At 46.6% G+C, this 68,165-nt stretch overlaps 1 protein-coding gene and 3 long non-coding RNA genes across 6 annotated transcripts; 3 read left to right on the plus strand and 1 right to left on the minus strand.

The window, feature by feature from the left end:
* Positions 1-4,781: 4,781 nt before the first annotated feature.
* Positions 4,782-9,883, minus strand: LOC306810679. Of its 2 annotated transcripts, none has more exons than XR_013776515.1 (3): positions 9,740-9,883; positions 5,391-5,560; positions 4,782-4,935 (listed from the first exon to the last, which is right to left on the minus strand). It is a non-coding gene; the product is annotated as an uncharacterized lncRNA (long non-coding RNA). The 2 variants fall into 2 exon arrangements; XR_013776516.1 differs by lacking the exon at positions 9,740-9,883 and adding an exon at positions 7,838-7,968.
* LOC306810669 (uncharacterized protein) lies at positions 5,406-16,021 on the plus strand. The gene is made up of 21 exons (XM_079323506.1): positions 5,406-5,515; positions 7,664-7,780; positions 8,267-8,391; positions 8,834-8,913; positions 9,106-9,228; positions 9,374-9,453; positions 9,562-9,682; positions 9,975-10,064; positions 10,392-10,496; positions 10,710-10,875; positions 11,709-11,803; positions 12,187-12,336; positions 12,531-12,685; positions 12,997-13,132; positions 13,266-13,337; positions 13,517-13,693; positions 13,861-14,016; positions 14,469-14,570; positions 14,848-14,950; positions 15,225-15,284; positions 15,362-16,021. Exons 1-21 carry the CDS (start codon positions 5,427-5,429, stop codon positions 15,499-15,501), a joined length of 2,442 nt encoding a protein of 813 aa, XP_079179632.1. The 5' UTR covers positions 5,406-5,426; the 3' UTR covers positions 15,502-16,021.
* Positions 16,022-34,989: 18,968 nt separating this feature from the next.
* Positions 34,990-45,392, plus strand: LOC306810647. Of its 2 annotated transcripts, XR_013776501.1 has the most exons (6): positions 34,990-35,126; positions 39,985-40,145; positions 40,825-41,133; positions 42,495-42,656; positions 43,285-43,381; positions 44,420-45,392. It is a non-coding gene; the product is annotated as an uncharacterized lncRNA (long non-coding RNA). The 2 variants fall into 2 exon arrangements; XR_013776502.1 differs by lacking the exon at positions 42,495-42,656.
* Positions 45,393-54,629: 9,237 nt separating this feature from the next.
* On the plus strand, positions 54,630-57,242 carry LOC306810650. Its single transcript, XR_013776506.1, has 3 exons — positions 54,630-54,706; positions 56,263-56,423; positions 57,106-57,242. It is a non-coding gene; the product is annotated as an uncharacterized lncRNA (long non-coding RNA).
* The last annotated feature ends 10,923 nt before the right edge of the window (positions 57,243-68,165 follow it).

A 68,165-nucleotide genomic window follows, 5' to 3' on the forward strand; every position in this document is an offset into this window, starting at 1 on the left:
AACCCTGTCTCTCTTGCAGTCTCTTCTATCAATTAACCCAGCATCTGGAAGGGAGGGGAAATTTTAAAACTGAATTATCTTCTTGTATTTTTTTTAATGTAGGAAACACTTCCTCAGGAGGGGCTGTTTTTCTCTTGCAGAGGGTAATTTATGTGCTCTGTGCAGTGGTGAAATAAAGCCTCAAATTCAATATTTCTCATGCAACATTGCTAATGTTTCCCTCTGCTAAAATGGGTTTAAGTTGATTGACAAAAATTTCTTTACTCTTGTTAGACTGTAAGTCGACAATGGCAAAGTAATCCATAACTAAATCCTTGTGGATTATTCCTGCATTCAGGCTGCCAGCACTCTTGGTATTACTTTTTTTACTTTTTCTTTTTTATGAAGATTTTCCTGCTGCAGAGAACTCAAGAGGCTGACATGGTGAATGAGGCACCGAGTTGAGACTCGGGAGGTCTGTGCTCAGCTTCCAGCTCTGTTAATCCTTCTGTAAGCCTTATTGAAAAGGCTCCTTTAAATTGCCTTTGCAAAAGCTCCAGGTCGAGCTGGAGCCTTCAGGCTTTATCCATGAGCTGATGCACAGAGAGAGAAGAGTTTAACACCTAATTGGAAAATAGGGAGCTCTGTGTTTTAAAAGCATCAGGCTGCAAGTACGTGGCTGGGAGGCAGCCAAGCATCCCATGGGGAGTGGTGGGACTTGCATCTCCCCAGGAAAAGGGTCACTCTGGGGTGGTGAATCACACCTCAGTCCTGACATAGCTGATCCCATACCTGCAGCCCCCCAGAAGCTCTGGTTGACCCACACAGTGATGATTCCTGTTTTGGGGATGTTGCTTGAAGGGGTGGCTGCTTTGTCTGGCAGCTGAGCTGGGGCACAGTCACTGGGGAACTGGGTGAATGCTTAAATAGGAGCTGAAATTCTGAGATTCATAGGAAAGTTGCAGCAATAAATAAAATCTTGTGAGAAATGGAGTGATGACATTCTCAGCAAGAAGAAATCTAATCTTCTCAACAAATAAACTTTACAGGTCTACATTTCCCTTTCCCAAAAAGGTGAGGGCTACTTACATTCCTCCTCCCTGGCAAAGTCCCTGGCTGTTCACTGGGTCTATGCAGGAGCCTTTTGGGTACTTGGAGTTTCCCCCAGCGGAGGGGAATTCCCAGAGCAGTGCTGCTCATCCCAAGGGGGAACAGCTCTGATGCCCTCTCTGCAGCTCTCACTGTGAATAAGAGACAAGGCTGAGGCTGCAGTGAGCCAAAGGGGCTGTCAGGTTCCCAAGAGCTGACAAAAAGAAAGGGAGGAAGGTCCAGATTGTGTGATGACGCTGGCTGAGGCTCTTCCTGTATCTGCTGGTTCCTGGAGGAAGGAACTGGGTCTCTGCCAGGGTTTGAGTCATCTCCCTATCTCAGCTGTGGTGATGCTCCCTCTGGGCTGCTCTCTGCATGTGGGTGACTTCATGGAGACACCTGGAATCCTGTCCCAGCAGGAGTCATTAGATTCTTACCACCCATAACTGCCCTGTGGCCCTGAGGTGGGAGGCAGAGGGCAGGAAGGAGGAGAAGGCACTGCATGCAATGTGGGGGCAGTAATGGGGATAACTGCAAATGGGGTGTATTTCTTTAGACACTGTTAAGGTACAAATAAATCTGTCCTTCCCTTCCCTGCACAGGGCCCAGGTCTTGTCTCCCTTTGGTTCCTGTGGCATTGCAAGAGCACAGGGAGGGCTGGAGGGTGTCCCTAATGTCCCTGCTCCTTGTATGGCAGCTCTGGATTTTCTGTTTGCTCCTCCTGCTGGGTTATGATGAGCTGGGCTGTGGGGACAGGCCTTGCATCACTGGTGACTCAACATCCCTCTGAGTCATTGCATTAATATTCCAGAGTGAATTAGCACATGGGTAGGAGTGTGTACACAGGCCAGGAGAAAGTTATTCAGCAGTGATATGGTAAAGGAGCTGCTCTCATTAGCAGAGTGGTGTAAACATCACTTTCACATTTGGGGAACTACTGAAGGATTTCTGTAGGCCCGAAGGAAAAGTCTGCTGGAGAACAAAAATACAAAATTAATTGCAAGGCATTTGGGTCTTCTACCATGAAGTACAGCAATCCTGATCTGTGATTGTAATGATTATGGGTGAGAGTTATTAAAATAGTTTTAATGTAAAAAGAAATTGCATTTATCATGGAGAGAACACTACACTTGGCTGGAGAAGATAAAAGTGTCTGTGTTCAAAATACATCAACTGCAATTCTTAAAACATTTTTGAGGACCACTCAAGATTTAAGGTGTTTGAAATGCTGCTCCTCCATTCCAAATATTTCTACAAAGGCTTTAGCAGCTCTGAGTTGGTATGTGTGTAAAATCCTTTAGTGGTTTTGCACCCCTGTGACTCACTTTTGAGTCATCAACCTGAGCACCTGTTAAGTTTTGAGTAGAGATCAGACTCATTCTTACCTTTTACAGAAACCCCAGTGGTGTGATGAAGTGAGGTCGTTACTGAGAAAGTGCTGCATCCTGAGAGGATGTGTTATCCTTATTACCCTTTTAGATTCAATACTCCATCCTCAGAGCACGTCACCCAATTTTTTCCAGCTGAATGTCCTTCTTGTTAATTTTAATCTCCTTAACGTGTTTGTTTTGCATTCCTGCCCCTTATAGGGGTGTTGCTTTGTGCCTTTTGTGCTTTTGTTAATTTGCTGTCCTGTCCTTAATGTCTGTTTTTCCTCAGCCTCTGAATTTGAGATGAAACAAGTCTTTCCAATATTATATGACTAAGAAAATGAGTTGGTCTCCACAGATTCACCTGCTTTTGTAAAGCCACAGCTTTTCTCCAGAGGACACATTCTGCTAATAAACAACTGCCTCTGGCACCCCAGGCTGGCCTGAGCAGGTCTCAGCTGCTGTCACCTCTTCACTGGCTGTTATTTTCATTTGTGGGGCTCTGGGACAGCTGTCACCTGTATTTGGGACCCTCACTCTATTTGTGTCCCTGCTGGTGTACTGGTTGAGCTGGTCCATGGCTCTTTCTGTGGGTACAGCCATGAAAGCTTAGGGACAGGTTTGAGCTGGGATGTGGCACTAAAAGGATACACAACCATGGAGAGCTGATCTTGTTGGGAAGGGCCAAACAGGGGCAAGTCTGCTGGAAGAGTCTTTCTCCTGTGATTGGACATGGTTGAACAAAATCCTTCCAGAAAGTGAGAGCAGGTTCTGGGAAGTGAAGTTATTGTTCTGCCTATGTTGTTTGTGTTGGCTCTTGTCATGACCTTTGCTCCTGTTTACGTGCTAAGGACTGAAGTTGTGATTCTATGTTTATGAAAGTGATCTGATAAAGAGTATTTTTTTCTTGGGGTAATGCTTACCTCATTGCTTGCAGAAGATTTGCAGATTAATGATTACAAAGTTTTAATGTGAGGAAGTGATTTTGATCTCTAGTGACTAATGTGTTGAATAACTTTTTTCTTTGTGCATGAGTCAGTACAGACTTGGTGATGCCCTGCTATAAAGAACTGCACACACAGGTGGTTCCCCTGCATTTCAGGGTGATGGTATGATTAATATTAGAAAGGCTTGGCTTGGAAGGGACATTAAAGCCCATCCAGTTCCACCCCCTGCCATGGGCAGGGGCATCTTCCACTATCTCAGGCTGCTCCAAGCCCCATCCAGCCTGGCCTTGGACATTGCCAGGAATGGGGCAGCCCATCTTCTGGGGCTCACTTCCTCAGAGAAGCATTGGTTATGCTGATGGTCCTTGGCAGCCCCTCCTGGTGGCATTTAGCTTGTCCTGCCTTGGCATAGGAATGAACAAACTCTTCTTTCGCTGCCCTTCTCGTGTGCTGTGCCCAGCAAAGCAGCTGTTTTCAGGCAGGAGAGCTGCCTCCTTAGTCAGCTCTTCAGGAATTCTCTGTGACTTGGAAGTGCTGTGTTTTGGAATCAGCAGTGTGGATTTCTCCTCTCTTTCCTGGCTCAGAGCAGTTAAAGGATGTGAACTCTAAATCTGATTCTGCCATGACTTTCTGTAGTGACCTAGGGGAAAAGCATTACTTACACTCATCTGATGGCAGCCTCTGTGCAGCCAGCAGGAGTTTGGGCTTGAGCTGCCAGGGGGAGGACACCTCCTGAGGGAGAACCCTCTTGAGGCTGGTGGTGTTTGTGCTGAGCTGACAGATGCTGATGGGATATCTTTAGTGCACTGAGGTTGGGCTGCTTCTCCAGGAGCCAAGCACTGTGCTGGGGTCTGCAGTGTGGTCTCCAGGGACTCTCTGAAGGGTTTAACACACTCCTCATAAGGAGGTCAGGCACTGCAACTGTCAACAGCACATTATCCTGGACTGAGCTCATGAGAGGGAGCACAGGCTGCAATAAATGCTGGGGGAGGCTGCTAAGGCCAAGAAATCTCTCTGAATCCCCCAGCCAGGATCCTCCCAGTTGAGCCCAGCTCCTGCAAACTGGAGATGCTCACCATGAGCTTTGGAAAGCTCTGTTATCCCACCTGACAGCAGTGCTGCCACAGAAGTGAGTGGCATCTTCCCTGGCTGAGCCAGATAGCTGCTCTATGGAGACAAGAATTCCTTTCATGTTACATCCCTGCTCAGTGTGGGTTTCCTACCTGTGACTGCCAAAATATTGAGGGGAACAGGGAAAGAAGTGAAGGAAATGTCTCAAGCTTTCAAAGCCCAAAGCAGTAAATACTGAATCCCATTCAGCTCTGCTGGGAAGTGTTTACCTGGAAAGCCTTTAGAAAGCCCAAGAAGGCAACAAAACAATTGCACAAAGACAAACTGTCTTCTTCCCAGCAATGATTTAATTATCAAAAAGGGAACTTTCAGTTCTGTTACTCCTCAGGCTTGGGAAGAGCAGATAAACCCAAAGCTGGTTAGAGGAGCACAACTCACGTTTCTCTAACAGCAGCTTCTAATTTCACCTCCTGTTTTCCCTGGAAAGCAAGGAGAGTCTTGTTTCTTTTGGACATAATATGTTTGGGGGATGCCAAAGCATTTTAATTTTTCAGTTTTCTATCATGTTTAAATAGGGAAGCAGTGCTATTGCATGGTGGGAGATGCTTCACCATCACAGCTGGTGACTGAAGCATGTGGGGCTGGATGTGCTTTGGCAAAATTTTTGGCTGTGTTGTTGGGCCAGGAGAGAGCTGTGGAGCTGGAGGGGTATTTGGTTTTGGTCCATATCACCTCAGTGCACAAACTGCCATGGGCTGTGCTTTCACATGTGTTAATGTGTTTGTGCATGTGTTCCTGAACCAAAAGCCTGCTGGTTTAAAGACAATGCCCCAAAACTCTCACAGAGGCAGGCTCCCTGTGTTACAGGACTGTGGTGTCTGGAAATGGTTCTGGGGTTTTCTCTCTGGTTGAAGCTGCAGCCTCTCTCACCCACCTGGCCTGTCCTGCTGGCACCTCTGCACGTCACTGGATGGGGACAGGGGGAATGAAAGGCACAAGACAAACTCTGAAGGAGCTGGAGAGCTTTGGCCTGTCCTTTGCAGGATGTCTGAGATGGAAGTGGGTCCCATGAGACAGATGCCCCTACTGCCCTTGCTGGAGAGCCTGTGGAGATACAAAGGTGATGGTTCTGGTGGGCAGCAGAGGTGGCAATTCCTCCCTGGAGCCCATTGATTTGGGAGTGTGCTCCTATTTTAAAATTGCTGTTTCCTGTGGAGATATTCCCCCTGCCTCCCACACTGCCAAAGGAGTGATTGTATTACATGAACCTCTGCTGTGGAGTGAGGAAATGTTTGAGTTCCCCCTTGATCTTGTCACACTCACTGCACAAAGTGGAAGAGCAGCTTTAGCAGGGTGAGTGCTCTGTGTTAGCCCCTCACAGCAATGTTGGATACACCTACTACAAAAGATGTTTTAACAAACATCAGTGGTTCTGCACGAAACCTGACACAGCTGTGCCACTGAGGTTTAGGTCTATCAACACCAGGATAAAAAGGAAAAAGGAAAGCTAAAAAAAAAAAAAAAAAAGAAAAAAGTATCTGAAATTCCTTATGGATGGGTTACAGCCCAGTTAGTTGGAGCTTTGTGGAAAATGAGTTGTGCAGCAGACAGCCATGGGATGAAGTGTTGTGGTTTTAGGATTATGTTGCAGGAAGTAGATTAAGCTGCTTCAATGGTGCCTTTCCAGGAAAGAGGTGTTCTCCAGCCTCCATCAGAGCTTGCAGTCTCTATCCCTTCTTCATGCTGAGTTACTGGCCTTTTGTTAGTCCCCTTTTCTGCCCCCACTGTCCTGGACACATAGAGGTGAAAGCATGGCATGATTTATTCAGCTGCTCTCAGCTGGTCCTGAGATACATAAAAAAGATTCATTACACTAGGGAGGATCCTGGAGTCCACAAACTATTTGATGAGCAGTTTAAAAAAATCAAACTGTAAAGCAAAACTTCGATTTTCCTTCCTGCCCCCCTTCTTTTTAGTGAGACAGCCTATGCCTTTAAGAGGAACTTCTGTCCATTCCAAAGCTCATGGCTTTTCAAAATCTGTATTTTCATGAGCAATGGATATTTTTCAGAATGTGTATGAATATTTCACCTTGACTCCTCAGCAGTTACTGGTGGCCACCTCCCCTGCATTCCTCTGCTTCACCCACCTGCAGACTCCTCCTCTCTGGGTGTTTGACACTCCAGGCAAGGGGAGCAGCCATCCCTAGTACAGGAACTCTCAGGAGTTTAATATCTTTAATGTGCTATAACACTCCACATGCTGCCCAGGTTTTTAATCACATCATGGTGATTAGCAGTCCAGAAAATCACTTGAAACCAATTAAATAATGTGCACCTACCTGAAGACTGCTGCAGGCTCTGGGGGCTGCTTCAGAGCAGTCACAGTTGATTGGGTTTTAAACAGGCCCTCTTCTCCTCCCTGTAAATTATTTACCTACTTCATTATTTTCCTACTCCAACAGTAATTGTTTTTTATAGGTTTAGTAAAGATGCTAACATTAGTGGTAGCAGTAAAATTTTCTCCTGTATGTATCCCCCATGTCTGAGTCAAGACCCTAAAGTGAGCTGTGGCTTTTCTGACCCCTGAGTCACTGCCTGTGATTTTAATGCTCTCATGCAGAGGTACCACAGGTTCTGCTGCCCAACCTCCCTCTAAGCAAATCAGCCCTGCAGTCCAATCTGGCCTGGGAATGGAGCAGCAGCTGATGATGCACTTGAAGTCATCATTATCAAATATCCAAACCTCTCCAGGAGCAGGCTATGGGATTGAGAAGGGCTCAGAGCAAAAGGTGTTTTTCTCCTCAGGTTTTTTTTTTCAATATGTAAATAAAGGTTCCTCCAGGTGCAGATGTCCCTGACCAAGGGACTTGGGAGCAGCTGTAATGCCCAAGTGGAGTCTGTTTCCTCCCAAACTGCAGCTGCCAAATAAACTAGCTTGGCTGCTCCTGCAGCCTTGGAGACCCACAGCTCAGAGCAGCCAGAAAAACCTCCTGGTCATCATCCTGTGCAGAACCACCTGGACCTGTGCCTTGTGCCAGGATCTATTTTTGACAGGTGTTCAGCCACACATACAAGCTGGTAGAGAAAATCAAGGGGAGGGGACACCCCATGTTCTCTGTGCAGGAATCTGCTCATCCCTTCTGGGTCCCCTGCACAAGGCTATTCCCAGCACCAGTGTCCAACTGTCCCTCCTCTGTCCTTGCAGCTTGAGAATGTGCTGGAAGGCAAAACCAAAAGCCTCCTCTCTGCCTGTTTCTCCAGTGTCTTATTGCTTCCCTCAGAAAGGGAAATGTCACATCACAGCGCTGTCCTCTACACCAAGGTAAGTGCTGGCTGAGCTCCAGGAGCCTCCAGTCCCTCTGGGCTGCTCCCTGCTCACCCTGTGCTGCCCCATGACCAGGGGCAGGCTGAGGTCTTGGTGTTACTTTCCCACCTTGGTGGCTCTGTCTCCTTCCCATGGGGCTGGCAGGGGACATCCTGCCCTTCCCTGCCTGGGTGGTGGGTCACTGGGACCATTGCTGGGGACAGGTCCCATGCCAACAAGCACTGGGACCCATTGCTGGAGGCAGGTGCTGTGTCACAGTGGGGCCCTTTGTGACACCCCACTACAACCCGTGTGGCAGCATGGCTGCTGCCCGTGGTGGATGGTGACAGGCAGGAGCCTGGAGCTGACATTGAGCCCCCAGTGCAGCCCATGTCTTGCCCCACCACCCCTGACAGCCCTGTGGGGCTGAAGTGTTTTGCCAAAGCTTTCCACAGCAGCACCCCAACACCCACCTCAGGATCCCCCACATCAGCTACCCCACAGGATGGAGGAGAAACCCTCTGCCCTCCCTGGGGAGGCCTGGGAGGAGGACAGCTCTTCCCTGGACAGCAGCTCTTCACAGCCCCAGCTCTTCTACGACACAACCACGATGCAGCCACTGCAGCTTGGTGAGCCAGGGGCTGGGCAGGCTGGGCCCACCAGCACACCCTGCGTGATGCCAGGATCGTGTTTTTCTGGCATGATGACAACAGCGGGCCTGGGGGACAGGCAGGAGGTCACCTGTGTGCCAGGGCAGCTCAGGGCTGGATGCCAACCCCAGCACAGCCTCTCCCAAGAAAAAAACAGAGCAGAGGGGCTCCAGGGCATGGGCAGTGAGAAGCAGTGGGACTATGGACCTTTCCTGCCCATATCCCTGCAAGTTCCTCAGCCCAGGGCACTGGGCCTTTCCAGCTCCAGCAGAGCAGCTCCTCTGCCCATCACCTCCAGCCACCAGCTGCTCAGGAAAAAGGCTGTGCCAGGGGCATGGGCACAGGGCTAGTGGAGGGTAGATCTTGGCTCTCTCCTGTGCCCAGAGCCCCTGCAGCCCTCCCTGCTCTTCCCCTCTGGCAGATGCCAGCTGGTTGCCTATATACAAAGAATCAGAGGAAGCTGTGGATTTCATCGTGGCCTTTGTCAGCAAGCTTGACAAGGTAACAGTGGCCAGCTGGACAGTGGCTGTGCTGGCATTTGCTGGCAGGGGCCTTGCTGGGCTGTGGAGGGATGCTGGCTGGGCAGAGCTGCCTTTCTCTCAGGGCACTGCACCCCCAGTGCTCCAGTCCCACTGGCTGTGTCCACCCTCCCTCCAACATTCCTTGTTCATCTCTCTGTCCCCTGCCTGCCAGGACTTGCACAAGTTCACATTTTTGAAGAGCACCTACGTCCTGTGCAAAACTGCCTTGAAACACGGCTTGACCCAGGGCCTGGATTTATTCTGCCAAACATGTGAAGTGGTAGAGAATATCAAGGTGAAGGGACAGGCACATCCCATCTGGTATTCTGGGGATGGGCACAAGCACCCCTGGCACTGGCACCCTGTGTGCACAGTGCTAGGGTGGGTCAGGGACTGGAGGCACTGGGTGCTGCCAGGTCCATCCTGGTTGTGTTCTGCAGGAGCTCCTGGAAAAGGAGCCAAGGGACCGTCTGTCCTCACACATCCGGTACCTCGCCATGATTACCATCGATGAGTTATGGTGGGGCCCCCCCCCCCCCAGAGCTCTAGGCCACCTGCACAAGGCTGTGGGGGCTGCTCCCAGCACCAGTGTCCAACTGGTCCAACTGTCCCTCCTCTGTCCTTGCAGCTTGGTGGAGAATGTGTTGGAGGGCAAAGCCAAAAGCCTCCTCTCTGCCTGTTTCTCCAGTGTCTTATTGCTTCCCTCAGAAAGGGAAATGCCACACCACAGCGCTGTCCTCTACACCAAGGTAAGTGCTGGCTGAGCTCCAGGAGCCTCCAGTCCCTCTGGGCTGCTCTCTGCTCACCCTGTGCTGCCCCATGACCAAGGGCAGGCTGAGGATTTGGTGTTGCTTTCCCACCCTGGTGGCTATATCTTCTTCTCACGGGCCTGGCTGCTCTGTTCCCAGCTGTTTGTGTATCCCTGTGTCTTTCCTGGGCAGTCCAGGTGTTCTCCTCAGGCACTGAGAGCTCATATCAGTCTCCTGGGCATGGGGGAAAGAGCAGCAGAATGAGAGGCACAGCTCTGTGTTGTGTTTGCAGACCCTGAAATCCATGGACAAAATGCTGAGGACAGTGGTGCTCAGCTTTCCTGTCTTCAGTGTCAGCAAGGAGCTGCAGGACATCTTTGAGGTGTGGCACAAGCAGAGTGGGGGTCCCAGGGCTGTTCCTCACAGGAGGGAAGTAGTTGCCCAGTCCAGTGCTGAACATGGTGTGGGAAGGGTGTTCTCCTCCCATGAGGAAGCAGGGGCTGGCACCAGGCTCCTCTGAAGCACAGTGGCTGCAAAGGGTGGCACCTGCCAAAAGGTTGTCCTGGGACCTTTGTCCAGGCCAATGAGGGACAGGGACCCCACTGCAGGCTTTGTGTGAGGTCAGACAAAGCTGTGAGGGATGGTACAAGGCTGGCCCAGGAGCAGAGCTGTGTTTGCTCTTGGTGCTCACTGGCTTGTCTCATCCCAGCTGCTGCTGGACTTCACCAAATCCCAGAGAGAAGTTGTGCGGGACAGGGCTGTGGGGAGGATTGGTATCCTGACCAATTTGCTGTCCAGTTATTCCACTCTGAAGGTAAGGACCAGGCACCCTCCAGCCAGGCTATATTCCTCCCTGCCACTCTCCATGCCAGGGCTGCTGCCCAGCTGGTTGCTCCAAGAGATGGGGCCATAGAGCCCTGCCAAGCCCAGATTCACTGGGAATCCAGCCCTGGGCACACTCTTAGGTACAGGTATTTGGCACCAGCTTCCTTCTCTTAGCCCCTCTTCTCATGCCTCCCTCAACCAGGCCTCTGTCAACATTGGAAGAGACACTTCTGGACCCATCTGCCCTGAAGACATCTCAGTCCCAGCCATAGGAAGGCTGGTGGGACGTCTCATTCTTTTCCGATATTCCAATGAACAAACAAGCTATACAGCTTTCCATGCTCTTTTTTCCCTTGCTGAATTCCTCTGTAAGTAAAAAGGCAAGAGCAGCTGTGGCCTCATTCCTGTGTACACAGACATCTCTTGACAGACCTGCTCCCTGATCTCCTTTCCCCTCCTCGTGCTTCCCAAAGCATCCCAGCTGTCACTCTGCTGCAGAAGCTGAGTGCTCACCTCAAGTCTGGGATCTGTTTGTTACTGCTCTCTTTCCCCTGCTTCCTTTCAGGACATTGAACCCCACTGGCTTGTGGCTCACACAGCCAAAGATCCAACTGACTCCCAGGTCCCAAAGCTGAGTCCTCCCCATTAGAGAAGAGCAGATCCACCACCCTGGCTGGTGCCTCTTGCCTATAGCAAGAAGCTCTTCCTGAAGCCCTCCAGAAATCTTGACTGATTCTGTTCTGCTGTCTTGTAAGCAGATCTCAGGGTGGTTTTGTGGCCATTACAGGCCCAGGAAGAATCTTAAAGGATTTTTTCAGTCTGGCTTTCTCAGGCTCGTCTGGGATTTTTCCCAAGCTAGAGCCTCTTTCTCTACTGTAAACATAAGAGAAAGAATCATAACAAAAAATAAACACCTGCTGGATCTGTGAGAAAGCAAGAGGTGTCTCCTTCTCTGACCAATGAACTGTCTGTATTTTGTTTTTCATGAAGTTTTATTTAAAGCAATGGCTTCCTTCAATAAACTGCTCTTTCTTGTTCTTACACCATGCAAGAGAGTGCCCTGTTATTGTGTCCTTTCGCTGCTCCATAACCTCCTATACAGTAACATTTGGAGGTTCCACCGAGATCAACATGGTTTGATAACCTTGCTGGCAAAGCAGCTCTGTCTTACTGACTCTTGTGTGTTTGCCCTGCTCTTTAGACAAGGCAAGGCCAAGGGATGGGACAGACCAATTCACTTGGGAAGCTGTGACCACCTCCTCGCTGTGTTCCCTGAGCACTGGAGACTGTACCCGGGTAATGATCACCCTCCTTGCTGGTATTCTTGTCCATGGCATCAGCAGGCCACTTGTGTGAGCAGAGACCCAGAATCAGTGGGGCTGGTGGGGCCTCACTGCCCTGACAAAAAGGTTCCTGCCATCCCTGAGCAGGGACAACACAAGGGCTGCACTCTGGTGTCCTGGCAGCAGCTCCAGCCCCAGGAGGGGCCCCAGCCCTCCTGGCCCCCAGCAAGCCTCTAGTTCTCTGTAGTGCCAGCCACGAGCCCCCCTCCCCTCTCTCCTCACCCTCTTCCACTCATGGACTGCAGGCACTGCTGCCAGCACTGCCAGAAGCCCCTGCCCAGCCAAGCAGCACCATCAGGGCACTCAGTGGCATGTCTTCCTCCCTTCCTGTTGCAGGCCTTTGGAAAATACCTCCACTCTAGAGAGAGGACAGATGTCATCCTCGAGGCTATCGGGGCAATGAGAGATGCCAGCATCCTTGACAAGGAGGTGCCCAGCAGCATGCTGGATGTGGCTATGGAATGCCCTGACTTCTGGCTGACAGATGTGAGTGCCTTGGGGCTGGACTGCCCTGATCTTCAGCCCTGTCAGGCCTTGCTCCTCCCTCCATCCCTTCCTCACAAATCCAGGTGACATGGGCACCTGACGCTGTCTGAGGGTGGCAGAGAGGAATGGGAAGGGCAGTTGAGGACGTGGCTGTACTCCAGTTGCAGTGCCATCCTCACCTGTATCCTCTCCAGGTGCCAAAAATAGTGAACTGCATCCTAGAAAACCTGCCATGCATCACCATAGAGTCAGGCTATAGGACGGCTGAGTCTCTGTTTCTCATGATGACTCATAAGTATGGCTCAGCAGTGGTCATCAGCCTGTGTGAGACGGCTCTTCAACAAGACAGGTACTCCACTGGGGAGAGAGACCCTGAGATTCTGTGGGTGCCAGATCCAAGAAACTCTTCAGGACATCCCATGGAGCCAGGCTCTCCATCTGATAAACCTTTCCAGCTCTCTGGTGTGTTGGCTGGGGCCTCTGCAGCCAAAGCCAGCCAAGCCAGCCCAGAGCCAGCTCAGTGCTCCCAGCCCTGCAGAGAATTCCCCTCAGCCCTGTCCTGCCTCCTGCAGGGCCCCTGGGGACCCCCAGCACGGGCTCTGCTCCGTGGGGCTGCTCCTGGCCACGGAGCTGTGGCTGAGGCAGCTCCCTGGCTTCCAGCGGTGTGCAGGAGCTGTGCAACACTCTGTCCTCCATGCCTGAGATTTTGAGCAGGGTCATAACAGAGTTTGCTACCTTGCTCCGGAACCAGTGGTGCAACCCTCCCAGAGAAGGCAGCCTCATCTCTCACAGAGCTGTGAGTTCCCAGAAAATTCCTGACCCCTTTCCACGAGCCCTCTGCCAGCACCTCAGGGATGTGATTGTTCCTCCAGCTGTCCATGATTGACTTGGAGGAGTTGGGTGACAAGCACAATGTCTGGATTGAGCAGGGACACCCTGACATGGTGACGGCCCTCCCGATGCTGGAAGTCCTCGTTGGGCTTTCAGAGAGAGCTGAGATGGTGAGCAGGGTGACGTTGGGGCAGCCACATCAGCAGCCAGGGCCTGGGGCTGAGTGCAAGGCTTGGCCTGGGCTGCGAATCAGGATGTGGGGCGACTGCCGTGAGGGGCCTGGATGGCTGGCCTGGGAGGCATCCAGACACAGCCTTCTCCAAAAATGGAAACCCTCTTCTTCATAAAGGCAAAAGAAATTGAAGCCTTCCTGCCAAGCCTGATGAAGATACTGGAAATTGGCAGTGAAGATGAGAAGCTGAAGATCGTTGTGGTCCTCCGAAATGTCCTGGGCCAGCTGAAGAAGTCCAAGGCCAGCTCCATGGCTGTGGCACTGGTGGGGAAGATCCTGCCCCTGTTTGACTCGGTGAGGCTGAGGTGGGAGCCTGGGCCCCGCAGAGGGGCAGGCCCGGCGCTCCTGCCGGGGATCAGCGCTGCCTGCGCCGCTCTGCAGCCGGAGCCCGAGCAGCGGCCTCACTGCAGCACGGGCAGGGAGCCGCTGCTGGCAGAGCTCACCCTCCCCCTTCCCAGCAGGAGTGCGGCCGGCTGCGAGAGCTCTCCCTCTGGCTGCTCAGAGACCTGCTGAGGGCCGTGCTGAGCAGGGATGAGAGGAGCATGAGGAGGGAGATGCAGAGGGCGCTGATCCCGCTCCTCTTCCATCTGAACGACCAGCTGCCCAGCGTGGCCAAGGTGTGCGTCTGAAGGCTGAGCACTGCTCTGGGGGGACTGACACCTCCCAGGGATTCTGGGCATTGGGGCCAGAATTGGGCAGGGCTCCCCCAGTGCAGCCCTGGGGAGGGTTCCTGTGGAACTAGCACGAGCAGGGGTGCACAAGGTGGCTCATCCATTTTCAACACGTCCTGCTCCAGCAAGGCTCAGCAGCAGCCCATGGACACTGAGGCATCACCTGAGGCCTGAACATGTGTGCTGCAAAGCCCAGAGGCTTCCCAGCTTCCCCACAAGTGCCAAGGGCCAGGGTTTCAAGCCCCAGTCAGTCACCCAGGGCTGTCCCCAGGAGACTCCAAGACATTCAGGCTAGCACAAGTCACAGCTTCCTAAGGGTGGGATGACTGCAGGAATAAAGCCAAGAGGTCTCTTTCCCCAGGCCCTGGTGCCACCTCTGAGCTAATGCTGTTCTGCAGGCTTCTGGGGAAGCCCTTTTTGCTGCTGCAGAACTTCTCAAATGGAAGGAGCTCAAGCACCTGCTGCAGAAAGAGCGGATGTGGGAGCTTGGAGAATGCTTGGTAAGGACAAGCCACAGGGCCCTTGGGTGAGGGCTGTCCCTGCCCTGTGTGTTCCCATGAGAGTCCAGGGGAGCAGAGACAGCTTGCAGGGCAGGGCAGGATCTGGAGGACCTTGTTCCTGTTCTTGAGAACAGAGCCCCAGGGGCTCCTCTCCAGGCCCCTTGCTGTATCCAGCCAGAGGGGGGCTCAGCAATGAGGGGTGCTGGCAGGAGGGACTGCTCCAGCCAGCTGGGGGGCTCTGTGACAAGCCTGAAGACATCCCTGGTACTCCCTGCAGTTGATGAAGAAGAGGAGCAGGGCTGAGGAGTACATGGAACAGAGCCTGCCCTACCTGAGAGACCCTCAGTCCTCCGTGCGCCTGGCGGCCGTCAGGTTCCTCGGTGAGTCACAGCCCTTGGCCCTTTCTGGGCCAGCCTGGCCATGTCCCTGCACTGCACTGGCATCAACCCTGTGGCTACCCCAACCACCCTGTGCAGAGCCTCAGCCTCCTCTGCCCCCTGCCACAAGCTCAGCTGGGTGACCCCCTTGCCCTGTCCCACTCCCCATGGTGCTGGTGGCCCCTGGGCCAGCCCTGCAGAGGGGGAGGGTGGCAGGGCTGGGGTGACCCTGCTGGGAGCACTGTGGGAGCAGGGACTGACGGAGCTCTGTGCCCAGGGAGCGCCACCAGGCACATGAGGGACCAGGACTTGGAGACTCATGCTCATATCCTCAGTGGTGAGTGCTCTGTGGGGAACCCAGGGGGGCTCTGCAGACACACAGCTTCACCTTGGCTCTGCTTCTTTTGGTCCCAGCCCTTCAGCCCTTGGAGACAGACAGGGATATCTCTGTCAGTTCCCTGGCAGCCCACACGCTCTCCATCCTGAGAGCTCCAAGGGTGCAGCGGCGAAGATCTTGGGTCATTCTACAGATGCTGTGCTGCTGGTGCTGGTGAGCTCAGCACAGCTGCAGTTCTCTGTGGATTAATAAAGGTGGAAAAACACACCCAAGCCCATGGTATTCTTCAGATGTCTAGTGGCCTGAGCATGCTGAGCAGACTGTGTCTTTCTTGGCCTGTCCTACAGGCAGTGGAATGCTTCCTCCTCACACCCCAGTCACCCCAGAATGCCCCACTTGGCCCCAAATTGCAGACACAGGGCCCCAGGTTTTGTGCTGAGGGACAAAAATTGCACCCCTGCCACCCCAAAATGTCCCTGTGGATCTTGAATTATATCTGCAGAGCCCCACAGTGTCCTTGACAGACTCCAAATCCCATTCCATGTATTCCAAAATGCCCCACTGAGTCCTGGAGTGCAGCTGTGGGACCCCAAATGGTCTCTGGCAGCAGCCCTAGGTATGAAATCATGAGGCTTGAAGCTAGAAATGAGTGAAGCACGCTTTTTAAAATGTGGCATCTCTTTGTTTTCCACCAAAACAAGCAACATCCACACACTCAGAGGAAAGCCTCCAGCTCCCCAACAGTGAGGAGGTGATGCCATCCCCAGGCACTGGGAAAAATAGCAGAGGGTTTGAAGAGAGAAGGAATGGGCAGCTGGGGCACCTGGGGGAGGAACCAGCGTGCCCCTGCCCTGGTTTTGTTTAAGGGACAGAACTTTTGCAGGCTGTGGGGTTTGGAGTCTTTTCACCACTGCTGCTGTTACCAAAACCCTCCAAAATCATGTGGATAAAGATTCCCTCTAATGCTGTCTTTGAGTGTTACAGATTAAGGCGTTGCTTTATTTTCTAGCCAACAGGTGGCTGACAAATTCTGGCCTCTGCATTGATGCCAATACAGAAATTTTCCACTTATACATTTTTATCAAACAAATAAATTAATGTTAATTCGTTCTAAGTAACATAATTTGCTTAATTATTTAGTATTCTATCCTCTATTGGTTATTGATTTCTCACTCCTCATGCTACTTTGCAACACATTTTTTCATCTTTTATCCTCTTTTTCTTGGATTGGAAGTCTCCAGCTTTGCAGGCCTTCATCTCCTCTGTATCTTCTTGTTGATTGTTTTCCCTTGCTGTGCCTCAGCTGTTCTGTAAGTGGTAGAGTTGTCATGCTTTGTTGCTTAATATTAAATCTGACTTTAACTCATACCCTTGCCAGTGATTTTTAAAGTGATCTCAAATCTCCCATTCATAGCACCCAGGTGAGGGGCAGCACTGTGAGCCAGATGCTCAGGGGTGTCAGGGGACCCCTGTGCTCCTTGGCTGGTCAGCTCAGGGGTTCCTAGCAGGTCCCCAGCCCCTGCTGTGTCCCCAGTGTCCTTCTCCTGCAGAGCAGGATGGCCATCAAGTGGCTGATGCTGGGACTGGCACAGGAGCTTTTCATCCCAGGCTGCTCCAGGAGAGCTTGCAAAATCCCAGTCTTGTTCTGCAGGGAGTGGCAGGAGTGGCAGCCAGCAAAGGGCTGCTTCTATCCCAATCACTGGGCCAAACTCAAATCAGCTGCTGAGGGTTCATCTGGTTCTTCCTCTCCTCTGCTTCTCCAGGAAAGCTGCTGCTCCAGGTGTAAAGGGAGAGCAATCCCTGCTCTGAGCATATTGTCTGCTCTGGAGATCAGCTGTGTTGGAGTTGAGCTGCCAGGGACTTCCATCAGCTCCAATTATTGACTCATATCTGCATATATATATATATATATATAATTAGAAAAAACCCCAAATATTTGATTGATATTGTTAGGCTTTTTCAGTGTCCTGTCCCATGTCTTTCTGTTGAGATCTGTGTCTTGGTGCCCTGTTTGAGCAGTGGTCTGATCAGTGAATCTTGTCATTCCCCTCTGTCTGCAAAAGCATTTTTAATTTTAATGGCACTTTAAAGTTGAGCCTTGTCCACCATTCTCTGCAATGAGGATGACTTATGTAAAGCTCTTATGCTGAGCAGGTTTATTCTCCTGAATATTTTCACCAGAACAATTGAATATGCTTTGCTTGGGTTTCTTTATGCATTACTGTTTTTTCAGGCCAACCACAAGCAGAACAGGAAGGAAGCTTCCAGAAGAAGCTTAGGGCCCTTCCTAAGGTAATCATGCCTCCAACAGCAGCCCACAAACACATCTGTCTGTGGCTTTGGAGCAAGTTCTGGGCTGCTACATGGAGCAGGCTGATGGCTGGTGTCCCCAGGGAAGGAATATGCTTTGAGTGTGCTGCTGGCACGTGGCAGAAACATTACCTGCAAACCTTTGCTTCCATCTTCAAGCTGAGGATCTCTCCAGGAGAAGACTCTTGTTATGCCACAGGTTGAAGGGATGGAAGGTACAGAGCTGCTGGGCAAGTTGCTGGCTGGAGTTTGGATTGCATGGACACAGGGAAGCTGCAGCTTGGGCTCTTTGGAGCTGGAATGTGAAACCTCTCAGTGAGTGCAGCTGGGATGGGAAGGGAAAGGATGGGAGGGTGCAAAATGCTGCAAACCAGCAGCTGGAGGAAGGAAATTTGGTTGTGGCACAATTTGGGGAACACAGCTTCTCTCTGTTCCCTCCTGGCTAAGGAGTGAGAGCCCAGGCTGAGGCTGTGTCTGCTCTGTGCTCAGTATTGGACACTCAGCACTGAAGTGGCATAGAAGCACTGCAGGGACATGGGTGGGGCTAGGAGGGGGGACAGGAGCCCAGGGGACAGCCTGCAGGTGTGTTTGCAGCAGATAGCTGCCACTGAAGAAACACTTGGTATTAGTCCAATTAATACCTCAAATTAGTGCATGCATTGATTGCAAATGCAGAACAGCATCCAAGCTGCACAAGTGCAAGGGCAGTACATGTTTGTGATGGGTAGTGCATGATTCAAGGCAGAAAAAGCCTTAATGGACAATTTCTGTGATTTCTTTTGCATTGACACTTCTTAACTGCTGATTATTTAGCCTCTGTCCCTGAGGAAATGTGTGGCTTTCCCAGGGACCACCATCTCTGGCTCTGGTAGGATTGGTTCCTCACTTGAGGTTCAGATGATATTATCCCTTTCTACTGCTTTTGGTTGGTTTTAAGTAAATTGTAATGATTTCAGGGTTTCTAAACACAGAAACAAAAGACTGACCACAGTAATTTCTAATTTGCACAGTTCTGTATATAATGTTATCCTGTGTCAGGACTGGGACGGCTACTATGGCACAGAGACCAAGTAGGAGCTTTCTCCCAAACCCTGCATGCCAACACCATTTCACCAAAATCCTTTTCACATTTTGGATCCTTTTGAAAAAAGGGCAAAAGGAATTGATCCCTTGCAAGCATATTTGTGGAAAAGAAATTTAAAAACCATCTTGTGTCCAGGTATTTTCACCTGTAAATTGTCTTAGAGCTCACCTAGCCCTGCTTCAAAACATTCCTATAGTTGGAAAATTTCAGTGCCTGGATTTGTGTAAATGAAAGCATAAGCAGAGTGACAGCAGTCTTTTGCCCTTCTGGAGTGAGGTAGAAAGAGGTCATGGAAAGCTGAAAAAGAGGAAAGAACAGCTCTGCCTGGGAGTAAGCTTTGAGTAGCTGGTTTGGATCTGAGGTGGAAGTGGCTGCTGTGTGTGTTTCTCAGTACCATGTATATCTTAAATATTTAAGACTGAGATCGTCAATCCATTATCTGCATGTTGGAGAACCAGCCTGGCACAACCCCCTGAGTTTTCCAGCAAGATGATCTGTGTTCTCTGACAGCAATCCTGCTGCTGCTGGAATGAATGGTTTGTGGCTTGGGAGATGCTGCCTGACTTTGGGATAGAGCTGGATGTGGTTGGGCTGCTGGAGCAGCCCTGATGGCTTGGGATGAGGAAAAAAAGGAGTGGGAGGGTTTGAAAGTGAGTTTCTAGTGATGGTTGAAGTCCAAAGCCACAGCTTTGCTCCTGCTCTGCCTGAATTAGGTGTTTGGACCTGGGACACAAGCATGTTGCAATTCTTAGGCTCTGGGCTGTCTCTACAAAGAATAGAAATAGTCCTGTCTGCAGACTTGGGCAGAAGCTCTGATGCCTCAGGGGTGAGAGGTTTTATTTTAGTCCTTCAGCTAACTTGTTTCTCAGCTTTGGAAGTATTGCTGCTTCTGTTTACATTAAAGAAACTTCCTTTGTGTTGAAAACATTGTGAAGGGCACTTACTCCCTGGGAAGGAAAAAACAAGCTTTGCCTTTCCTTTCTGCAGCACAATCAATTTACAGAATCTCTCTGGGAATGTCAGACATTGTATGGACACCCTAGGCTCTTGATGAAAGTTGATGTTGTTTTTTATGAATTATATTATCTTACTCTGCAGGAAACAGATATTTGTCTATTTAATTTTGTTCTAGATAAAGAAAGAAATAAGTGTTAAAATAGAAACAGCAGAATTTGGATCCTGTTTTTCTCTGCTAGATGAAATTATCTGCTTTGCTTTTCCTTTTACTGTTGTCAGCTCATATTATGAATCACCAAGGTTCTCACACTTGGTGAGTAAATTATTCCTGTGAGCTGGCTGGGGGTGAGGATACCACTGCAGCTGCAGACTGCCACAGCATTCTGCTGGTCCTGAAGGAGTGTCTGCTCTCCACTGGTGACAAGGACACCTTCTGGTGCTAATCTAGTCTCAGAAAAGGCATTGTTTCATGCCAGGATGAGAAACACAGACCCACAGGCTGTGATGCTTGGGCTCTGAAGGCATGTAAGGCTGCAGGTGGTTCTAATTGACACAAATTTTGCAATATGTGGATTTATTCTCTTGCTGGTCCCTGGGAATATACATGTCCTAACCTCTGCCTCAGGCTGTGTGACCAATAAAGGATCTCTGTGAGGTGGCAAAGCACCAGGCACACATTTGGCAGGCAGGGGGTGCCCAGCAGCTCTGCCAGGGCTCCTCTGCCACCCCAGAGAACCTCGTGCCCTGCTGTGCCAGCTGTGACACAGGGCCCAGCCATCCCAGGTCTGACAGGGTGCTGGAGCCTGTGCTTCACTGGCCCATGCTGTTCACAGGGGTCTTGTGGCTCAGCTGGAGCAGAGAGGAGATTGAAAACCTAAAATACCAAAGAGGACTGGAAATTCCTGTGACCTGCACACTGTGACTGCATCCTGCTGAGCACAGGGAGCAGAGTCCCAGTCATTGATCCATTTTCCCAGAGGGAAGCTGGTGACAGATGTGACAATTCTGAGATCCGCTGTAGCCCAGCAACGAGGCATTTAAAGATCCACAGTATTTTCCAAAGCATATACCATGTCCCTGGTCTGCTGTGAGCCACAGCCCCAGGCTCAGCCTCTCTGTGTGACAGTGACATATGGGCTCATGCCAGGCCAGGACCCCTCTGGGACTCTGGCACATGCAGAGTGTTAGGCTCCTGCTCAACTCCTGAAGTTTTCCTGCTCGGATGTAATTACTGCTGGAATTCTGCAGCAGAGATGGCCAGATTGAGGATTGCTTTTAGAAGGTAACCTTTCAGACTTAAAAAGCTGAAGTGCATGTGCTGTTAGGGTTGTTAATGAGTTTGTGCTTGTGCTTGATCATAAACATAATTTTATAATAATAAACAAAACAGTTGGAGCAGAAGTTTTTGAAGGGTGTATTGGTTCTCCAGCAGGATGATAATTGTAAATTATTTTGAACTCTGAGAACAAACATTCACTGTGGAGTTTTTGTTTGCCCAGCACAATAAAAGGAAAGGGAAGTTTAAAAAGTGTGAGTTAAGTGGTTGGAGGTTGAGGAGACAATGTGAATACCCTAAACATATATGACAGAAACCTGAAACTCAGCTCTAGACAGACAGCAATGACTTTTCCCTCAGCTGGACACTTCATCCTGCACAATTAACCTCTTCCCTTCTTTCCTCTTCTTATCTATGGGCTCAGACTCTGGGCAGCCACTGAGAGCAGATCCAGCCCTGGAACTTCCACCCCTGTTTCTCTTCCTGGAGCTCCAGTAGAGGAGGGGTCAAATGTTCAGGCTTTTTATGGGAAATCAGCCTAATTCCCAGACCTAATAGAACAAAAGGGAAGTGTCCCTCAAAGATTCAGAGAACTACATTCTCATGTGCAATTTTAGAGGTCTTGTCACATCATGTCAAAAATGTTATCTCACTATTTTATGTCAACATGATTGATTTCTCTCTGCTTTTATTATTTTAACATTAATGGCATCAACAAGCTGTGTTGATTCTGAGGTTATGTCATCCATCTATCTATCTATCTATCTATCTATCTATCTATCTATCTATCTATCTATCTATCTATCTATCTATTCCATGAGTTTCCTATTTTGTTGCTAGAACAACAATCAACTTCCTCAGGAGGGACCAGAGCTCTTGCAGATGAAGCTACATTCCTGAAAACAGGCACTGAACATTTGGAGTTTATGGGGTTTTTTTTTTTGGCTGCTTTATTTTTTTTTCTCCCCCATGCCTACAATAAAAATGGAAATTTTTCAGCAAAAGAAAACAATGATATTTCTTTGTTGCCATGGCCAGTTTGAGCTGTTGCAAAACAGTTCTATGGCCATCTACAGTCACATGTAACTTGCTCAAGAGCCAGGCTGGTGACTGGGACCGAGTATTTTCATCCTGGGAGTTTTAATTCTTTGCAACTGTGCTCAGTTTGTGCTCTGGATTGGTTCTCAGCAATTAAGATGAAAGGGATCAAATCCTTTTCTTTATGAAGATTAAAGGGATGATTTCCTGATCACCTGAAGGTGGTGCTTGGTGCCACTGTCCATCCCTCACGATCTTCATGAGTTTGGTTACCTTTGCAAGGTCACAGACTGGTGAGAAAAATTGGTAATATTCCTGTGTGGAGCAGGAGAGTGTTTAGCATAGAAAAGGATGAGGATGTCTTGTTATGAAATTATTTCCTAGATCTTTCCTTCCTTGGATCACAGATCTAATTTGGGAATGTCTGCAGCAAGTCAGAGTTGTGCAAATGGAAGGGATGGTGTCAAGAAGCCCTGAAGAGAACCGAGCATGGTCTGATATAAAAACTTATAACCTTTCTGAGAATTAATCTAAAGGAGCTGTGGGGTGTGAGATGCTGATGTAGCTCCTGACTGAATGTCTCTTGACAGTGTTTTTCTGCAGTTTTGTGTTACAAGTTTCAATGACATGGACTTGAACCAGCATTGTGTTGAAATAAATGAACTCTGTATGTGATTTGGATGTTTTGACAATATTTTTAATCACATAATTACTTTTGTGTTTTTGAATGGAAAAATCCAAATAGAGTGCCTCTTGGTTAACCCCATTCTGTTCCATCCATAATCCTTTAAAAACTGGAGCTGTTTGGATTCAGTGCCTGCTGCCTCACCCGTTTCATCCATTTTTCCTCATGCTCTTCTGAGCAGAAAAAGGAACCAAATTAAAATTCCAGGCCCACTTACACTTTGTGTTTATTTCAGAACATCTTGACTTGACACTCATGGATGTCAAACCAGCTCTGCTGGCCTGGGCTGGATCCCAACATCCCGTCTCTAAGGATGACCAGTGACCTGCACGTAGCTGGTATTCCCTTGGGATGGACCTGCTGAGCAGGAAGGTGCTGGAGACTCCCTGAGCTGTGTTCCCATCACAGCCAAAGTGTTGAAGAGCCCTGGTTGCTGCACCTTCCTGCCGTGGATCTGTCCAGTCCCAAATGTACTGAGAGTTTCTGGGCAGGCACCTGGTTCTGCAGCAAAGGGCCCTTCTCTCAATCGTTTTAAGCACAGACCACACGATGATGGCTTTTGTGAACCTCACTTTCTTGTCCTGCAAGGACAGGGGAGTTGATATTCCTTGTTTCTGAGGGTCATTTACATCTTCATCTGTTGCACATCTCTGTTGTCTCCCGTGCCCTTGCTCCTGCAGCCCATGTTCCCACGTTTCTCATTTTCCCTATTTGTGTGTTTTTCAGATCTAGTTTTATATATTATTGGAGTATGAGCTAATGGGATGTGGATATGCCGTGGGTTTAGTTCTGATCTGTGTTTCCTTCCTAGTACTTCCTGGTGACACTTTCACTTTGACAGGACAAGAGAAAATAGCCTCAGACTGTACCAGGAGATGTTTAGTTTGGACATCTGGAAGAATTCCATCACTGAAAGGATTGTCAAGCTTGGGAGGTGGTGGAGTCCCATCCCTGGAATCAAGGAATTTATCTAAGTCACATCCAAGTCCCATCCAAGGAATTGAGTGCTCTGGGCTGGTTAACAAGGTGGGCATTGGCACAGGTTGGACTCAATGACACAGGTCTTTTCCAACTGAAATGATTCTGGGATTCCATGATAGCTACAGATAGCACTGAGCTACTTTTGGCACATGTGCCATAATCCTGATGTCTCTGTCTCGAAGAGTTGATTGTGAGCTCACTGGTGATCAGACACTGGGCTGATTGAACACACTTCCTCAATTCAGTTCCCTTAAGGCAAAACTCCCTTCCTGCTTGTGCCTTCACATCTGGATAATGAATTTACTGCCATGTTAATAGAAGGAAAAAACTCCAGTAAAAGTACTGTATTGCTATGCCTGTTTCTAAAGGGAATGAAAGCATGAAAGGCTGCATTTATCCCCCATTTGAGTTTGTACAGCTCCTGCTGAATAAGCAGTCTTGGGGAGTAATGAAGCTATGAGTTGCCAGGGTTGTACTGCCTGAAGCCATGTTCCTCTCTGAAACAGATCTTTTCTGTGTTGCACAACTGACAGGGCTTCAACTGCAAAATGTTAGCAGTAATGAGGAATATCTTTGGTGCATCAGTAAATGAATATTCTGCAGGACTGGCCTGTAGCCTGCCAGGGTCTGGCTGTGCCTCTTGGAAGAAAAGCACCTCTAGAGAAGACTGAAAGTCACTATTGGAGGAAATGGTGTGATCCCTCAGAGTTGGAAAATTTAATAAAACTGTGCCTTAGGCAAGGGTTAGACTTTGCTATGAAAAAGTCAGTTGAGAACAACTAGAATTTGTTTGGATAAATAGCTTCAAGTCATCTTTGTGTTGGGTGGGAAAGAGAAGCTATGCTCAGATAAGAAATCCCTTGGTTGCAAACAAAGAAAACCCCACTGATGTTTCAGAAATGATGTTACCATCTGCCAGATCCTTTTACACCATGAGCTGAAGTTGCTTCATAGGTGGAATGGAGACCTCAACAGCAGCATGGTCCAGAGGGGAGGGCTGGGATGAGCACAGCAGGGAGGGAAACACAGCTGCAAAGGGAATTTCTTCTTGTTTTTATTGCCTTACCTCAAGCAGTGGAACCAATGAGCCTTGCTGCAGAGTCTGTAGGGGAACTGCACTGCAGGGACTCACAAATGGCCTGCATGGTTGGGTGTTCCCCACCCAATTCCCCATCTGCAACAGCCACTTGGGCTGCAGTGAGGGTAACATCTTCTATCTCCCCAGTGTGCAATAAATAAAGAGAAATATAATAAAGTCACAGGCTTGTGATTAAATACCCCTTTTGGAGAAGGAAAAGGGGCTCAAAATCTCCAGATTTTTGGTCCAATGCAATCTGTATGGTAGGGGAGCACAAGACAGGCCCAATGGTGTCAAGGTGTCAGATGTGAATAGCATTAAACCCTGTGTGTATTTATCCTTTGGAACACACACGTGCAAAGTGAAAAACACTGGTTCTTCCTTTCCAACTGGAAGTAGTAAAGTTATCTCAGGCCAATGTGAAAGTCTGTGTGTCACAGAACTCTCACGTGAAATAGGAGGTAATGAAAATTCCCTGGTCTCTCGTGCCAGGGCTGAAATAATTTCCTCCAAGAACAATATCCTCATCGTAAATCTACCTTGCTATAAATGGCTAAATTGAGAGCAGTAGAGTTACATGCAAAGACTGATTCATACAAGGAAGTATACTGAAGGAGGTAACTTTGTACTCTGAATTTCTTTTCCCTCTACCCTGACCATCTGTATATATTCTTTGATTTTGCACAGGGCAGTAGGCTGTAGCATGTGGACAGTCTGTTTCAGCTTCAAGAGATCTTGCAAACTTCTCCTCTGTGGTCTGTGATGCTGTGATTGCCTTCTATTGCTCCTGCTTGATTTTTCAGACTTTAATTCCCTCTGGCAGGTTTGCTTGGTGCTGCTGAGCAGCATGCTTGGCTTTTTGCTAGTAAGACATCTGCAAGGGAGTAAAAACTCCTGGGTTTTGTGCTGGGATAAATCATTTAACAACTTACTTCACACTGAACTCCTGGGGATGTGGGAGCTTTGGCTTCTGAGCTGTTGCTGGGAGGTCTGTAGTGCTGGGACGGGGGTTGAATATCAGGGACAATAGGATTAAAACTCTATGGGATCCTGAGCTGGTTTTCCTGGTTTGCTATTTGAGCAGTACTCCCTCCCCTTGGTGAGCAATCTGCTCCCTAGATTTTACCAGATATGTCTGGGAGAGATGCCTCCTACCATGTTCGTTGCCTTTTAGATTTTGCTATTCTCTGGGCATCTCTGGGATTTAAATTCCTCAGAAGGCATATGAGCTGTCCTGAGATACCAAGAAGGCAATTGTCTTTTGAGTTTTCAGTTGTGCTCTTTGCTTTAGGGCAATAACACAACTGTTTGTGTCTGCATAAGTAGACATGCTCTGCAATTCCTTTGGTTCTGTTTTGAGACAGAATGCCTAAATTCATAGGATCTTCACCCTACAGACATGCATGTGAACAAGTTGCTTGGCTTCTAGAAAGAAGGTGGCTGAGGAGACAGTGAAGCACCTGTCAGGCACACTGACTAGGAGTGAGTTGGAGCACTTAGTAATTATCCTGTGGCAGCTTTCCCCTCTGAATCCCAAAGGTGTTTTTGCAGCAGCAGAGGATAAACTGGAATACACTGAGAGACACCTGAGAGCTGGGATATGCTGTTGGGTGATCTTGGCTTTTAGCTTTGCAGGCGTCTTGGGTGTTGTAGACTTAAAAAATGTGACCATAAGCAAATACACAATTTTTCCAGGCTGCTGACCCTTCACTGTCCAATAAACAGTCCCAAGGAAGTTCTACCCAATTATTTCCAGTGTCTGGACTGGCGGAAGGGGAAAAGAGTAAAATATGTGGCCTAGGCTGGTGTTGCCAAGTCTGGAGCACAGCAGAGATGCTGCTGCAGTTTCTTTTCTGAGTTATGTTCTTTGTCTGATGAAAGACAGCTGGGGAAAGCTTGACAGCTTAGAGCTGATTTTGCTCTACTTGAGCGTTTCCCCTGCAAAAGGAAGACCTCATCCCTCTGCTGCAGGCAGCACTGTGTTTGCTTGGCCTCTGGCAGGGCAGGGATGAGCAGAAAAGCAGTGATTTTTAGCTGGCAGAAGCTGAGTCAACCTCTTTGTGCTGGGCTTGAAATGACTGCAGCACTGTTTTCTCAGACCTGTGAATGTTTTGGTGAGATCCAGTCTCCTACAGAAAACCAGGTGATGGGGTTCTATGAACAAATGAATCTGGAGTTGGGGATCAGTCATTTGGAGCTGCCTCTTCTTATGCCCCATCCTGTCTCACACTGTAAAAGTTTCTGCTTTGGGGAATTAAAGTTATTTGCTCATTGCTTTTTCTCCCACACAGCTGCTTGTGACTCACTTCAATTATGAAACTTTCCATTATGGTCCCAGATGGGCACCCCAACTTTCCCAGAGACTGAAAAACTACCTCTAGGTCATTTTTGTGTGACATCACTACATTAGCAGTTTTTATGAGCTGGGGCAGGTTGTGACTGCAATATGCTCGTATTTGGATTATTCTTGGGTTTGTTGGCTGGGGTTCAGCATTGTTGTGGCTGCATGTATCACATCCAGTCAGGGGACAGTGGTAAATCAAAGAGAACAAAATAGTGTCCTGCATTAAACCTTGCCTATGCAACTGAGAATACAGCAAATAGATGAAGAAGGATGAGGCTGGTTGCAAAGACTTTTCCAAGGACTGCTCAGATTAGCCTATTGACTGTCACAGGCTCTAAGAATAAGTAGAGAGATTAAGTTTTCCTCTTGTCAGAGCAAGTAGGTTGGTGGAAGTAGGAAAGAGGCTGAGCTTGGAAATAAAAATCACAGAACTGAGTGGGCAGGGTGTGTTGGAAAGGGGTGAGTCTGGATGGAAAAGACACAGCACCTGGTGCTGGGCATGAGGACAGAGCTGTGTCCTCACAATCAGATGATGTGGCAACAACCCAGGCTGAAAATCTACCCTGCAGCCATAAACTCAAAGATTAATTTGTGCTTATGTTGCAATAGTAAGCAAACACTGAGGAAAAAAACAACTGGACTGATTGAAGAGGAAGAAAAAATTGTATTTTCTGGAGCTTCTTGGCATCAAGGAGTCAGAGGCACCCTGGGCTGTGCTGGGACCCCCAGGAGTGCCTGGTACCCCATCATCAGCAGCTCAGTGCCCTCTCTGCTGGCATGGTGTCATTCTGGCCCTGGCCTTGGACTGTGGGCTGTGATTTCCATCTCTAGGGCAAAGAGCACGGGCTGATGTGTGTGAACTCGGCCAGTGAGGCCATGGCTAGGCTGCCTCTGTGTCTGTGTGTCTGTCCATGAGTCTGTCTGACTGCACTGCAGGATGCCTGCTTGGGGCTCATGTGCATAAACTCGTGTGAACTGGCTGTAGGGCAAACCTGCAAGGAGGAGTACCTTATCCCAAAGGGCATTAGCCCCCCTCTACACATCCCTGTGTCTTAGGACAAGATGGCCAGAGAAATACCAAATTTCCTTAAGATGATTTTGAAAGAAGTTGTCTCCTTTTACAGGCTGCTCAGAGGACCCAATTTTTAAAGTCTTAACATGATTAGTTAATGCAAGACAAGGCATGTCATTGTGTTGTTGTAAAGAAGTCAGAGTGGTGGCAGTTGAAAAATTTAATACAACACCAGTTTTTGAGATGAGGAAGTGTTTTACAGCCCATTGTATATCTCATTGTGCCACTAGGGCTTGTAAGATGTTAAACCATGGCTTTTTTAGGGGTGAGGGGAAAGGACAGGGAAATGATCCATTAAAACTTATACATGCATATCACCACTGAAGAACATTTATAAGATCACCTACCAAGCTGTTATCTTAAAGAAAACTTAGACAAGAGTTAGACATTTGTCTGTCAGTCAGAAACTCTGGGTACCACATCTGCCATACAGTGGGGGTCCCTGGCTGCAGGGGGCTGGGGAAGGACGTAGTGTGCTCTGCCTATTCATGGGGTGCTGCTGGCTGCACTAAAAGGTTTATCTTTTATTCTATCTATCATCTATTTGCAGAAGGCAGTTTCCTTCACCTGCCTTTGAGTCATACTCGGCCGATTTTTGATGTGATGGGATAGTAAACAGAAAAGCCTGAGCCAAAACCAGAATGTTGGAAAGGAGGCTGCACCTGGAATAAAGCTCAGGGTAGGTGGGGGGAAGTAGATGTAAGAATGTTCTGGGGAGTGATGTTAATTCAACTCTGAGTGTGATTGTTACCCGAGGTCTCAACCATTGTCTTTGATGCCTGAGCCTGGCATGTGAGTGGAATGGCAGCCAAATGTCCTGATATTGGCTGGAGCATCTCTCTGGGAGGGAAGCTGCAGCCCTGAGCTCTGCAGTCAAATTGTGGATCTGGTGATACAGAAGCCTCAGGGAACTGCATCTGGGAAAACCACGCCTGACAACAGCTTCCTTGTGTGAGCAGCTGTCTGGTGGTACACAGGTATTTGACTGGTGAATTATTTGACCACTTGAATTATAACAATCACTTTAGTGATATGGCCTTCACTGCCATAAAAAATTATGGCCCTCATTATATTTCAGAAGTAAATTATGCCATGCAGTATTTTAATGGGATACCAGATTAGCAAGGGAGCTCCTTGCAAACATGAAAATGGAGATTTTGCAGCTAAGTGGGATTTGTAAACCAAACACTACATAACTTGTGTGCTTTGTCTCATGGGCTCAGACACCTGGTATTTCAGGAAAAACGAAATTCCTTATGTCCTCTCTTAGCTGTTGAGAAACAAAGATTTAAGGTCACCATGATGTTTTTTTCAGTGAGTAATCAAAGAAAAATGTGGGTCCCATCCTGAATTAATTTGCAGCTTTCTCTTTAAGGATCTTTTTATTTTCTTTTATCAAAGGAACAGATACAACAGCTAGCTTGGATATTACACAGTAAGTAACTTATTCTAATTTATTCTAACTTATTATTCTAATAAGTTCAGTGTCCTTTCACAGAAGGTTTTGTGTAGGAAAAGAAGTTAAAGGATAGTACAGAAGGCATCATCTCTTGATGAATTAGACCTGCACTAATTACTGAGACGTGGAAACATCTGTGCCTGTTCAATGAATTTGGGTGCTAAAAAGAGTGGGTTAGCTGGCCAATAATTGAAGTTTGTGTTGGAGCTTGAGGCCCAGAGTGTGCTGGCTGGGCTGTGAGGAGGAAGGGATGTGGTCATGCAGGGGCCAGATAAGGTAAGGAAATGTTGTGTGAGGGACAGAGAGGGTAAGGTGGCTGGGAAAGGGACAGGTTGGGGTTTAGCCAGTCATGCAGAGAGGGGAGAAGGAGTCAGAGCTGTGTGGAGTTGCCTGCAAGAAAAGCAGTTAGAGCAGTCAAATAGAAATACACTGGAAGAAGGCATAAAGTTTCTAATAAAGGAGGGATGGTGGTGCCAGTCTAATCTGTCTCGACATAATAACTGCAACAACTTTGAATCTTGTTTTAGAACAGATTTGATTCATTTAGATGGAACTGCTTTGTCCAAAATCTTGTTGGTTCACAAAATCACAGAATATTTTTGAGATCAAACCCCAAAACTTGGCATTATTAGTGCCTACTCTGAAAACTCAGCTGATCTCAGGTTGTGTTCCTAAAAACCAGAGGGGTTTTGGATCTCTGCTTCTGTGTATTGTGATCTCTGGGATGCTGCTGGGTACCAACTGTGCCATAGCAGTCAAAACCTTGGACATGCACAGTGGGTGCACAAATGCTTGGAAAAGGGTGCTGCTTCTCCTAAAAAGACATCAAAGCAGTTTGAGCTCAGAGGGTCACAACAGCACATATGGTTCTGGTTTGGCACTTTCTGGGAAGAGAGTGTTCTAAGAAATGCTCAGCCTTTTAGAGGAAGCTAATTTCCAGCTTTTGCAGAGGCTTTGGGGCATTGCCTCAGATGCTGGAGCTGCCATTGTGTGTTTCTTGCAAGACAATGCTTGGGTGCATTCCACACAGTAATTAGCCAAACTGTGGTATTGGCTGGAATACAAAAACAAGACTCAGCTATGGAAGAGAGGTGCTTTATTCACACTTGTGGTGTCCCCAGACAAGATTTCTGCTTCAGGGTGATTCAGCCAATATCTTCAGCTCTAAAAAGGTCAACAGTGAAATGAATCACAAGCACAAATAGTGCATGATCTTGTCTTGTAGGGAGAGCAGCTTCTTGTCAGGCTTCAAAGGAGTTCTCCCACCACTTGAATTAAAAAAAAAAAAGTCCTAAGAGGAGCTGCCTAATACTTGGGAGGGTGATTGGATCATGCTGGAGTGAATGAATGAGGGAGTTTTGGAGGTGCACAGCCACTGGGGCTGCTGTGTGTGCCACAGCACAGACCCTTGGTGGGCAGCTCTGGGTTGGGCCTTGTTCCTTGTGATGTTCAAGATCACCTGAATTTCTTCCACATATCTGTTTAATTGTGCTGTCAGGTAGTTTTGCTGGAGGAAGTGTTGTGGTATCAAGATGATGCTGACCCATCCAGCACCCTGTGGATTTCTGGAGCAGGGGAGATCAGACCATTTCCATGTCCATCAGAAGAAAAGCTGGTGCAGTGTTTGTGCCCTGGCAATGGGGTGCTGCCCTGCGTGGCCCTGCAGCCCTGGGAACTGAGGAGGCTGAGGATTGCAGACCTAAAGGGAGCCTGCAAGGGAGGTGGAGAGGGGCCTTTTCCCAGCATGTGCAGTGACAGGGCGAGGGGCAATGGCTTCAGGCTCATGGAGTCGCTTTAGATGAGAGAATAGGAGGAAGTTGTTTAGCTCTGAAGGTGGTGAGGCTCTGGCACAGGTTTTTCAGAGAAGCTGTGGCTGCCCCTGGATCCCTGGGAGTGTCCCAGGCCAGGGCTGGGTGGGATTCTGGACACCCAGGTGCACTGGATGGGGGTGGGACTGCATCTTTAACTACACCTCTAAATTCCCTTCCAGCCCAAACCATTCTGTGATGTACATGGTGCCCAGAGCAGGAGGGGTTCCCTGAGCTGTGCTGCCCTGTGGGACACTGAGGAGTAGCTCCAGTAGCAGAGGGGGCTCAGCCCTGTGGCTGCATCTCTGGCACTGACCACAGCCTTGAAGTCAAAGAAGTTTGGTCAAATGTTTGGCTTCATAATTTTGGAGGGCTATTCCAACCTTAATGATTCTAAGCAAAAGATCAAAATTATCTACCCTCCCTCTATCCTTGGGGTTAAGAAATTAATCTCATTGCTGCCCTTGGTTGCTCTTCTGTCTCCAGGGCAGCTCCTGGAAGTAGAGCCTTCCTCATGAGGTGTCCCTGGGGCTTGGCACAAACTCTTTCTGCCTGCAACGTGTCAGGTAGTTGTTGCTTCCTTTTGCTGGAATTCACTGGTGCCAAGATATAAGAGATTTTCCCAGTAGCCTCTCTTCTCACTCTTCTGAGCAAAGCAGAATAAGTATGCTGAAATTTGTAGGGTGAGTTTTTAACCAAAGCCAGAAAACATCTTTGTTTTTTCTTGTGGTGCCCAACTGGTGAATGACTTTGCAAATCAAGAGCATTTTATGATCTTGCAATGGCTGTCATAAACCATTTAGGTTATTCTTTTTATGTTCTTGCCATAAATTTCCTCATTTTCTTAACGGACCAGATTAGCAGGGACTTCCTCACAACATGACAGTGAGCGTTCTGTAATGAAGTAAGATTTGGAAGCCAAAATCAGTGATGAAGCATGCTGAGACCAACAGTCTCATGGGACAAAGGTTGAGACAAGTTCCCCATCTGCCTTGATACTTTCCATTTCCCGGAACACGTAGTACAAAATAGAAGATATTCCTGTTGCTTGAAACCAAAGGGAATTCAAAACACTTACTGTCATCATGCATATAGCTAAGGAAAACTGAAGTTTTTCTATGGCCATAGTATGTGGTTTCATATCTTCTGGTTCATTTATCATGTTGAGTTTCTGGTTGAAGTTGACATTGATAATTCTGGATTCAACTAGAAGGGATTTTGTGCTGTCAGGATGGATCAAAGTATAATATTCCTTGGCCATGTTGGAGATTCTCTCAGAAGTCAAAATGAAGCCTTTTTCAGGAGTGGAGTTCCTGGTATTATTGCAATATATATACAATTTAATTAATTAGGAAAAACTCCTTACTGAACACATGGATTACTAATATGTTTTCTATTTATCATACAGTTTATAGTCAAAGGATAGAGTACAAACCGTACAAACTAAAACTTCCTCAAGAAGTTTTTGGGAACAGAAGATCTTTGCCTGTTCCTGGTAACTCTAAATTAGGCAGCATATGTTACCCCTGAATTTCTGCCCTATGCTTGAGGAAAGCAGATGTTTGAGGAATTTGATATAACTCAGAGGGAACACTGAAAATGAAAGAATCACGTTACAGCTGGGCCAAGGGAACTCAGCGTTGTGTCTCTGAGGAAGAGGCAAATCTGAAACAACTCGTGTGGTTTGGTATTGCCAAATTCTGTTCTTGAGACTAACCTGCTCTGTGAAATAATTATCAAGACAAAAGAAAAATGAAAATTTTGAGTCATATTCTCAGAATATCATTATCCTTAGTGCTGCTAGCTTGCCTTAGAAGAGCTGCTATTTAGGTTGGTTGGGTTTGAATGAAGGGTTCAGTCCTATTAACAATTCCTCCAAACAAGCAGTCTTCTGGAAGCCCCAAAACCCCCCAAAGTACCTTTATTTTTTGGGCTGTATTCCATAACTGCAGCTCATCTCCTTTTGCTAATTCACATCACACATTGCAACATGTTAAGGCAATCCTGACTGAGCAGTTCAGCCCAACCTGTGAGTCTCTGCTGCCTGGGGTTGCTTTAGGTGCTTGAACTTGGTGGGAGGTGGCTCTGGGGACTGGTTGAGACTGGCACAGGAGTTTCTTTGGAGCATAACTCCCCTGTGAAGTCACTGCCAGACAGACTGTGCTGAGAGCCAGGGCAGGTGACTGCAGGGACTGCAGAACCTGGGGCTAACTGGAAGAGTGGCTACATCACTTTGTGCTTCATTCCTGGAAATGATTACCCACCTCATGACTTATTGTGTCAATATTCAACTTCTTTAGCCATGTAGAAACCTTATTTTCATGCTGGAGGTGATCCTTCCAGGCCAGAGCAAACCCTGCCTGAAGGAAGGGCACAAGATAAGGGAAACAGGAGGTTTTGTTGTGGGCCTTGTTGTTGGCTTGTTTGGTTTTGGCTGTGTCTGTTGTGGTGCTGGATTGGTTTCTTTTTAAGGAAATGTCTCCAATTTAATGTCCTGAGCCTGAAACACGAGAATGAAATGGTAGACAAATGTCCCAGTTTTGGAGCATTTTTCTAACACACAGCTGCTGCTGTCCTGAGCTGGGATTGTGAGAGCAAAGTGAGCCACCAACGTTTGCTGGAGTGTGGGTGTGCAGCACTGGGATTAAATTGAAGGCTGATCAGTTCTGTATGTCTGCTAAGTAACCCCCTGAAACTGAGTTTCACTAAGGGTCAGCATCCACGTCGTCACTACAGGTGCTGCAGTGCTCAGCACAAACCAAACGTGAATACTTCCAGGAATACTCCTTTTCTCCCAGAGCATAATTTGCAAGCAGAAACTCCTGGCTTGGACTTTCTGTGCTGTGAATCATATCATTAAAACAGACATGAAAACACAATAAAACAGCAGCATGGTGAAAGGGTAAACTATGGACTGGGAGGAAACATTGCTGTTCTTATATCCAGCTCCAGTTTATGGTAGCCCAGGAATGGGACTGCTGCTTGTGTCACGCTAGGTGACAGCTTGCAAAGGGTGGCAAAAAAACCCCAAAAAAGAGTTCTGTGTATCAAAGACAGAGGCCAAGTCAAGGCAAAAGAATCTTATGGCTCTGTGGAGAAATATGAAGTTGTAGGGAAGAGGGGAAAGGAGAGGGTCAGGCACTCTCCAGATCACTTCCCTGTTGTAATTTGTGCTTCATTTGCTGACAGTTAAAATCTGCTTTGATAGTATGATTTGCCTCCTTGTCACCCCAAGAAACCCCAATCTAAAAAAGAAGAAAGCAGCAGATCCTGTCCTCATCTGTACCCTGTGCTTACAGATCCTGGGAGCCCTTGCATTTGCAGGCAGTGCAGACTGGGGAGCAGATCCCAAACCCAGTCACTTCACATCACTGCTGCAGTACCTGGGGGACAGGGTGACTGCCAGGTACTTCCAATCAGGTTCCTGGGAAGATTTTGGGAGTGTGATTGGTTTTTTCTCCATGCTTTACAACTGCAGTTGTGCAGTTACAGCACTTTACCTTGTTTGCACTGTTCTGTGGCACTGCTGACTCGCATTGCAGAAGTGAAAGTGAAAATTGCAGTTCTGTATGAGATTGCGTTATATGAAATGTGGGAGGAGCCTGTGAAGGCTTTTCCCCTTGAGATCCTATTGATTTCTTCATTCCCTCTGGAAGAGGAGCTGAATAAACTGGGATTTAGAAAGGCTGCACAGGCACTGGGAGAAGGGAAGAGGCATGAAGGCTTCCTTGGACACAAACAGCTTCTGAGGTACTGTCTTCTTCTTTAGAGGGTCCTGTCTTTTATTCTGATCTCTTATAAATTCTTGCTTTCTTGTTTTGAAATAGACACTCAGAAATGGGCACTGAAATATCTGTGGCAGGAGTGAAATTATCAGTGTGCTGTACATTTTCTGCATGGGGAAGAACATGTGTTGCTGGTGCTGGTGATCTTTGTGCATAAATAACAATACATCTGTAGCCCACAGTGGCACCTTCCAGAGAGCTCTGTGTGATCCACATGATTGTGTGAATACAGAAAGCCAACAGGGTTCTGATGGTGCATTTATGGGAAAGTGTGAGGGACCTCAGAAATAACAGAATAAATTTTTTAACACATTTTCCTATTCATGTAATTACTGAATTATTTTTTCTATATCCACTAACCTTTTTCTTCCTCATAGCTCCTTTGCATGTCTTGCTAATGTCTTCTTTTCCAAAACTGCCATCCTGTCATGTTTGCAAATAAGGGAGAATTTGTCAGAAAGGCTGAAGGAGAAATCCCTGCAGCTCACCTCCTTTCCAAGGAGAAGATGTCACCCAAGTTGGAGCTGAGCATGCATTTCTCCAGATCTGAGCTGACCATGCATTTCTCCAGGTCCAACCTGACCATGCACTTCTCCAGGTCCAACCTGACTAAAGAGCAATCCAGCCTCATTGCTCTTGGTTAGAATGAAACAAAGCAGAAGTAAAACATAATGCATTAATAATTAAGGACAGTAGTTTTTAAGCAGAAGTTAAACCAGTGAAACACTTCATTCTACTTAATGTACTGCAGGTAGTATAAAAAATGTTGCCAATGTTTTACAATGGTTGCTGTGTAAAATTTTTTTCAGAGCAGGTGGAGGAAAGCCAAAGTGTGTTTCAGATGTAGGATTTTTTGCAGAGATTTCTCATGTCAACCACAATGTCCTGCTGATTACTCTCTCTGCAGTAGCTTGTTGGCGCTGTGGATAAAAAAGGCAGTTTTACACTCACTCAGGAATGAGCTGCTTTATCCCCTTGCATTAATTTTTTAAAATTTTTTTTAATTTTATTTTTTGTTGTTGTTGTTATTATTGCAAAGGCTTGTTGAGAGTTGTATACAGCAGATAGGTGAGGGAAAAGTGATAAAGAAAGTGATACCAAAATTACCTTATGTAAATACTTCTCCTTTTCTGGAAAAGTAGAAAATAAAATCTGAAGGATCTTTAGAAGTTCCTTGAGTTTTATTCTCTTGCTGCCTTACTTTCTTCAGTAGTATTATTTTCTCCAAATTTACTGCAACTTCAGCCTTCTCCATGGGACCCTCAGGGTGCCAGATAAATCTTGTAGAGATTGTGGTGTCTTGTTCCACCAGGCTGGTTCTGAACATAAAACCATATACTAAATTCCTCCTAAAGCTATGGAGAGAGAGTAAGTGGCTGGGAGAGTAAAAAGGGGTGAGAAAATGCAGTGTTTTTACAGCTGGAGAACAGCAGTGGATTTTTGTGTGTCCATGGCTGTGGTTATGGCTGGGTGGAGAGGGGAGGATGTGTGAACCCTGGGGCAGCAGCTCTGCTCTGCTGGCTCCTGGGGAGTGTTGGGGGGCTCTGCTTTGGTCACTTTGGGGGGTCCCCACTAAACCTGTGCCAGAGGCAGAAAGCCTGAGGACACACTCTGAAAAGGCAGTGGCCTGGTTTAATTTGTGCTGGAGTAGGAGGAAACATGGGTCAGACTATTCCAGGTCATAAGATTTTTATCTTTGAGAGAGAACCTTGGCTCTGCTGGAACTGATGCCATTGAATTGGAGACTGAATTTCCTTCTCTGGGCAAACACTGGAGTTCTTTATTGTCTTGTGTGCTATGGGGAGAAGGAAAAGCCCGAGAGTTCCAGGTGGTCATGTTTTCTCATATGGATCCCTCCAAAAACAAACCAAAGGACCTTGTTAGGGCTCTGCTTAGATTTCCTGTCAAATCCAGTTTTCTCCTGCTGGGGATGTCAGCTGTGCTGGTTTGTGGGTCAGGTCTGAGCTGGCAGAAGCTGGGTGTGAGTGGCAGGTGTTTGCTGAAGGAACTTCAGCTCTTCCTGTTTTTTCCTTTATTCACCTGCTTCTTGTTCCTGATCTGCTTTTAGGGTCTGGCTTTACTCTGTTACAGGTCTGCAGAGGACTTCAGAAGCTCTGACAAGTAAAAGTTTGTATTATTTGAGAAAGACAAGCAAAAAAAAACTGGATGAAAAATATTTTCTGTCTGAAGAATGTGTTTCACTTTAGATTTGAGTGTTTTATTGAAGTAAGTTTGAAACTGATGGCACGAGCTGGCCCTAACAGCTGGAGAGTCTCCAGATTTGAAGACTGATCAGTGAGGGAGAGCAGAGATTTGGTGGACAGTGTTCTGGGTGTTGAAAAAGAAGAGAAGAGGGGGGAGGAGGAGGGAATGTCACCAGAGAGAAGTGGAAGGGAGATGTCCTTTGACCAGAATGAGGAGAGGGGCAAGAAGACCACAGAGAGAGAACCAAATGAATGAGGATACAAGGTACAGAGCTCAGGCTGAAAGCTACTGGGGAAAACCCAACTCTTAACCTCTGGGCAAATAAATCTGCCAGATGTGCTGCAGCTGTTCTGTGCAGCAAACTTGCCCTGGGGTATAAATCCTCTGGAGGCATTTAGATGACAAAAGGAAGTGGCACTTAGGGACATGATCTGAGTGCTGGATTTGGCAATGCTGTGTTAACAGCTGGACTCAATGGTCTTGAGGGTCTTTTCCAAACTCATGATTCTATGGTTCCAAGATTGATGTCAATCCCTTGGGACTCTGCTCATCTGCAGGGTAGGAGGGGCAGGCATTGTTAACTGTGGTTTGGGAATCAGGAAATGGGATAAAGTTATATGTGAAATATGAATGATCAGCAAAAAAATAATCAAAAAGACAGGATCAATATTTTTATGTGTGGGAAGAGGATGAGATTGTTGTTAATACTTGGTGGAGCCAAGTATTAGCAAATTCTTTCAGGACTGTCCAGGTGAGCAGGAGCTCTGTGCATAAAGCAAATGGTTCCCTCATGGAGAGGTGGAAGAGCACAGATCACTGCTTGGAGGGTGTGTATGGAGCAGTGCCAGGGACTTGGCTCTGCCCAGCATTCACAGCATCACTGGGTTGGAAGAGACCTCCAAGATCATCAAGTCCAACCCATGCCTAACACCTGAACTAAACCATGGCACTGAGTGCCACATCCAGGGATGGTGACTCCACCATCTCCCCAGGCAGACCATTCCAGTAAGAATAATACAACTTTCCACTAAACACACTTTCGTAATATCCCACCCGTATTTCCCTTGGTGCAGTTAAGACTTTGTCCTCTTGTTCTGTCAGCGCTGCCTGGTGAGAGACCAACCCCCACCTGACTACAGCCAGCTTTCAGGGAGCTGTACAGAGTGATAAGGTCACCCCTGAGTCTCCTTTCCTCCAGGCTGAAGAAGCCCAGCTCCCTCAGCTGTTCCTCACAGGGTTTGTGTTGCCAGCCCCACACCAGCCCTGTTCCTCCTCTGGACACACCTGAGCCCCTCAACGTCCTCCCTGAAATGAGGGACAGAACTGGACACAGCTCTCAAGGTGTGGCCTCACCAGTGCTGAGTACAGGGGAAAAATGAGCTCCCTGTTCCTGATGGCCACACCATTCCTGACCCAGGTCATGACCATTGGCTTTGGCCACCAGGGCACACTGCTGGCTCATGTCCATCTGTGCCCCAGGTCTCTTTCTGCCTGGGCACTGTCCAGCCACTCTGTCCCCAGCCTGTAACGTAGCAAGGGGATATTGTGGCCAAAATTCCCTGGATGTGCATCCTGCACAGGGGTGTTGAGAGCCTGAGCTGTGCCAGGTTTTAGTGTGTAGGAAATTGTGCAGCTGGTCTCTAGCACTGCACTGCTGGCAGCCTGAATGGGTGTGTCCTGTGGGTTGTGATCTCCTGGGTCACCCGTTTCTGGGAAATGGGGTGGAATTCTCAGTAGATTTAGATCAGTGCTGGCCACGAGAGACAATAATTAACTTCTGTGATATAACTAATTTGGAAACTTCCTCAAGGTACTTTGCAATCAGAGACAGCACAAAAGTTGTTTAAATGAAAGCTGTTGATGAAAAGTTCCCAGTAACAAAGCAGTTTGTGTTTTCCAGAGCTAGTGTGGTGAGGCAAGTTAGGTGAATTTCCTTTTTTTTTTTTTTTTTTTTTTTTAATTAGGCAAATATTATACTAAAACATATATCACAAAATCTTGAGAGTTTTATCTAAATAGTTGAATAATAACTTCTGGCTAAATCCATGGATGTCTTGAAAATAAATATCAAGTTATTATTTGTTTATTTGATTTGAACAGATATTTCTCCTCACATCTCCTAAATAAAAATTGAATTTGATGTGACAATAAATATTTCACCTTAGGCCAAGAGAAACATTCCTGCACCATAATCCACCTTCCTTAGTTAACTTTCTGGAAGTGACAGAAAATTTTGGCAGTGACAGCAAACAAAGGTGTGATTTGCTGCTCCCACTGAGGGGTGTGTACAGGGCCAGTGCCTGGAGGTGCCTGGAGGACGTGGGCACAGAGCCTGCTGCCCAGCAGGCTCAGGAGGGATTTCCCCTCCCTGCAGAAGGTCCTGGTGTGTCTTTGGCTGTGGCTGAGGCAGAGGTGCACAGGCTGTGAGTGTGGCCCTGGCAGCAGCCCTGGCAGGGTGCAGGAGCAGCTGAGCAGTGTGAGGCTGCTCTGCCTGGCTCCCATGGCCGTGCCTGGGCTGCAGCAGCTCTCTGGCATTTGCTCTGCCAGCTGTGATCTCTGTGTCTGCACCAAGAGAGCACAGACACTGGGTGCTGAGCACTGCCTGTCATTGCCCACAGGGAGAAGACTGAGGGAGGAGGCTGCTGAGCCTGGCCTGGCACTGTGGAGGATCTGGAGAGCCCCAGCCCTGCTGGACCTGAGCCCCCAAAGAGCCCCATGGACTCTCCCCACCTCCTTCCCTTGGGTTTGCTGCTGCTGGCTCTTGCTGCTCCCCATCCCAGTGAGTCTCTGGGTTTGAGCTCTGTGCTTTTCCCTGCACTTGCACAGCTCAGCTCCTCTGAACTGCTAGGGGAAAGCTCAGCTGGGCCCAGTTAAAACCAAGACCACAAACCCTGAAAGGTGGGAAGAGAAATGAAGGAGGTGAAGGTCAATGTGATTGAGTTGTCACAGTCCCCTCTCCTGGGAGGGGTGACTGTTTGGGTGGTTCTGATGTCAGGTGAGGTGAGTCCTGTCCCAAAGGAGTGACTCTTTGCCAGGAGAGTCTGAGAGGGGACACCTGGGACACTGCACCCAGAGTGGGCAATGGCAGCTCTGAGCTTCAGTGGCCTTGGGATGTGGCAGGGTGTTGGAGGGACACGTGGAGGGACTGTGGCAAGGAGTTTGGGGAGAAAAGAGGGCAAGAACAGATGAGCTCAGCAAGAGAAACATCTTTCAACTTACTTCCCAAGCTGGCAGCTTCCCAGTTAAAAAGACATTGGAAACAGTGGGGGAATTCTGTCATGTTTCTACCCCAATAATGATCCTGGGAACTGGCCCCAATACTGTACAAAATTTGTCCATTGCAGACAATGTCTCTGAATCCATGACTGAGCTTGTCCACCAAAACTCATCCTGTTCTCTGATGCTAAACCTCTGGGTAGAAAATGTTTTTGTTTTTTTTTCTCTGTTTTCTGATTTAGATATTGCTAAGTCTACTGTTGGCACTGCTGAAGGGATAAAAGACTCTTCTACAGAGGTCACAGTCTACCGCTGCAAGGACTGTAACAGCTGCACATGCAAGTCTGGAGAAAATGATTTTCAAAACTTTAACATAATCGCTGACACACAAAATGAGACATTTTCCCATGTATTAATAGAGTTGTTGACCAATAAAACACACACCACTGTTTGCTTTGAGGAATCAGATTTCTGTCTTGAAGAAATTTATGGCATCTTTTGGAAGAGAGAAAAGGGATCAGGACTCTCGTGTGGCATCCTGCGTTCTGGAGGTATGCTGTTCTCTATTTGGGCAATTAGCATGGCTTATGAGTAACAAAGTCAAATGAATGGGTTTCTTCTGCGAAGAAAGGCATAAAGTAATTAATAAATGTAAATTCAGTTCAAACACTGTTTAAAACTGCTGTAGGACAGATTCAGATAAACACATGTTACTCTGATCTTTAAAGATATGTTTTTATTTTATTTTTTTTGGCAACAGGAATTCTCCTGGTGAAATTCTGTGCCATGTTGCAATGTGTCAGTGTCACCTGCTTTAGCCAGAATTCACCCTGACCCAGGTCCAGCCTCAAGAGCTGCTCTGTGCTGCTCTTCTGTCCAATTCAATAAACACCCAGGAGTATCTTTCCAGCATCCTGACAGAACTGCCAAAATCAGGGATTCAAACACTTGTCAGTGCCTGGAGCAAGTGACTCCACGAGGGCAGCACTTCATCCTGGTGGCTCAGGTTGCAGGGTGTGACTTGGTTGAGCTCCATCCAAGTCAGTGACTTTTCTGTCTGTAGTTAGTTCTCTGAGAGCAGCTTTTATCCCCTCTCATGTTGGAGTTAGAGCATCCTTTCTAATTTTCTTGCTGACAGAAGAAAACAAAGAAAAAGAGGTCTTCCCTTAGTATGCATTTATTTAGCCTAAAAATTTCACCTGTATTTAATTTCTGACTACCATAAAACATTTCTCTCCTGTATTTGTGCTCACCACTGCAAAATATCTACGAGATGTCACTGCTGTGTAAAACCTTGATGACACTGAAACTTTGACAGTGAAATCTGGAAATTGCTGTAGACAGGGATGCCTGTACCCCTTGAGAGGGGAAGGTCTGGATGTACAGGTGAAGGTAGGAGGGAGTTTTGCAGATTCTCTGAGAAGAAGAATAAACTCTATAATGGTACAGTGGTTGCAGGGTTGGTAGGAAATGCACTCCAGATTCTGAGAGATTTACTGAGCTCCTGAACTTGCTTGTTCCTCTTGTTTGGTTCTTGGGGGTATAAGGCAGCTGCAGAGTTTATGAGTAGATTTTTATTGCATAAAGATAATGATAAGCTTTTTACAGATATTTTGTTATTCTTAATTGTATGTGAAAACCTTCCTTACCTTCTCCAAATATTTCTGTTCTTGATTTCCAGAAGAAGTCATCATCTTTGGTGAGAAGGAAATCTAATGACAATTGTTGATTTGCAATGTTAGGAAATGAAACATCTCCAACTCATAGCAATCACAGCAGTCTCCAACACTCTGTGCAACATGATCCAGTTTTTAAATTTTCTGACCACTTCAACATCTTTAGCCCTTCACTGGAGATCTTCTACATGATCCATATTTATAATCTATATATTTTTACCTTTCATCTTTCTCAGGAAATGGAAGAGGTGGCATCAGTTCTGAGATGAAAACTATTTGCTGTGAAGCAGAGACAAATACCAGGAGATACAATCCTGAAGTGAAGTGCTTCTACACTCAAAAGTCACGTCCGAAACTGAAGACACTTCCAGTTGGTGCTCTTGCTGAGGATAATCCAGGTTAATCTCTTCTTGTGTTTGTTTGCCATTTCCTTTGAGATGGGTTTGTCCAGACAGCTTGATGTGAACAGCGTTTTCCATGGGCGGGGAGATGTCCTGTACATTCATAACTTGGATCCACACATGCTGCACCATCCATCCCAGAGACTTTGCCTTGGCATATGGATGTGTCCACTCCTGGACAGATGTCCAGAGGTTCAGGTTCCTGTAATTATCTAGTGACAAACACAGGGATGCTGAGGGAAGGGGGCACGTGATTGTCGTGCAACAGTTCCCAAGAATTGACCTTGTCTGTAAGTGCTGAATAAGACTTTGCCTCCAGACTAAGAGGACATTTGTCAGCTAAAAGTGACATTAATATATTCAAATTTCTTTCATGGTAGAAACTCCTGTCATCTTTTTTAGGTCATGGGCAAAAGGGTTTTAAAATCCAGTCAAAGTGGGTTTCCTTATTTGAACAATTTATCAACGACGGGTCTCAAATCACTTGTTGGTTATTTCAGATGAGTTGAATGTTCAAAGGTATCTGTAGTTGTGGGGTGACAACAACTTGCTTTGAATGTTGATAAAATGTGCATTATGCCAGGTACCATATGTAAGATTCATCAGTTCCTTCTCCCTTTCTCAGATGGGGCCAATTCATTTGTATGGTGCTCACAAGTCAGCTCATGGCTTGGCACTCCTGCTTGCTTCACTTGGACACTCTGTTTTCTTCTGCTCTGCAGGTAACACTGAATTTCTCACCAGCAAAAAGAACAGCCCTGGCATGCGGATTGGCATCTTGTTTGCATTCCTGTTTGTTGGGATTGGCACAGGAGGGGGCATCGTGTATTACTGCTTGCGACTGCATGGCCAAGGTACAGTCTGACAGATTGTGTGTTATCTGAGGGTGGATGTGGAAGATTTACCTGGAAGTAAAAAGTTTTCCTCCTGGATCTCATCTCCACTGTTCATGCAGTTCTTCATGATCTTCACTGGGCTGACAGCTGGAATGGACTCTCCTCCCCTGGCTGCTGTGACAGTGCCCATGGAGTGTCTATGTTATGCAATATAAGCCCAGCAGGAATTTCCTCACTGCTGCCTCTGACACAAGGGGGAAGCACTGGCAGAGCCAAGAAACCACAGGGCTCAGCCTTCCCTCCATGGGATGCTGTTCCTGGGAGCAGTCCCAGACTGCAGCATTGCTGTGCAGCTTCCCTGGCACAGAGAGATGTGTCCCAGCCAGGACACTGAGGGACATTTGGGCATGAGCTGACAGGGCCTCCAGGAGAGTGCTTCCCTCTCTCAGCCCTGCCCACTACAGAGCCAGCTGTAATTTAGGAATGAGTATTTCCCTGAATACATCCAGGAGGGAAGTTTATTTTGCAAAGCAATGTGCATGGAGAGAGGTGGATGGGCTCTGTGGAGACTTGTACAGACACTTCTTGAGCCTGCCATAAGGCTTTCCCCCTCCATCCTGTGTCCATGGGCTTCAGTGTTTCTGGCAACTTGTGTATGCCTGAGGCTGAGGCTCCTCTCAGTTACTGAACTGATTCTTTCCCTAGAGACAGATGCTGGTTGTTTCTTTGTGAGAGTCAAAGAATTATATTTCCAAGTGTGAATTTGCTTCAAGAGGAGTTGCACAAGTGCTTGCAAAGGCACACAAAACCAGTCTCACTAGCAAATGGGAGAGGGGAGGACCCTACAGGCCTTCACAAATAGAGGCATTTTGTTTATTATTCTAACTGGAATCTACAGATTATTTTTTTTTTCCCCTTCTGCAGCTTGTAGGCGAGGCAGACAGGCACCTGAAGGAGAAAATTTTGTACGTCTTTGATAACCATCTATAAGAGAGAAAATAACTCTGCCAGCAGCATCCTCCTCCTGCTCCTTTCTCTAAGGATGTACAACAAGCAGCTGAACACGCATTGATTTTCCATGAGATCTTCTGCTCTTGTATTCACAAACAGTTGTGTTTTCACGAATGCACCTTCACCACATCCACACCTTCCCCAAGCACTGTGACTCTTGTCCAGCTCCAGGCCTTTGTGAGCAGCAGGAGCAGCACCAGAAGCCCCCATCCTCTGCTGGTGCTTGGCTGCAGGCAGCAGGCACCCCAGGCTGTGTGGCTGGCTCAGCAGCACAGGCTGAAACCAGCTGAAATCTCTCTGTGACTGAAAGTGTGAACTGCTCTGAAATGCTTCCCAAGCCCTCTGCATGGCTTTCACTTGGTAATGCCAGAGCAGCACCCAGGTGTCTGCATTATTTTAATTCTCAGGTCATCTCTGGATTCACCAAAGCCTTTTGCAGAGCTGGCTGTTGGTTGAACTGGAAGGGTTTGTTTTTCTGAAGAGATATTTGATTCTGCCCCACCTGCAGGCTGAGGACGTGTCTGTGTGTTTGTTCCTGTGCAGGGCTCAGGGCTGTGTCCAGCTCCCTCAGCAATGGCATTGGGTCACAGAGGCCTTGGCCTCCCCCCAGGCTGAACAGAACTCTGGTGTCAATCTTGCTGCCAAATCAGGCAATTTTAGACAGAGTTATGAATCCAGCCTCTCAGGGATCCCATTGGTTCTTGGTATCTTTAAATCATTCTCCATTCCCACTTGATTTGAATAAACCCTCAGCTTTTGCATTGTATCAAATTTAGTATCAGGCTGCTGAGTGAAAATCAGTGGCAGCACAAGTGGAAAAGCATATCCGTGATGCAATGTGAATGTTTGCTGAATCATTTTTCCATGGTTTAGTTCCCCATGCATCTGTAGCTGAAACTTCCAGTGGGAAATCTCAAAGGATATAGGACATTCCGTTCCTCTTGAATTTGGTACAGTTAAAATGAAAAAAAAAGATGATTAATGTAAAAAGATCCAGATAATTTTAATAGTTAATATTTAGAAAGATAGTGGGGTCTCTGTGCTTAAATATACCTTCTATTTGGCAAAGGAAATTGTGTTGGTTTCAGGTGCTCCGGGAGAGGGGTGGATTCCCCTCAGGGAAGGCTCCATGAGGTAGGGAGTGGGAGGGACTCTCCCGTCTCTGGGAGCTTCCCCTGTGAGCTGCTGGCACCAATCAGAGAGCTGATTTGGTGATGGACAGCTGGGGAAACCAATGAAAAGTTATTTCGCTTTCACAAATCACAGTGGATCAAGTGCTGGGGGCACTTTTGCTTCCGGCATCCGGAGGAGTGGGGGCTGTGGCCGGGGCCCCGGCCCAGCTCCGGGCTCAGTCTGGGCCCAGCCCAACTCCCCCACCCAGCTCCGGGCTCAGTCTGGGCCCCAGCCCGGCTCCCCCACCCAGCTCCGGGCTCAGTCTGGGCCCCAGCCCGGCTCCCCCACCCAGCCCCAGCTCTGCGGGGACCCTTAGCCCTTAGCCCAGCCCCGGCTTGGCTCGGCTCTCCATGTGCCAGAAGAATCCTCCAGATGACCGCCTGCTTCTTCACCATCTGGATACAATTTTAACTTCTTAATGCCTGAATAAGATTCTTGATCTCCTGAGCTCCCCTGTATGAGAAGGGATAAAGCATGGAATCCACAGAAGGCGGCGGAATGAGGATAAAGTTCCTGATGGGAAGAGATTGAAAAGATGCAACTGATAAGTAGCTGAAAACCTTTTTTGTGGGGCTATGAAGGGATTGTGACTTCACAAAAATTCCTTTGAACTGTGAAATACACTTGGGGAGGATGGGTGCTCGAGATGAAAACTTTTTTTTTACCTTTTTGCCTTTTTTGGCCTTGGGAAATTGGAGCTCTCTATTTTGGGACTGGAATATGAGCAGACACATTTAATAGAGAGGGAGATGAAGAGAATTTTGTTTTTCAGCAGCCTGCCTTTAAAAGTGGTACTCCATGTGTGCATCGTAACCCATACCACAGCTCTGAAAACACTGTGGGGAATGAAAGGAAAATTCATTGTTCTGTATGTCCCCATTGGATGCAGACTATGAAGGTGAAGACACCCCCTAAGTCTAAAGCAGAAAAAGGAACTTTTCCCTCTTAAGTGAACGGAAATGATTATATGAGTGGATCACTGACTGAAGTGTTCTCTGTATGTTGTTGGTAAGAAATTTGGAATGAAGGGACGAGGGAATAATCTAGGAAACTTACTCTGAATTTTATTTTTTTTTGTGTAATTAATAAATTTTTTATTGTACCTTTTTTTTTTTAAGTTTAAAGCCTGCATTGTCTTTTCTCCTAAATCCTATCTCTGAAGGAAACTAAACATTTAAAATTGGTAAACCCAAGTCACACCGTGACAGAAATCAATGCTTTTACGGGTTGGAGAGGATTTTTTCCCCCACTTAGGGCTTTACACCCTTAACTCAGTTCTCGTCTGATTTGATGCAAATTTTCGATTTTAATGTGGTGGAATGCAATCAAGTGTTCCTTAATGGTTTACAATCCAGGTATTCCAAGGCTAGGTATTTACTGAGTTGGTGATATTGATGATCCAGTTGTCAGGTGTATTTTATCATGATGAGTGTAGTTATTAAACAATAAATCAGATCTATGATTTCCTGTAGAAAGGCCAGACTGTTAATGAAAGAAGAAATAGGAGGACAGAGACTTTTACTTCGAATGTAGAATTTATTACCCCAATTGCACTTCTATGTTTTTCCCTTCAACAAAACTGCAGGAATCTTTGGGCAGAGTAGAGCTGTGTAAGGGGAGCGAGTGACGCATCAGCCGGAGCTGCGCTCACTTTGCCACTGCGGCCCCTCGCTGAGTGGGGCACACTCTGGGAGCAATTGACCTGAGGTGTGGCTGGAGCAATTGCTCTGTGGCCTATTTTGGCTGTCAGTCTGAGCTCTGAGGGGGCAAGGAGGAGAGGGAGGTTTACTAGATAAGAGAAAAGAGGATTCATTACTCTGGGGAATTTGCAGCCAAAAGACAGAAATGCAAGTTGCACCAGTTGAAATATGGGGGAGGTTCAGGGGGAGGATACAAATCAGCAGCAAATTGGAGAAATGCTGGGGAGGGATAAAAGACAGGGTTTACAAAAGCATTGTCCAATGAGGGAGCTAGGGGTGGAAAGTGGTTCCCATGGATTAATGAAATGTCCAGTTTCAGGGGATTCTCTGTGGTAGGACTTACAGCTGGTCTGTGAGCCAGAGAGGGTTAATGCAGAAGGGTTATTTCTGAAAAGAATATTATCAAGGGTGTTGGTCTGGAGACCACAGAGAGAAGAATGAGAAAGGGATAAGTGGGAAAGAAAACCTGCAGCTGGGAGAAGTAATTTTTAGAAAAGTCTTTGGGAAAAACAGAGGTGTAGATGGTTTTACACCAATCAATGTTATGTTGATCTATTGTAACCATTGAACAAATTGTAAACATTGCAGAGTGTATAAGAGACAGCATGCTGTTATAATAAATGGGATAATAGCCTTCTGAAATGTGCATCCATTTGTATGTCGTGCCTGGCTCAACAGGGACAGTTCCCAAAGGGGAATTCCAAGCAGGGCTGTGTTGGGTTGATGTGGCCAGAAATGTGTATTCTATCACCATCTGGTAAAGACAGGTGGGGTAGTGATTCCTTCTCTCCGTGGAACATATTATCTGCTAATGCGCCATCTTTGAACCAGCTGGGGCAATCAAATCTACCTTTTCCACAGCCCATCCTCTCTCCAGGAGATATCTCCTGTTCATGGTCATTGTGTTCCAGTGAATGACTGATAAAATTATATCATCCCATGGGAGATGCTCCAGCCAGGGCAGGAGCCAAGCCTTTCCTACCCAGATAAAAACTGAGATTTTGGACACCAAGGTACCTTCTTTCCACTGGATTCCAGAGGAAATCCAGACCTTCCCACATCATCCCTGGACCTTCAGAGGAAAACTGCACCTTCTCCAGGAGTACTGCTCCAGCTGAACCACATCTGCCACTGCAGGAGGATGGAGTCACCATTTAACAGGACTGCTGCCAACACCCTGAGTGACTGATGGGGTGTCATCTTGGATTCTGATTCTGTCAAGATTGGGAATATTCTTTTGTTACACTATATTTCCATTTTAATTTTCCTAGTAAAAAACTGTTATTTCTAATTCCCATATCTTTTCCTGAGAGCCCCTTAATTTCAAAATTATCATAATTTGGAGGGAGGGTGTTTACATTTTCCATTTCAAAGAGAAGCTTCTGCCTTTATTGGCAGACATCTGTCCTCCAAACCAGGACAAGTGGGTTGGCACAAAGTGGGATTGACAGGGAATTCAGGATAGATTGGCAAGGTGGATAGGAGGGAATAATATGGACCAAACCATTAAATTGGGCAGAAAATATCATTAACCAGAAACACATTGCTGCAAGTGGGAAAGTTTTTCTTTGGAAATGGCATTGTGTTAGCAGAGGTGTTCAGGTTCAATGGTGTGTAGATTTAATTTCTACTCTCTAACAGCAGTTGAAGCCAAAGAGCTGGACATGCTTTGAGAGCACCTCAGTAATGTCACACAGGCAACACAAGTCATAGACTGATCTTGATGTCTCTCTCGAACACTCTTTCATTCATATCTCTTATTTCTGTGGGTGATTATGCAGATTGTGATGACTGGGGACATCCCCACCAACTGTTCATCTTTGCCCCTTTGGATTTGTGTTGTGCTGATGGAAATCGCAGTAAAAGCATTGAGAATTTGCTTTAAAAATCTACAGTGTTTGTCCTCAAGAAGTGCATTTTTCTATCATTATACACATAGAGGTGAATATTTTTAATCACAGGATCATGGAATGATTTGTGTTGGAAGTGATCTAAAAGATCATCTCATTTTGTCTTATGGATAAAAAAAAACCCAAAGAATACTAAGAGGCCTGCCTCGCCAAAAGGCGTAATTTGATTGCTGTTATTTCATTTGAGGTCTCCTAAAATCCACAATCAAGTTTTATCTTAAACCCTGGCTATTCATTGTGTGGGGGTGCATCCCCCTTTTCCAGGCTGTGCTTTGATCTGAGAAATGCTCGTTTGGCCTCGGCCTGGATGAGCAGCCCCTGGCTGAGCTGCTCTGCAGTTTATCAGAAACTCTGTCTGCTCCCAGGCACTGCTGCTGTCCAAGGTGCGCCTGGTTTCTTGGGGAGCAGCCTTGGCAATGATTTTTCTGGTCTGAATGGCACAACATCCCTGTTCTCACCCTTGCAAAGAACGTTTGCCAGTGCAAAAAGGGGCCAGGATGAAACACTGTTGTGACTAAAGCCCCTCTCTTGTGCCCCTATGAACAGTGGTGAAAAACGAGACCCTTGGGGCTCTCCTGGAGCAGTGACCTGTCTCTGAATGGGGCCTCTCTGAGCTGGGATCTCTCCTGTTTGCTGCTCTTGGTGGATCTCCAAACACAGATGGATCCTGGGCTGATCCCCACTGTTTAATTGGGGAGTCACAAAATCATCCAGAGTGAGCATTTCCCCACCTCTGAGGGGAACTTCTCACAGGCACCTTGCACTGACCCTTTATGTCTGTGTGCAGATGCTTTGGCATGGGAGAAATGCTGCTCTCTTTGATGGTTGAGTACCTGAGTGTCTTGGGTTGCAATACACGAGCTGACCAAAAGTTTCTATTCTATCACCATGTGCTAAACCAGGTGGGGCAGTGATCCTTGTCTCTGGAGGAGATATTCTCTGCTAATGGGCCATCTGTTCAAACCAGGTTGGGCCGTGATCTTTTCCATGACCCATCCTTTCTCCAGGAGAAATCTTCTCTTAATGAGCCATTAAGTCCCATTGCATGACTGATAAAATGACATTATTCCTTTGGTAGATGCTCCAGCCAGGGGGAGGCGACAAGCTTACCTAGATAAAAACTGAGATTTTGAAAACCAGAGCAGCCTTTTTCCAATGGATTCCAGAGGAAAATTGGACCTTTCCACATCATCCCTGGACCTTCAGAGGAAACTGCACCGTCTCCAGGAGCACTGCTCCAGCTGAACCACATCTGCCACTGCAGGAGGATGCAGCCACCATTGAATGGGACAGCTGCCACCACCCTGACTGATTGACAGGTGTCAGCTTGGATTCTGACTCTGGCATTGTGTGGGATGGTTCTTTGTAATACTGTATTTTTATTTTAATTTTTTCCTCATAAAGAAGTGTTATTCCTTTTCCGATATCTTTCCTTGAGAGCCCCATAATTTCAAAATTAGCATAATTTGGAGGGAGGGGATTTACATTTTCCATTTCAAAGAAAGGCTCCTGTCTTTCTTAGCAGACACCTGTCTTTCAAACCCAAACACTGAGATATCTGAGGAAGTTCGGCCTGTAAGTAAGTTTTATACAGGTGTGGTTAAGAGGTAGTATACTACTAAATTATGAAGCTGTATCATATAAGCTAGGTTAAATGCTTTAAAGTGTTATTCCTTTGCTAAATTGTTACATTGAAGGTATCATTTCTGTTCACTTTCAGTGCTAAGGTTTTAGATCACATTCCTTCTTATCCTTGCCCTCACTGTCCTTTTGTCACAAGCAGCCAAACACACACTCACACAGACAGATACATACACGCACAGTTCTCAGTTCATTTCTGCTTTGATTGACTGGATTTTGTTTGTTGCTTGGTTTTTTCCTCAACGTGTCTGAACCCTGCAGTCAGTAGTAGAGTGTACCTTGCCAACAAACTCTGTTGTGCTGGTGCTTAATATCACATCTGCATTGTACTGATCCTCTTGATGGTGGTGTTTTAACAGATCTCAAACACTGGGAGCAGGTGTTTCCCATTTGATTCCTCTGATCCCGGCTCTTTATTGCACAAGTACTTCTTGATTAGTTTCTTTGGATATTGGGGTCATTGGAGAACTCCAAGGGTCTCATTATACATTTGTAATCTTACTATAGCCTGCACTTACACCTTCTGCAATCCTCTTCAAGAAAATCTGTATTATCTGTATGAGACAGAGAATTGAGGAGTAAGGGATAGTTTATCAAAACCAAGACAATGAGGAATGCCTGTACAATTACTATGCTTGCAAAAATTATTCCACATATAATGTATTATAATGTTTCCTGATGATATTAAATGCTCCTTAAAAAAACCCAAAAAAGTGTATTTTTTTCTATTCTCTGCAACTTTTTCTTACCTTTGCATTCCTGATTTAGATCTGACACCAGCTTCAATTATCAGCATAATTTTAGTGAAGTTTGTGTTTTGAGAACTGATACGATCATTCTCAGAATCTACAGAGAGAACTAAATGTTCTGTGTGAGTGACAGCAGCCCCTCTTTTGCCAAGGCCTTTGGAGGTTGGGAAGCTGCTGAGCTGCTCAGGTCAATGGGCATGAAAGGCACTACAGGTGCCAGGGCAGCCAAGAAATGACATGTCCAACATAGGGAGACTGAGGTGCAGCCTGGCAGAGTGGTTCTGTTGGTGGAGGAGCTGGTTTTGAAAAGTACTTTGATATGGACAGGCCAAGAGGAACTCCAATATTCCAATTTGAATTCCAATTCTTATTCTTAGGTGAAACAAGTGAACAGTCAAGAAAATATCTGTCAGTGCTTGGGAAGGAGACTAACAACTTGCTCAATTACTGCTTCAGAAAATGAACATTTAATTGCTGGGCAACTCTTTTTTCTCAGTGGTCCATTTGGCAAAGATGTGGAGTTAGTAAATGACCATTGCTGTTTCCATGAAATTCCTGGATTCCTGTGCAGTGAGTTCAGGGGTTCCTGTTGAGCCCCTCCCAGCTGCCAAGGCTCTGCTCTTGCTCAGAGCAGCCAAAGATGCAGAGAGCTCTGCCAGCACCAGCACAGGCACTGCCAGTTTCCCTGAGGAGATCCCTGGGATGGGGCTGGGGTGCAGCAGTGCCTGCACAGGGCTCCCTCCTTGTTCTGCAAGAGCAGGGGTTCAGCTCTCCAACAGGGAGTGCAGTGCATTGCCTTTCCCCAGTTCCTGGCTGTGCTTTGAGAGCACTTGCAGTGAAGAACCAGGATCAGCAGGTGATGCCCCAGAGAAACAGGGCAGGTGTTGATTCGTGGGGCAAGGGCTGTTGTCTCCTACCTGGGGTGCTGTGCTGAGGGACTTTGGACTGGGGTTGCATGACTCCTGTCACTGGCACAGCCCTGGTGCCTGCTGTGACAGGGGAGTGGCACTGGTGTTTTTTCCCTTATCTGCACGTCAGAGGATTTCTGGCGCCATGTGCTCGGAGATGACATCAAGCACTGAGATTCTGTTGGTTTCTTCAGGAAACTGATTGAGCTGGAGACCGCCCTGTCAGGCATGATTTCCTTCTCTAAGAGCAAGTGGATTTTCCAGGAGGAGTCCCAGGTTGTTTCAGATGACAGGGAATGTGCAGTGAGTGATGGGTCAGCTCAGGGTGAGCTCAGCAGCTCAGCCCATGGGATGTCTGCTCCCATTGCTTTTAGTCCCTGTGAATCTGCAGCAATCCCAGTTCTTGTGAGTGGCACAAGTTTGTTGGGAAGAGAATCTGCCTGTGAAGACCCTGTTTAAAAGGCTGGAAGAGAGTGGTGTGGTAAAATGGTGACCTGTGGAGTGGGAGGAAACATTCCTACTCAAAGATCCAGCTACAGTTCATGGCAGCCCAGGGATGGGACTGCTGCTTGTGACTGGCTGGGGCACAGCTTGCAAGGAGTGACAATAAAAGAAAAAATGGTTCTGTGTTTCAAGGGCAAAGGTAGAGGCCAAAAGCAGAGTCCAAGTCAAAGCAAAAAAATCATATGGCTCTGTGGAGAGATATGGAGTTGTAGGGAAGAGGGGAAAGGAGAGGGTCAGGCACTCTCCAGATCACTTCCCTGTTGTAATTTGTGCTGCATTTGCTGACAGTTAAAATCTGCTTTCATATTTTGATTTGTCTTATGCCACCCCAATGAAACCCCACCCAAAAAAAGAGAGAATAAAGCAGCAGATCCTGTCCTCATCTGTACCCTGTGCTTACAGAGCCAGGGAGTCCTTGCATGTGCAGGCAGTGCAGACTGGGGAGCAGATCCCAAACCCAGTCACTTCACATCACTGCTGCAGTACCTGGGGGACAGGGTGACTGCCAGGTACTTCCAATCAGGTTCCTGGGAAGATTTTGGGCGTGTGGTGGGATTTTTCATGTTTTCCCTCCTACAGAGTAACACACATCAGCACAGACTTTCCTGGTGTCCAATGCTCTGTGGCCCTGCTAACCTGTGCTCTAAGTAGGCACTAATTACATCAAGTTCCATTAAAGAGGGGAGGAGCCAGTATCCTGCTTTTCCTCTGGGATCCAAGTGACTTTCTTCACTCCTGGTCAGGGCTCTGGAAGAGGAGCTGAATAAACTGGGATTTGGAAAGGCTGCACAGGTACTGGGAGAAGGGAAGAGCCATGAAGGCTTTGTTGGGCACAAACAATGTGTGAGGTGCTCAGACTGTCTTCTCTAAGTGCTCCTGTCTTAGAACCAATCTCTTTCCTTAGAAATTGTTGCTCTTTCTACTTGTTAAGTAGATGTGTAAAATATAATTGGCTTTCTGGGTGGCAAGTTTAATGCTCACTTTGAGAGTATTTGCTCTGGTGGAAAAGGCTTTCTTGTCTTGGTAAATATTGGAATTATTTATTGTCTTGTCTTTGCGGTAAAGCTGAGGAAGAAGAAGCTTGAAAGATTCAGGTGATGATATTTCTTCACATAGATCCTTTTATCAACAAGATCAAAAGACCTAACTGGGTTCTACAGATTTCCTGTCAAATTCTCTTTCTCCTGCTGGTGAAGTCAACTGGGCTGGTTGTGGGTCAGGTCTGCCCAGGGGGAAGATGCTGTTTGCTGAAAGTACTCCAGCTGTCCTGCTTGGGAATTATTCTTGGGAAGTTTTTGGGAGTATGATTGTTTTTTTTCCTTGCTTTACAACTGCATTTGTGCAGTTACAGAACTTACCTTATTTGCAATGTTCTGTGGCACTGCTGACTTGCAAATCCAGAGGTGAACATAAAAATTACAGTTGCTTATGACATTGGATTGTATTAAAGGTGGGGGTAGCCTGTGAAGTAACTTTTCTTCTGAGATGCCTTTCACTTCTACATTCCCTCTGGAAAAGGAGTTGTCTAAACTGGGATTTAGAAAGGCTGCACAAGCACTGGGAGAATGGAAGGGAAGAGGGATGAAGGCTTCCTTGGGCACAAACAGCTTCTGAGGTACTGTCCTCTACCCTGTTCCCTTCAAATGTTTGGTTTCTTGTTTTCAAGTATTTGCTCAGAAATGGGCACTGAAATGTCTGTGGCAGGAGTGAAATTATCAGTGTGCTGTACATTTTCTGCATGGGGAAGAACATGTGTTGCTGGTGCTGGTGATCTTTGTGCATAAATAACACCACATCTGTAGCCCACAGTGGCACCTTCCAGAGAGCTCTGTGTGATCCACATGATTATGTGAATGCAGAAACCCAAAAGGTTCCTGTTGGTGTGTTTATGTAAATGTGTGAGGGACATCAAAAGTAATAGAATAAAAGTATTAACAACATTTTCCTATTCATTTAATTACTTTTATTGTTCCCATATCCACTAACATTCTTTTTTTCCTCATAGCTCCTTAGCATGTCTTGCCAATGTCTTCTATTTCAAAAGTGCCATCCTGTCATGTTTGCATATAAGGGAGAATTTGTCAGAAGGGCTGAAGGAGAAATCCCTGCAGCTCTCCTCCTTTCCAAGGAGAAACTGCCACCCAAGCTGGAGCTGAGCATGCATTTCTCCAGATCTGAGCTGACCATGCATTTCTCCAGATCTGATCTGACCATGCATTTCTCCAGGTCCAACCTGATTAATGAGCAATCCAACCTCACAGCTCTGAGTTAGAATGAGGCAAAGCAGAACCAAAACACGAAGAATTAGTAATTAACGACAGTGGTTTTAAAATACAAGAAGTGAAACCAATGAAACAATTCATTCTACTTAAGGTACTGCAATTAGATAAAAAAAAAAAAAGTTGTCAATGTTTTATTGCTGTAGAAAAATTGCTATCGAAATTATTTTCAGATCAGGTGGAGGAAAGCTGAATTGTGCTTCACGTTTAGGATTTTTTGCAGCTCAACCACAACATCCTGCTGGTTTCTGTCTCTGCAGTAACTTGTTCGAGCTGTGGATAAAAACTACTACAAAAATGGTTGAAAATTAGCTTTAGGCTAATTCCAAGGATGCCTATAAAAGAAATACCAAGCTATTGTTTGTTCATTTTGTTTGAACAGATAGTTCCCATCAGATCACCTAAATTCAAAATAGAATTTGATGCAACAATAAATATTTCATCTTAGGCCAACTGAAACATTCATTCAGCAAAATGCATATTTCTTAGTTAGTTTTCTGGTGTGTTTTGGCAGTGACAGCAAATGCAGGTGTGATTTGCTGCTCCCACTGAGGGGTGTGTGCAGGGCCAGTGCCTGGAGGTGCCTGGAGGACGTGGGCACGGAGCCTGCTGCCCAGCAGGCTCAGGAGGGATTTCCCCTCCCTGCAGAAGGTCCTGGTGTGTCTTTGGCTGTGGCTGAGGCAGAGGTGCACAGGCTGTGAGTGTGGCCCTGGCAGCAGCCCTGGCAGGGTGCAGGAGCAGCTGAGCAGTGTGAGGCTGCTCTGCCTGGCTCCCATGGCCGTGCCTGGGCTGCAGCAGCTCTCTGGCATTTGCTCTGCCAGCTGTGATCTCTGTGTCTGCACCAAGAGAGCACAGACACTGGGTGCTGAGCACTGCCTGTCATTGCCCACAGGGAGAAGACTGAGGGAGGAGGCTGCTGAGCCTGGCCTGGCACTGTGGAGGATCTGGAGAGCCCCAGCCCTGCTGGACCTGAGCCCCCAAAGAGCCCCATGGACTCTCCCCACCTCCTGCCCTTGGGTTTGCTGCTGCTGGCTCTTGCTGCTCCCCATCCCAGTGAGTCTCTGGGTTTGAGCTCTGTGCTTTTCCCTGCACTTGCACAGCTCAGCTCCTCTGAACTGCTAGGGGAAAGCTCAGCTGGGCCCAGTTAAAACCAAGACCACAAACCCGGAAAGGTGGGAAGAGAAATGAAGGAGCTGAAGGTCAATGTGTTTGAGCTGTCACAGTCCCCTCTCCTGGGAGGGGTGACTGGGTGTGTGGTTCTGATGTCAGGTGAGGTGAGTCCTGTCCCAAAGGAGTGACTCTTTGCCAGGAGAGTCTGAGGGGGGACACCTGGGACACTGCACCCAGAGTGGGCAATGGCAGCTCTGAGCTTCAGTGGCCTTGGGATGTGGCAGGGTGTTGGAGGGACACGTGGTGGGACTGTGGCAAGGAGTTTGGTGAGGAAAGAGGGCAAGAACAGGTGAGCTCAGCAAGAGAAACATCTTTCAACTTACTTCCCAAGCTGGCAGCTTCCCAGTTAAAAAGACAGTGGAAGCAGTGGGGGAATTCTATCATGTTTCTACCTAAATGATCTTGGGAACTGGCCCCAATACTGTATAAAATATGTCCATTGTCAGACAATGTCTCTGAATCCATGACTGAGCTTGTGCACCAAAACTCATCCTATTCTCTGACACTAAACCTTTGAGTAGAAACTAGTAGAAATTGTTGTTGTTTTCTCTGTTTTCTGATTTAGATATTGCCATGTCCACTGCTGGCACTGCTGAAGGGATAGTAGACTATTCTACAGCAGTGGAAGTCTACCGCTGCAGGGACTGTAACAGCTGCACATGCAAGGACTGGGCAAGCAATTTTAAAAAGTTTAAAATAATTGCTGACACAGAATTTGAGATGTTTTCAGATGGAATAATAGAGTTGGTGACTAATACGACACACATCAGAATTTGCTTTGAGGAATCAGATTTCTGTCTCAAAGGAACTTACATTGTCTTCTGGGAGAAAGATGGGGTATCAGGACATTCTTGTGGCACTCTGAATTCTGGAGGTATGTTGTGCTGGGAGTCTGGTTTTTAACTAATGAAAACATATTTCTGGGTAGGAAAATGAACTGTGCTCTATAGCAAGGTTTATGAGTGAATAAAGTCAAATGAATGGGTTTCTTCTGTGAAAAAAGGCATAAAGTAATTAGAAAAGTAAATTCAGTTATTTCAGGTCAAACATAGCTAAAACTACAGAAGGAGACATTCAGATAAACACATGTTACTCTGATTTAAAAATGCAAGTTTTATTTTAAGCTTTTTTGGCAACAGGAATTCTCCTGATGAAATTCTGTGCCATGTTGCAATCTGTGAGTGTCACCTGCTTCAGCCAGAACTCACCCTGACCCAGGTCCTGCCTCAAGAGCTGCTCTTTTCTGCTCTTCTGTCCAATTCAATAAACACCCAGGAGTATCTTTCCAGCATCCTGACAGAACTGCCAAAATCAGGGATTCAAACACCTGTCAGTGCATGGAGCAAGTGGCTCCACGAGGGCAGCACTTCATCCTGGTGGCTCAGGTTGCAGGGTGTGACTTGGTTGAGCTCCATCCAAGTCAGTGACTTTTCTGTCTGTAGTTGGTTCTCTGAGGGCAACTTTTATCCCCTCTCCTGTTGGAGTTAGAGCATCCTTTCTAATTTTCTTGCTGACAGAAGAAAACAAATAAAAAGAGTTCTCTTGTTTGTATGCCTTTATTTAGCCTAAAATTTTCACCTGTATTTAATTTCTGACTACCATAAAATACTTCTCTCCTGTATTTATGGTCTCCACTGCAAAATGTCTACATGCTGTCACTGCTGTGTAAAACTTTGGTGACACTGAAACTTTGACGGTGAAATCTGGGATTTGCTGTAGACAGGAATGTCTGTGTCCCCTGAGAGGGGGAGGAGTGGATGTACAGGTGAAGGTAGGAGGGAGTTTTACAGATTCTCTTGGAAGAAGAATAAGCTCTCTAATGGCACAGTGGGTGCAGGGTTGGTAGCAGATGTGCTCCAGAGCCTAAGAGATTTATGAGCTGTTGGTCTTGCTTGTTCCTCCTTTTTGGGTCCTATGGTAAAAGTCAGTTGCAAAATTTTTGAATAGGTTTTTCTTGCATAAAGGTTATGATAAGCTTTTAATAGATGCTTTGTTATTCTTAATTGTATGTGAAAACCTTCTTTAAATATTTCAATAATTGATTTCGAGAAGAAGTCATCATCTTTGGTGAGAAGAAAATCTAATGATTTGATGGTTGGATTGCACTGTTAGGGAATGAAACATCTCCAACTCATAGCAATCATAGCAATCTCCAACACTTTGTGCAACAGGATCCACTTTTTAAATTTTGTAAACTTTTCAACATCTTTATCCCTTCCCTGAAGATCTTATACATGATCCATATGTATAATAAATATATTTTTACCTTTCATCTTTCTCAGAAAATGGAAGAGGTGGCATCAGTACTGGGACAAAGACTATTTGCTGTGAAGCAGAGACAAATACCAAGAAATACTATTCTCACCTGAAGTGCTTCTACACCCAAAAGCCATATCCAAAACTCAAGACATTGCCAGATGATGTTCCTGATGAGGGAATTCCAGGTTAATCTCTTCTTGTGCTTGGTTACCATTTCTGTTGAGATAGGTTTGTCTAGAGAGTTTTCCATGGGCAGGGAGATGTCCTGTACATTTATAACTTGGATCCACACATGCTGCAGCCATCCATCCCAGAGACTTTGCCTTGGTAAATGGACATGACCAGTCCTGGACAGAGATGTCCAGAGGCTCAGGTTCCTGGAATTATCTAGTGACAGACACAGGGATGCTGAGGGAAGGGGGCACCTGATGGGTGTGCAGCAAGTTGCCAGGAATTAACTTTGTCTGTAAGTGCTGAATAAGACTTTGCCTCCAGACTAAGAGGACATTTGTCAACGAAAGGTGACATTTATATACTGAAATTTCTTTCACGGTAGAAAGTCCTGTCATCTTCCTTAGTTCATGGGCAAGAAGGTTTTTAAAATCCAGTCAAAGTGGATTTCTTTTATTTGAACATTTCATCAAGGATGGGTCTCACATCACTTGTTGTTGGTTATTTCAGATTGATTTTCAAAGGTATCTCTTGTGATGGAGTGACAACAATTTGCTTTGAATGTTCATAAAGTGAGCATTGTACCAGGTACCTTCTATAAGATATAAGGGAGAGGCTCTTTGTTCTCTCATTCATCAGCTCCTTGTCCCTTTGAATCACATGGGGCCAGTTCCTTGGCACTCCTGCTTGCTTTACTTGGATGCTCTGATTTCTTCTGCTCTGCAGGTAATCCTGAAGTTCCCACCTGTGAAACGAACAGCGACTGCACATGTACTAGCATGGCTGTTGGCGTGTGTATTGGCATTTTGTTGGCATTACTGGTCGGAAGTTTCATAGGATGGGCAATCAAGTCTCAGAGGTTGCAGCTGCAGCGGCATGGCCAAGGTACCTTCTGACAAATTTTATGTTGCCTGTGGCTCCCACGCCTTTAAATGGAAAAAGCATAAAGGGTTTTCCTCCTGGATCTCATCTCCACTGTTCATGCAGTTCTTCATGATCTTCACTGGCTGACAGCTGGAATGGACTCTCCTCCCCTGGCTGCTGTCACAGTGCCCATGGAGTGTCTATGTTATGCAATATAAGCCCAGCAGGAATTTCCTCACTCCTGCCTCTGACACAAGGGGGAAGCACTGGCAGAGCCAAGAAATCACAGGGCTCAGCCTTCCCTCCATGGGATGCTGTTCCTGGGAGCAGTCCCAGACTGCAGCATTGCTGTGCAGCTTCCCTGGCACAGAGAGATGTGTCCCAGCCAGGACACTGAGGGACATTTGGGCATGAGCTGACAGGGCCTCCAGGAGAGTGGTTTCCTCTCTCAGCCCTGCCCACTACAGAGCCAGCTGTAATTTAGGAATGAGTATTTCCCTGAATGCATCCAGGAGGGAAGTTTGTTTTGCAAAGCAATGTGCATGGAGAGAGGTGGGTGGGCTCTGTGGAGACTTGTACAGACATTTCTTGAGCCTGCCATAAGGCTTTCCCCCTCCATCCTGTGTCCATGGACTCCAGTGTTTTTGGATCCTTGTGTATACCTGAGGCTGACTCCTCTCAGTTACTGAGCTGCTCCATCCCCTATAAATTGATGCTGGTTGTTACTTTGTGAAAGTCAAAGGATTATATTTCCAAGTGTGAATTTGCTTCAAGAGGAATTGCACAAGTGCTTGCAAACGCACACAAAACCAGAGTCATGTTGTTGTTACATCAATAGATGAATGGATATATTGGTGTGAGGGCTAAGGAATTTCCCAATAATGCCTGCCATGAGGTCGTGCTCTGGGATGCAACATCCAGTGATATCTCAGGTCTGTTCCAGAGCCCCTCTGAGGCTGATGGGTCACAGCACCAGGGCAGGGTCACAGCAGAGCCTTGAACCCACATTCATGGCCGTGAAGCTGCTCCCTTTGTGGGGCAAGGGTTGGCCCAGTAGAAGATGGAAGAGGCGGGATACCTAGAAAACTTCACAAATACTGGCATTTTGTTTATTATTCTAACTGGAATATACCAATTTCTTTGCTTGCCTTACATGATTTTTTTCGTCTATCCTTCCTTTCTGAAACTCTTAGGCAATGCAGACAGGCTGCTTAATGAGAAAATATTGTACATCTTTGACAACCATCTCCAAGGGAAGAAAGCACTCTGCCAGCATCTTCCTCCTCTCTCTCAGAATGCACAATAACCATGTGAACACAGACTAATTTTCCATGAGATCTTCTGCTCTTGTATTCACAAACAGATGTGTTTTCAGAAATGCACCTTCACCACAGCCACACCTTCCCCAAGCACTGTGACTCTTGTCCAGCTCCAGGCCTTTGTGAGCAGCAGGAGCAGCACCAGGAGCCCCCATCCTCTGCTGGTGCTTGGCTGCAGGCAGCAGGCACCCCAGGCTGTGTGGCTGGCTCAGCAGCACAGGCTGAAACCAGCTGAATTCTCTCTGTGACTGAAAGTGTGAACTGCTCTGAAATGCTTCCCAAGCCCTCTGCATGGCTTTCACTTGGTAATGCCAGAGCAGCATCCAGGTGTCTGCATTATTTTAATTCTCAGGTCATCTCTGGATTCACCAAAGCCTTTTGCACAGCTGGCTGTTGGTTGAACTGGAAGGGTTTGTTTTTCTGTAGAGATATTTGATTCTGCTGCCACCTGCAGTCTGAGGACGTGTCTGTGTGTTTGTTCCTGTGCAGGGCTCAGGGCTGTGTCCAGCTCCCTCAGCAATGGCATTGGGTCACAGAGGCCTTGGCCTCCTCCCAGGGTGAACAGAACTCTGGTGTCAATCTTGCTGCCAAATCAGGCAATTTTAGACAGTATGTGATGAATCCAGACTCTCAGGGATCCCATTGGTTCTTGGTATCTTTAAATCATTCTCCATTCCCACTTGATTTGAATAAACCCTCAGCTTTTGCATTGGATCAAATTTAGTATCAGGCTGCTGAGTGAAAATTCGTGGCAGCACAAGTGGAAAAGCAAATCCCTGATGCAATGTGAATGTTTGCTGAATAATTTTTCCATGGTTTAGTTCCCCATGCATCTGTAGCTGAAACTTCCAGTGGGAAATCTCAAAGGATATAGGACATTCCATTCCTCTTGAATTTGGTACAGTTAAATTGAAACAAAAAGATGATTAATGTAAAAAGATCCAGATAATTTTAATAGTTAATATTTAGAAAGATAGTGGGGTCTCTGTGCTTAAATATACCTTTTATTTGGCAAAGGAAATTGTGTTGGTTTCAGGTGCTCTGGGAGAGGGGTGGATTCCCCTCAGGGAAGGCTCCATGAGGTAGGGAGTGGGAGGGACTCTCCCGTCTCTGGGAGCTTCCCCTGTGAGCTGCTGGCACCAATCAGAGAGCTGATTTGGTGATGGACAGCTGGGGAAACCAATGAAAAGTTATTTCGCTTTCACAAATCACAGTGGATCAAGTGCTGGGGGCACTTCTGGCTTCCGGCCCCCGGAGGAGTGGGGGCTCTGGCCGGGGCCCCGGCCCAGCTCCGGGCTCAGTCTGGGCCCAGCCCAACTCCCCCACCCAGCCCCGGGCTCAGTCTGGGCCCAGCCCGGCTCCCCCAGCCGGCCCCGGCTCTGCGGGGACCCTTAGCCCAGCCCCGGCTCGGCTCGGCTCTCCATGTGCCAGAAGAATCCTCCAGGTGACCGCCTGCTTCTTCACCATCTGGATACAATTTTAACTTCTTAATGCCTGAATAAGATTCTTGATCTCCTGAGCTCCCCTATATGAGAAGGGATAAAGCATGGAATCCACAGAAGGCGGCGGAATGAAGATAAAGTTCCTGATGGGAAGAGATTGAAAAGATGCAACTGATAAGTAGCTGAAAACCTTTTTTGTGGGGCTATGAAGGGATTGTGACTTCACAAAAATTCCTTTGAACTGTGAAATACACTTGGGGAGGATGGGTGCTTGAGATGAAAACTTTTTTTTTGCCTTTTTGCCTTTTTGCTTTTTTTTGGCCTTGGGAAATTGGAGCTCTCTGTTTTGGGACTGGAATATGAACAGACACATTTGATAGAGAGGGAGATGAAGAGAATTTTGTTTTTCAGCAGCCTGCCTTTAAAAGTGGAACTCCATGTGTGCATCGTAACCCATACCACAACTCTGAAAACACTGTGGGGAATGAAAGGAAAATTCATTGTTCTGTATGTCCCCATTGGATGCAGACTATGAAGGTGAAGACACCCCCTAAGTCTAAAGCAGAAAAAGGAACTTTTCCCTCTTAAGTGAACGGAAATGATTATATGAGTGGATCACTGACTGAAGTGTTCTCTGTATGTAGTTGGTAAGAAATGTGGAATGAAGGGACGAGGGAATTATCTAGGAAACTTATTCTGAATTTTATTTTTTTTTGTGTAATTAATAAATTTTTTATTGTACCTTTTTTTTTTAAGTTTAAAGCCTGCATTGTCTTTTCTCCTAAATCCTATCTCTGAAGGACACTAAACATTTAAAATTGGTAAACCCAAGTCACACCGTGACAGAAATCAATGCTTTTACGGGTTGGAGAGGATTTTTTCCCCCACTTAGGCATTTACACTCTTAACTCAGTTCTCATCTGATTTGATGCAAATTTTTGATTTTAATGTGGTGGAATGCAATCAAGTGTTCCTTAATGGTTTACAATCCAGGTATTCCAAGGCTAGGTATTTACTGAGTTGGTGATATTGATGATCCAGTTGTCAGGTGTATTTTATCATGATGAGTGTAGTTATTAAACAATAAATCAGATGTAAGCTTTCCTGTAGAAAGGCCAGACTGTTAATGAAAGAAGAAATAGAAGGACAGAGACTTTTACTTCGAATGTAGAATTTATTACCCCAATTGCACTTCTATGTTATTCCCTTCAACAAAACTGCAGGAATCTTTGGGCAGAGTAGAGCTGTGTAAGGGGAGCGAGTGACGCATCAGCCGGAGCTGCGCTCACTTTGCCACTGCGGCCCCTCGCTGAGTGGGGCACACTCTGGGAGCAATTGACCTGAGGTGTGGCTGGAGCAATTGCTCTGTGGCCTATTTTGGCTGTCAGTCTGAGCTCTGAGGGGGCAAGGAGGAGAGGGAGGTCTACTAGATAAGAGAAAAGAGGATTCATTACTCTGGAGAATTTGCAGGCAAAAGACAGAAATGCAAGTTGCACCACTTGAAATATGGGGGAGGTTCAGGGGGAGGATACAGATCAGCTGCAAATTGGAGAAATGCTGGGGAGGGATAAAAGACAGGGTTTACAAAAGCATTGTCCAATGAGGGAGGTAGGGGTGGAAATTGGTTCCCGTGGACTAATGAAATGTCCAGTTTCAGGGGATTCTCTGTGGTAGGACTTACAGCTGGTCTGTGAGCCAGAGAGGGTTAATGCAGAAGGGTTATTTCTGAAAAGAATCTTATCAAGGGTGTTGGTCTGGAGACCACGGAGAGAAGAACAAGAAAGGGATAAGTGGGAAAGAAAACCTGCAGCTGGGAGAAGTAATTTTTAGAAAAGTCTTGGGAAAAACAGAGGTGTAGATGGTTTTGCACCAATCAATGTTATGTTGATCTATTGTAACCATTGAACAAATTGTAGACATTGCAGAGTGTATAAGAGACAGCATGCTGTTATAATAAATGGGATAATAGCCTTCTGAAATGTGCATCCATTTGTATGTCGTGCCTGGCTCAACAGGGACCGTTCCCAAAGGGGAATTCCAAGCAGGGCTGTGTTGGGTTGATGTGGCCAGAAATGTGTATTCTATCACCATCTGGTAAAGACAGGTGGGGTAGTGATTCCTTCTCTCCGTGGAACATATTATCTGCTAATGGGCCATCTTTGAACCAGCTGGGGCAATCAAATCTACCTTTTCCACATCCCATCCTCTCTCCAGGAGATATCTCCTGTTCATGGTCATTGTGTTCCAGTGGATGACTGATAAAATTACATCATCCCATGGGAGATGCTCCCCCCCGGGGAGGAGCCAAGCCTTTCCTACCCAGATAAAAACTGAGATTTTGGACACTAAGGTACCTTCTTTCTACTGGATTCCAGAGGAAATCCAGACCTTCCCACATCATCCCTGGACCTTCAGAGGAAAACTGCACCTTCTCCAGGAACACTGCTCCAGCTGAACCACATCTGCCACTGCAGGAGAATGGAGTCACCATTTAACAGGACTGCTGCCAACACCCTGAGTGACTGATGGGGTATCATCTTGGATTCTGATTCTGTCAAGATTGGGAATATTCTTTTGTTACACTATATTTCCATTTTAATTTTCCTAGTAAAAAACTGTTATTTCTAATTCCCATATCTTTTCCTGAGAGCCCCTTAATTTCAAAATTATCATAATTTGGAGGGAGGGTGTTTACATTTTCCATTTCAAAGAGAAGCTTCTGCCTTTATTGGCAGACATCTGTCCTCCAAACCAGGACAAGTGGGTTGGCACAAAGTGGGATTGACAGGGAATTCAGGATAGATTGGCAAGGTGGATAGGAGGGAATAATATGGACCAAACCATTAAATTGGGCAGAAGATATCATTAACCAGAAACACATTGCTGCAAGTGGGAAAGTTTTTCTTTGGAAATGGCATTGTGTTAGCAGAGGTGTTCAGGTTCAATGGTGTGTAGATTTAATTTCTACTCTCTAACAGCAGTTGAAGCCAAAGAGCTGGACATGCTTTGAGAGCACCTCAGTGAGGTCACACACGCAACACAAGTCACAGACTGATCTTGATGTCTCTCTTGAACACTCTTTCATTCATATCTCTTATTTCTGTGGGTGATTATGCAGATTGTGATGATTTGGGACATCCCCACCAACTGTTCATCTTTGCCCCTTTGGATTTGTGTTGTGCTGATGGAAATCGCAGTAAAAGCATTGAGAATTTGCTTTAAAAATCTACAGTGTTTGTCCTCAAGAAGTGCATTTTTCTATCATTATACACATAGAGGTGAATATTTTTAATCACAGGATCATGGAATGATTTGTGTTGGAAGTGATCTAAAAGATCATCTCATTTTGTCTCATGGATAAAAAAAAAAACAAAGAATACTAAGAGGCCTGCCTTGCCAAAAGCCATAATTTGATTGCTGTTATTTCATTTGAGGTCTCCTAAAATCCACAATCAAGTTTTGTCCTGGCTATTCATTGTGTGGGGGTGCATCCCCCTTTTCCAGGCTGTGCTTTGATCTGAGAAATGCTCGTTTGGCCTCGGCCTGGATGAGCAGCCCCTGGCTGAGCTGCTCTGCAGTTTATCAGAAACTCTGTCTGCTCCCAGGCACTGCTGCTGTCCAAGGTGCTCCTGGTTTCTTGGGGAGCAGCCTTGGCAATGATTTTTCTGGTCTGAATGGCACAACATCCCTGTTCTCACCCTTCCAAAGAATGTTTGCCAGTGCAAAAAGGGGCCAGGATGAAACACTGTTGTGACTAAAGCCCCTCTCTTGTGTCCCTATGAACAGTGGTGAAAAACGAGACCCTTGGGGCTCTCCTGGAGCAGTGACCTGTCTCTGAATGGGGCCTCTCTGAGCTGGGATCTCTCCTGTTTGCTGCTCTTGGTGGATCTCCAAACACGGATGGATCCTGGGCTGATCCCCCACTGTTTAATTGGGGAGTCACAAAATCATTCAGAGTTTGCATTTCCCCACCTCTGAGGGGAATTTCTCACAGGCACCTTGCACTGACCCTTTATGTCTGTGTGCAGATGCTTTGGCATGGGAGAAATGCTGCTCTCTTTGATGGTTGAGTACCTGAGTGTCTTGGGTTGCAATACATGAGCTGACCAAAAGTTTCTATTCTATCACCATGTGCTAAACCAGGTGGGGCAGTGATCCTTGTCTCTGGAGGAGATATTCTCTGCTAATGGGCCATCTGTTCAAACCAGGTTGGGCCGTGATCTTTTCCATGACCCATCCTTTCTCCAGGAGAAATCTTCTCTTAATGAGCCATTAAGTCCCATTGCATGACTGATAAAATGACATTATTCCTTTGGTAGATGCTCCAGCCAGGGGGAGGCGACAAGCTTACCTAGATAAAAACTGAGATTTTGAAAACCAGAGCAGCCTTTTTCCAATGGATTCCAGAGGAAAATTGGACCTTTCCACATCATCCCTGGACCTTCAGAGGAAACTGCACCGTCTCCAGGAGCACTGCTCCAGCTGAACCACATCTGGCACTGCAGGAGGATGCAGCCACCATTGAATGGGACTGCTGCCACCACCCTGACTGACTGGTGGGTGTCATCTTGGATTCTGACTCTGGCAGTGTGTGGGATTGTTCTTTGTAATACTGTATTTATATTTTAATTTTTTCCTCATAAAGAAGTGTTATTCCTTTTCCGATATCTTTCCTTGAGAGCCCCATAATTTCAAAATTATCATAATTTGGAGGGAGGGGATTTACATTTTCCATTTCAAAGAAAGGCTCCTGTCTTTCTTAGCAGACACCTGTCTTTCAAACCCAAACACTGAGATATCTAAGGAAGTTCGGCCTGTAAGTAAGTTTTATACAGGTGTGGTTAAGAGGTAGTATACTACTAAATTATGAAGCTGTATCATATAAGCTAGGTTAAATGCTTTAAAGTGTTATTCCTTTGCTAAATTGTTACATTGAAGGTATCATTTCTGTTCACTTTCAGTGCTAAGGTTTTAGATCACATTCCTTCTTATCCTTGCCCTCACTATCCTTTTGTCACAAGCAGCCAAACACACACTCACACAGACAGATACATACACGCACAGTTCTCAGTTCATTTCTGCTTTGATTGACTGGATTTTGTTTGTTGCTTGGTTTTTTCCTCAACGTGTCTGAACCCTGCAGTCAGTAGTAGAGTGTACCTTGCCAACAAACTCTGTTGTGCTGGTGCTTAATATCAAATCTGCAGTGTATAGATCCCCTTGCTGGTGATGTTTTAACAGATCTCAAACACTGGGAGCAGGTGTTTCCCATTTGATTCCTCTGATCCCGGCTCTTTATTGCACAAGTACTTCTTGATTAGTTTCTTTGGATATTGGGGTCATTGGAGAACTCCAAGGGTCTCATTATACATTTGTAATTTTACTATAGCCTGCTCTTACACCTTCTGCAATCCTCTTCAAGAAAATCTGTATTATCTGTATGAGACAGAGAACTGAGGAGTAAGGGATAGTTTATCAAAACCAAGACAATGAGGAATGCCTGTACAATTACTATGCTTGCAAAAATTATTCCACATATAATGTATTATAATGTTTCCTGATGATATTAA

This window comes from Erithacus rubecula, assembly GCF_903797595.1.
Source record: "Erithacus rubecula genome assembly, chromosome: 20".
Taxonomy (NCBI): domain Eukaryota; kingdom Metazoa; phylum Chordata; class Aves; order Passeriformes; family Muscicapidae; genus Erithacus; species Erithacus rubecula.

Excerpts from the sequence above, each read along its gene's own strand:
- LOC306810669 (XM_079323506.1), top strand. The coding sequence starts at position 5,427 with ATGGGGACAGGGGGAATGAAAGGCACAAGACAAACTCTGAAGGAGCTG. Across the intron at positions 9,683-9,974 it reads GCGCTGTCCTCTACACCAAG|ACCCTGAAATCCATGGACAA; the intron begins GTAAGTGCTGGC and ends TTGTGTTTGCAG. Across the intron at positions 11,804-12,186 it reads GCACTGGAGACTGTACCCGG|GCCTTTGGAAAATACCTCCA; the intron begins GTAATGATCACC and ends TTCCTGTTGCAG.